The sequence below is a fragment of the Papaver somniferum genome, chromosome 4 (genome assembly GCF_003573695.1).
Source record: "Papaver somniferum cultivar HN1 chromosome 4, ASM357369v1, whole genome shotgun sequence".
Classification (NCBI taxonomy): domain Eukaryota; kingdom Viridiplantae; phylum Streptophyta; class Magnoliopsida; order Ranunculales; family Papaveraceae; genus Papaver; species Papaver somniferum.
This window is the reverse complement of record NC_039361.1, coordinates 738,203-802,594: the sequence shown is the minus strand read 5'-3', so window position 1 is coordinate 802,594 and position 64,392 is coordinate 738,203. Positions and strand designations below refer to the sequence as shown.

Below are 64,392 nucleotides of genomic sequence, written 5' to 3'. Positions count from 1 at the left end.
AAAAATTTAAAACTACAAAGTAACCGAACTTAGCCAATAGATGCTAGAACTTCACATTTTTGTTTGTTTGTTAAGTTCGGTAACTTCACAATTTTATCGCAGAAACCGAACTTAGAGTTCGGTTGGTTAGCTGTTAGGTTCAAGTTTGCGAAAGAACCGAACTTTGTAAACTTATATACTCTTATATTACGTAAAGTTTGGTTAGATCAAAAGTGCATGCAGTTTGCGAACCAACTGAACTTTGTACGCCAAAGTTCGGTTAATTGAGAACCAACCGAACATAACGTTGTAACTCCTAGAAATTATTAGAGAGTTCGGTAACCTGCGTGTTTGGAACAAGTAATCGAACTACACTTTTAGATGAGTTCGGTTACTTTTTCATCTCACGGGGCAACCGAACTACAGCTTCAGATGAGTTCGGTTACTTGTTCTTCATATAAAGTAACCGAACTGTTCAAAATCCAGTTCAAATCCGGATCATTTTGAAGATTAACAAATATTCTAGGAGAGGATGGAGATGAAGAATCAGATGATTTTTCATCATTTGAATACTCAAACTTAGTGAATTGGAAAAAAAATTTATTTTCCATGTTTTTCTCCTTCATCTTCTCTAACTCTACTCTCTCAATAATTCTACTCAACTAATAATAAACCCATCTTTTAATTTAATCTCACTAATTGTTTTTAACTAAATCATTCACTAATCATAACCTAAAATTAATTAAGAGGGTAGATTAGGTATTAAATAAATAACTAGATATGGGGTGACCTAGAATTACTTCTAATGCCTTTACCCAAAATAAAACCATGGTCCCCCAAAAAAAACCATGGTCCCCAAAAAATCGTTCTTTAAAAAGAAACCTGTTTGAGGCATACTCAGTTTTTTTGAGGCATACTCATTCATTATACCATCTAGATTGGGTTTATAAGGGGTGTCTAAATGTAGTGCAATTATCTATATATCCTTAAACAATTTAAATTATTAGAGTGCCATCATCCTCAAAAACCTGAAATCAAAAATCAAAATAAACTTTAAACTTAAACATCTTAGACTCCAATTCAATCACGAAATTGATCAAGCAAAGCAAACACGAATCAAAATCAGCGATGTTGGAGTGCGAAATCCAAATCTCAATTGCTCTTAGATGTATTTTAGAATGCATGTGTAACAAACCCATCTTGTTTTTGATTGATTTTATTTTGTTTGATTCATAGAATATGATTTCAAAGATGAAATTAGGGTTTTCATAAGATCAGTTCGGCTGATCATAGAGTATCAATTTTGAGCCGAACCTAATGTATGATTTAGAGAAACACTATCTTCGGCTAATGCGACTTTGCTAGATTTTGTCCGAATCAATCAAACTTAAATAAAAAATAAATAAGAAGAAATAACCTTCTCCTGGATACTTTGTTCAAAACTCATTTGTGAGTTCGGCTTAGGTCATTAGATCATCTTATAGCCGAACGTTTCTCCTTAAAATCTTCTGAAAACTTGATTTTTATGTTGCATGTTCGGCTGACTCGAGCTGCATGTTTTTGAGCCGAACCTATCTCTGTAACTTGAAGTATCAACCTTGTTTTTCCCATAACTTCTTCGCCCGATGTCAAAATAACCTCATTCTTTTTGCGTTCTTTTCAAAATTGAATTATATTCAAGATGGTGATAAGAAATCCTTAATTTGGATAACTTGAACTTGGCCTTCTAGTCCTTCTTATGATTTAGACGTTCTTCGCTCCTTTTCGTCGCGCTTCTTCCACTTCTTTTGGCTCTAGACACTTGGATCTTTGGAGAACTTCACTTTATAGCTATTTTGCATCCACTTCCATTGAATATAAATGATTCACCTAAGTAAACAAATAAATAGAAAACAAGAGTAATACAAGTTTTTTTTACAGAGTGAAGTTTGGCTGCTAACTTTTCAGCCGAACCTCCATTTTCGGAAAATATACGTAGGTTCGGCTGATAACTTGTCAGCCGAAACTAGGTATATTTTCCGAAAACGGAGGTTCGGCTGAAACATTATCTGCCGAACTGTTCATCAGTTCAGTAGATATGGGTTTTAAAAATTCAATTTTTTACAGATTCAACTTATAAAAAGAAATTAAACCTCGTATAGAAGTCTACCTCTGATTTGAATCACAAATTTTGGTCATTTCTAATCACTAAAATCTCAAAATTGAAAACCCAAGTTTTTTTTTCACTTCTTCTTCTTCCTCCTCCCAAAAATCCCAACTCTCTCACATAAATTTGATTTATCTACTAATTCACCACTAATAATTTAATTTTTAATCAATCCTTAAAATTCCTAGCTAATCAAATCTATACATAATCATTAACACTAATTATAATAGGGTAGTTATGCCATTATAAAAAAGGATGGATAAGGGATGATGTTGTTTTTTATTTAGTGACCCTATTTTGGCATTATTTAGTATGCCTCAAAAAAATTCAGTATGCCTCAAAATAGGTTTCTTTAAAAACGATTTTTTAGGGACCATGGTTTTTTTCAGGGGACCATAGTTTTGTTAGGCCACCTTCCCTATAGTTAGTTATAAGGGGTATCCTAAAGCATTGAAGTGACTAACCTACCCTTAATCTAATTTAATTTAAAATCAACCTAATAACCACCTATATATATAACCACCACCACCTCCCACCATCACCGATTACCACCACCACCACCTCTGATTATCACCACCACCAACCACCGACTATGATAGACGCATTTATGTGTCTAATTTGTCCTCAATGTTTCGTATTGTTGGTACTCGTTTTCGTCCTTATTATGGTGTTTTGTGTATTTTTAGGTATTTTTGGAAAATAAATATTGTTGGAAAAATCGGCTCGAAAAATCACTCGGAACACCCCCGGAGGACACTTGCTATACGGAGCCCAGATTTGGTTAAGGGGGACCTCAATTACTAAGGGGCACCCCAAAAAGGCAGCTGCTATTCGCACCCTACATCTGGTTAGGGGGACACCATCTTCTTCGTTTGAAACTTAAAAATTTGCGGGGAAAAAATGTGGCAGCTCTCTGAGAATTTTCGATCGAAATTTGAAGATGTTATTGTGTGATTCAATGGCTAAAACTTCACGGGAACACTTGACTGAGATATACAGGCGTGGTATGGGCTTCAAAATCATCCGGATTTGGTTGGATAATCGGCAGTGAAGAAAACAGGGTTTCTCGGGTTTTGGTTGCTCCATCACGAGTTATGTGTAGTTGGCGTGTGGATTGATAGAGTTTTACTTCTGGTGGAACGTGAAAACAATTCCCTGAGAATATACCGACATCAGCAGGCGTGTGAAGAGGCGAGAAAGGAAAAAAAATTTCCTTTATTATCTTTTCTTTACTGTCGAGATATGGGAAGATTTTCTGGAGTAATGAGCGAAGATTCTTAGTCCAAAGATGTATAAATAGGCTACTGGGGTCGAGTAGAAGCGAGAAGGGGAGTTTGGGGAGAGTTCTAGAGCACGACAGAGTAAACACTAAAGTTGCAGAGCTGCCATTTTCTGCTACTGCGTTTCTGAAGAACACGAAGAACGGACTGGCAAAGACAGTCGTTTTCCAACAATGACAACGACGCTTAACGTGGGTTTTCGAAAAACAGTATCAGTGAAACATATTGTGGGTCGTAGTTCCCTGATTTGTAACACTTATAACTGTTACAAACCCGGTTTTATTGTATTTCTCATATTTTCATCATTTGTAAACCATTTTTGAGTGAATAACCAATTATTGAGTGAATTACGCAAACAATTTAAAACTCTGCAAAAGCAGTGATTGAGTGAATTATAATTAAATATTAGAGAAAATAAAATAGTTACCAATTATTCATGCGTAAATAGCTTCCTCATTGCCTTGGTTGTGGGAGAATCAGCCGCTCATCATGTTGGAAATCCTCTCAAAGAATTTCATTGATGCTCAAATATGGTTTACAAATGATGAAAATATGATAAATACAATAAAACCGGGTTTGTAACAGTTATAAGTGTTACAAATCATGGAACTACGACCCACAGTATGTGTCACTGATACTGCTTTTCTAAGACCCACGTTAAGCGTCTTTTTCACTGTTGGAAAACGACTGTCTTATGCAGTCCATTCTTCAGAAATGCAGTAGCAGAAAATGGCAGCTCTGCAACTTTGGTGTTTACTCTGTCGTGCTTTAGAACTCTCCCCAAACTCACCGTCTCGCTTCTGCTCAACCCCAGTAGCCTATTTATACACCTTTGGACTAAGAATCTTCGCTCATTACTCTAGAAAATCTTCCCATATCTCGACAGTAAAGAAAAAATAATAAAGGAAATTTTCTTTCCTTTCTCGCCTCTTCACACGCCTGATGATGTCGATATACTCTCAGGGCATTGTTTTCACGTTCCACCAGAAGTAAAACTCTATCAATCCACACGCCAACTACACAAAACTCGTGATGGAGCAACCAAAACCCGAGCAACCCTGTTTTCTTCACTGCCGATTATCCAACCAAATCCGGATGATTTTGAAGCCCATACCACGCCTGTATATCTCAGTCAAGTGTTCCCGTGAAGTTTTAGCCATTGAATCACACTATAACATCTTCAAATTTCGATCGAAAATTCTCAGAGAGCTGCCACATTTTTTTCCCGCCAATTTTTAAGTTTCAAACGAAGAAGATGGTGTCCCCCTAACCAGCTGTAGGGTGCGAATAGCAGCTGCCTTTTGGGGTGCCCCTTAGTAATTGAGGTGCCCCTTAACCAAATCTGGGCTCCGTATAGCAAGTGTTCTCCGGGGGTGTTCTGAGTGATTTTTCGAGCCGATCTTTCCAACAATATTTATTTTCCAAAAATACCTAAAAATACACAAAACACCATAATAAGGACGAAAACGAGCACCAAAAATACGAAACATTGAGGACAAATTAGACACATAAATGCGTCTATCAGACTACCACCGCCACCTCCTCCCACCACCACCACCCACCACCGCCGATTACCACCACCACCACCTCCGATTATCACCACCACCGACCACCGATTACCACCACCACCAACCACCACCACCTCTATATATATAACTTAATTTAAATCATTAACAAAGATATTCTCACAAACCCATTACTTGTCATTTGTTTTTGGTTGAAAAAATGAGAAGTAATCATCAAAATGAGTTGAAAATGGAAGTTGTAGAGAGGTTTAATGGAGGTTTTTTTTCAGAGAAAGGTTCGGTTACGTCGAAAAAAACAAGTCTCGGTCGAACTTTTAGTTCGGTTACGTCGCAAAACGTTTGGTTTCGTCGTAAAAAGTTCGGTTATCACGAATTAATTTTTTCTTAACCGAACTCAGAGTTCGGTTGATTCGCAAAAAATACTTTTAACTGAACTCCTTGTATTAGAACAACACAAGTCCATAAGTTCGGTTCCTTCGCAAAATAAGGATATCACCGAACTTTAGTTTACGAAAATAATGAGAAGTCCAAAAGTTTGGTTCGTTCGCAAAAATGTTAAGTTTTTACTTTAACTAAACTTCACTCAGATATTGAGTTCGGTTAGATATGATGTTGGGTAAAAGTTTGCGAACCAACCGAACTTCTTACACTTGGTATAAAAAAAAAATTTACGTAAAGTTCGGTTAGATAGTTGGTTGGTAAGAAGTTTGCGAGCCAACTGAACTACGTACACTTTGTAAAATCTTATGTTCACGTAAAGTTCGGTTAGATATTGTTTGCGAACCAACCGAACTTCTAGACCCTAAAGTTCGGTAACATTGCGAACCAACCGAACATTACTCTGTAAATCCTATAAACAAAGTTCAGTAACATGTTTGTTAACCGAACGACTAAAAACCTCCATTAACGAGCGAGTTCGGTAACCTGCATGTTTGGAAAAAGTAACCTAACTACACTTTCATATGTGTTCGGTTACATGTTCTTCATATAAGGTAACCGAACAAGGCCAAATCTACTTCAAAAATTTACATTTTTTTGAAAATTTGGAGCAATTCAACCAACATTATCTAAGTTTGAAGCATACCTGGGTACCCAAATACTCTTCCTCCGGTTTTGGTCGGTTTCATGATTCAGATGAGCCATCAATTGAATCATCACTTGAATACTCAAGCTTAGTGAACTCAAATTTTTTTCCATGTTTTTCTTCTTCATCTTCTCTAACTTTACTCAATAATTATACTTCTTTTTAAGAAAATCCATCTGATTTTTTAATCTAACTAATTATTTTTAACTTAATCATTTCATTAATGATTATACTAACTAATATTAACACTAACTAATCATTATCCAAAATTAATCAGGAGGGTAGTTTAGGTATTATTATAAATATCAAGATAAGGGGTGACCTAGATTTACTTTTAAATGTCTTACTAAAAATAGAACCATGGTCCCCCAAAAAAAACCATGGTCCCCAAAAAATCGTTCGACTTTAAGTAGTAGTGGGCAGCTTCTACATGATTGTTGCAGTCGGGGTACGAGTTTTGTTAGGGCTAATACCCCAATTCATATAAAACAACCCAATCCTAACCTTTAGATCTCTACATTGATATCAGCCCTAGCACCCCAATTCATATAAAACAACCAAATCCTAACATTTGGATTATTTTGGATCTTTGCATTGATATCAACCCTAGCATCCTAATTCATATAGAACAACCCAATCCTAACCTTTGGATCTATGTATTGATGAGACCTAGCAAAATTAGTACACACCTTAAACAATCATGAACTTCTAGGCCTATTAGCAATTTTTCGGCATAAGGATGAACTCAAGTCGAATCCAGAAATCCTACCATGGGGAGGCTGAAAAGATTTAAGGAGAATAAAGGTAAAATGAAAAATAATTGGAGCATAAAATTCCGAAATTATTAGCTTGAGAGCCATCCCAACAAGGTGGGAAACTACCAACTCTTGCCATGGGATGGCTCCTCCCTTGGTTGAGCCTTTCGATTCCTATTAATTTCTTATTTTCCAACCGCATTGCAACGGTTCTACATGTATAGTTTTAAATGTATGAACAACTTGAGATTTTTGGAAGCCTAGGAATGAAAAAATAAGTTCTTACCTCAAACAATCTCGATGGTGATGTTTGTTAAAAATTTTCTTCTTAATGAACACAATGGACAGGTGGCCAATAATGTCCCCACTTAGACATTGCAATTATCCAGCGATATGGAGTTTTCAATGGGCACCACTGGTCATCCAGTAACATCTTCTCTGGAGGTCACCCATCTCTGCGTTATTTCCGCCCAAACACGCTTAACTGCTAACTCGATAACAAATTATGCTGAAAAGGCCTCAATATTTGTAATGGTTTAACCATTACCTATATTCCACTCCGGGAAACCCTACCTTCCAATGCGGGGTATTACAATATTTGAACTAGGTCGAAACGGAACGACAAAAATGGACCGGCAAATCATTATTGTTGGTCCTGTGTATTTTCCCCCTCTATTTTCTAGCAATTGGCGTGATTTTTCAACGTTTTTCCGACGGGCATTCAGTGAAACTAGACTAACAACTATAGCCGTGAAACTAGACTGGCAAATGTTGGGAAAAATCTGTCATGTAGATGTTTTATTATCGTTTGTGACGTTTTTTAGTGTCATAATACTAACGACATAAGAAATGAAAATAGTTTTCATTAAAAGTAAAAACATTAGAAAGTTGTTACAGAAAACATCTATTTTGAGACACACACATTGATAATCTACACCATATAGGTGTCGACATTACATACGTTACATGAAACTAGAACACACTGACTCTACACATACGCGTAATTGACAACAACAGTTTAATTACAGACAGACTCAATTAGGATAAGAGCACCATTACCCCCTCAAACTGATGAGTACAACAATGCACATTCAGTTTGTCTCTAAGTAAGACAAATCTTGGTCCAGACATTGCTTTGGTGAAGATATCAACAACCTGGTTAGAAGTAACAACATAGAATATATTCAAAGCTTTTGATTGAACAAGTTCTATGGCATAATGATAGTCAATAGCAACATGCTTCATCTTACTATGTTGAATTGGATTTGAATCCAATGGGATTGAACTGAGGTTATCAAAACCAATCTGGGTACCATAGGAAGAGGAAAATGCAGATCCTTAAGAATATAACAAACCCATACCGTTTCTGCAGCACAATGAGCAAAAATCCCGTATACATCTTCAATGCTGGGTATGGTGACTGTGCTTTATTTATTAGAAGGCCGAGAAATTGCAGAAAAATGCAGAAAACCTTAGCTGATCTCCTATCATATATATTGCCCTCCTAATCAACATCAGAGAATCCTAAGAGAAAAGAAGCATCTTTGTTAAACTTGATGCCAAACTCAATAGTTCCATTAACATACCTAAAAATTCTCTTAACTGCATCCATATTAGTAGTGGTAGGATGCTGCATATACTGGGACACTTGAATTACTACAAAACATAAATATAGTCTTGACCAAGCCAGATATTATAGAGCTCCCACCATTGATCTGTATTCAGTAGGATCTTCAAGCAAAACTCCATCAAATTTGCTTAGCTTGAGACACAACTAAGAGTGGTACATGACTTATCTCCAGTCACATTTGTCTTTTTGAGAAGATGAAGTGCATATTTTGACTAAGATAAGAACAAAATAGAGTTTTTCCTTTTTACCGCATGAACCATAAAATAGTGAACGTGTCCTAAATCCTTGATAAAAAAATGTTCTTGTAATTGAGACACTAAAGTAGTCATGGAAATAGAATTATTGCCAGTAAGAAAGATGTCATCAACATTAGACAAGGATTATGGCGATATGAGAACCATTTTTATGAATGTACAATGAAGTATCAATGGGAGACAAATTTATCTATTCAGTAGACTTTTCCGTGTGAGATAGATTGGTTTTATCAAGTCTTCGATTTTGGGTCGTAGCAACTCTTAGTTGTGGGTGAGATCAGCTAAGGGAATCAAGTGCGTAGAGTCCTGCTTGTATTAAGATACGTAAGAAGCGCAACTGTACCTTGATCAGTGTGAGGCTGGTTAGCGCTCAACTACATTCCAGTCCGAAGTTAACTTGGAGTAGGCTAGTTTCTATAGCATCCTAATAAAGTGTGGTGTTGAAATCTGGACTAGGTCCCGTGGTTTTTCTGTATTTGCGTTTTCCTCGTTAAAAAAACTTTTGGTGTCTTTGTTATTTCTTTTCCGTATTATATTTTTTTATATAATTGAGATATCACAGGTTGTGCGTAAGTTCAATCAATTGTGAATCCAGCCTTTGGTTGCTAGTTAAATTGATTGACACTTTGATATTGTTTTTTGATACTGTCCAAGTTATTTCTTATATTCAATCGGGCTCGCAAATTCCTATTTGTTTTATTGCAGATTGAATTGAGAAATAGAGATATAACTCTTTGATATACTTTTCTTAAGATTGAGTCTAACTGTATAGTTGATTCTCTTGAAAGTATATTGGAGTTAGTCCATACAGATTGCTAAGCGAAATATTGGGTTTAGTTGTTAGACCCTCGTTTTTTCAATTGGTATCAGAGCAGGAAAACACGTTTAAGACCTTATAAGTCTGTGTTTGTGGCAATCTGATTTCTATGGACATAAGTGCTATCTCTATAAACGTACCGCCAGTTTTCGATTGCTCGAATAACTTATGGTGGAAAATTTCTATGCATCCTTTCTTCAAGCGCGTGATTTTCAATCAAGGGTTTATGTTTTTAATGGCTACAATCCTCCAATGGTTACAGTAGACGGTGTCTCTATTGCAAAGGATATTGGTAGATATGAACCTAACGAGATCCTCGCTGGAAAGAAAATTTTTGACGGTTTAAATGCTATCTTACATGCCATTATCCCAAATCTTCAGCACCATGTGACTACTTGCACTCGGTCGAAATATGTGTAGGATATCTTAGAAACTGTATTCGAAGGGAATACCTCTTAAAAAGAAGCTAGGCTTCAAAACCTAAATTCTGAGTGGGAAAACCTTCGTATGGATAATGAAGATTCATCTGATGAGTTTAATCACAAATTGGCTGAAATCGTTAATGCATCCTTTGCATTGGGTAAGACTATTCCTGGAAAGAACATTGTGATGAAAATTCTCAGATCATTGCCAGCCAAATACGATTCTAAGAAACATGCCATCGTTTAAGGAAATAATCTTGATACTTTGTCCAGAAATTGTCTAGTAGGAAAGCTAAATATTTTTGATCTTGAACTTAGTAAAAGATAAAAACTTTGAATGAGTTGCAATTTCGTTGCTACTTCTGATGTCAGGTCTCTGTGTCCAAAATTGGTTGATTTAAAGGATGAGAATTGCTTTAACTCTACTCTTTCACTGTGTGTGCAACAGTTAAATAAAACTCTTAGGAGAAGAAAAAGAAGATCTCGTAAAAAATCTTCCTCAATCAATGAAATGGATAAGAAAGTTCACAAAAACTATGATAAAGGAACTTTTTCCATGTGCTACAAATGTGATAATCACATTTCTGGTGTCCCTGATAAGGAAGCGAGTGAGATAACCAAAGCATGGATGTCCACTCTTGATTACTATCTAGAGAAAGAAGTTTGTGAAAGCTCTCTCACTTATTTTGTTGATAATCACTCTTGTTCTTCCGATAGCTCTGATTATTCCATGATAAATAATCAAACTTCTCCATAAGAAAAATTCGATCGCTTGACCAAAAATCTGTACTTGGTTAAGAGAAAATTTTAACTGGAAAAGAAAGTCTAGATTAAAAGGATTGAAAATCTGGAATGTCAACTGAAAACAGTAAGACAAGAAAATGCGACTTCTCGCAATTGTGATGTTAAAAAGAAAGATTGATACTCTTCGATAAGTTCTAGCAAACCAAATCAGCATATTACTCCTGTGAGTTTGTCGTGTTCTAATCTCTCTCATGATGAGAAAGATATGGATAACTTCACAGCATATCGTGAGCATACCTTGAATAAAAATCAGGATTACTCAGAAACGGATTGCACAAAGGTTCTTAAAAAAACTTCTTCCAAATCACGATTTCAGAAGAAGAAAAAGAAATGTCATAAGAAATCTATGTCACTTTCTAAAGAGATTTTCAGAACCATTCATAATATGCAAAAATCGATAAACAGTATGTTCAGAAAAATAAAGGGAAGAAAATTTTCCTTTTTGGATTCTCTCTCCACTAAGAGGAATCCGAAACAAGTTTAAAAAAAATCATTCTCCTCTCTTGTGAAACGTCCCGATCCTCTTTTGGTGGGAGAAATTACTCTTTGTAAGTTTTGAGTTTGTTCTTGTCTATTTTCCCTTGGAAGAGAACAATAATCTCCAAGAGGGATGTGAAAAGATTTCTGCTGACTTGTTCGTGTATCTCCCTATTTTGCTCTAGCTTTGGTTATTTAGCCTAGAACCCTTCCTGAATATTTGGATGTTTTTCCCTATCTCTTTTAAGTTTTTGTTAGGGTTTTTGTCAAAAGTCTTTTTGGGAATTTATCTCATCTCTTATTCCTTTTAAAAGAGGTTTATTTCCCTTAAGCAAGCATTTCATTTATCATCTATATCATTTCATCTTCATGTCTTTCCGGTAAAGAAGATGATGTATGGACTGTTCTCTTTCCCTCTAAGAAAGTTCGTTTTGGTTCTTCTGATAGTGAGATGTGTCAAGATAAACAAGATTCATCCTCTGAGGGAAATCCTACTGGTTCTCATTTTGATAATCTCTCATTAACCATGAATCTTATCTTAGAGCAAGTACAGGCGTTGAAGAGTGAACTAGAAGCCTCCATCAAAAGACTTGAAGACAAGATGGACAATCTTGAATCCATAGTTGATTTAATCGAAGATGAACTTGATGACTATAGGGAATATGAGAAGAGTCTTCAAAGGAAGTGAAATGTGGTTCTTGCTTAAATTTATTTTGTCTAGTAAACTTCTTATGAGAATTTATTCTTGTGTTTTAAGAAGGATAACTAGGGTTTGGAATAACAATTATTGTAGTACACATAGCTATTTCCAACGATTTTCATCTTCCAATGTTTTTAGATTTATTTATTTAAATTCTAAAGTTTATTTGGAAGATGATTTTGCAGTATCAATCTTTATGGTTTTATATATTGCAACTTGTTATGGGATATGTGTGTTTGCGTCCGTGAACTATGATTGCCCCATATTGACTAAAAATTTAAGTTTATCAAATGTCTTTATGCAAATATTGATAAAAGATAGAATGAACTTTTTACAACAAAAGTTAAGCCTATTATGTCATTATGCAAATATTGATGGAAGATACGATGAACTTTTGTTTACAAAGATTAAGTCTATTACATGTTTCTATGCAAATATTGATGAAAATAGAATAAATCTTTGAATATTTCGTATTATTGGTCTTTCCCTGATCCACATCTTTGTGTAAGTACTGTGAGGCTCCATAATTCTCTTATGTTGAGCATTTCCGATTAAATTAATCATGGGTTCTCTTGTGGTTAATTTAATTGAATATTTTGGATACAAATTCATGTTTCATGTGATTTGTTAATTTCCAAAGAAATCTTGCTTTTCTTGTGAAAGTAAGGTCGCTCTTGTTGTTCTTTCGGGAATGACATTTTATGGGGAGAGTTCTTAATTGAACTTGTGCTTAATTTCCAAATCTTTATGGGGAGTGCGGCTGTGGAATATTGTAGGAGTTTTCTTGTATATTTATACACTCCTTGATGAATACACTAGTTTCGACTATGTGAAATCATCGAAACAAAGTTGATATGTTCTCTTTTGGTCATCAACTATCTCTATGGAAATTTCATTAGGATCCCACTAGTTTTCGTACCTTTGTCAATTTATATTGATAAAAAGGGGGAGAATTAATGTGTAGTTCACACTACAAATCCATATGGTTTACGGATCATTATATAAGGGGGAATGGTTTTCATACGAGATGAAGTATTTATTAAGGAGGAGTGATACATATCACCATAATATTGTTGTCAAAGTTGTGATACAATTGGACTTTGATGTTGTGCAATAATACTATGACACTATATAACAATGATTGAGAGCTACTGTTTTCTCATTTTTTATATCTACGGATCTTCAACAACTATGATGCTGAGTTGAACATGTTCAGAATCACTGGGGTACTTGGAAGTGACGAAAATTTCTAGTAATATGGAAGAACCAAGGAAATCAAGCATTTGGATTGAGAGCTACAAAATTTATTTATTTTTTATTTCATATGTATTGATAGTTTTGTCACTAAAATTGACAAAGGGGGAGATTGTTAGAGCACTAGTCGGTCGAACTCGCAAGCTTGTTTGTCAAGTTTAGTTGTCGAAACTGTAAGTCTTGATTTCTAGTCTACTTATAACTAAGTCTCGGATTAGGATAGAAAGTGTAGTTGAGCATTAGACTTCACGGCGTTCATCGATTGAAGACGAAGAACTACTAAGGGGAGCTTGTGGAAATTCATCAACAAAAAGGTATATATGGAGACTTAAACTCATCTATAACTCAAAAATTTATCTACTATATCTCCTGTTTGAGACAAAAGTCTTATACCTATATAAAATTCAATTATGCACATTTGATATTTCGAGCCGAGTTTAACTCGATTACATATTTCTCGAAATATGTGTTGGTAAGCCTTCGCTTTAACCAAATTCATCTTATAATCTTGACGAAAGTTAAAAGATGATCATGTGAAAAACGCCTTGTAACATCTTACATGATTTGTGTGAGACAATCATTTTATGTAGACTCGGAATGTTTCGTATTGATCATTCGATCACTTGAAAAAGTGCTTTGAAGCTAATAGTTTGTGTGAGACAGATATTGTCGTCTTCCGAGAATGTTTCAATGGTTGAAATGAGAGTTTAGAACATTTTGATATAAGCATAGCATGCGTACTTTCATATGTGTCCAAGTACGGGAACCATGGTATGCATACCCGTATGAGTACTGATTGGTTTAGTAAAGGTTCGGGAACTAAGTACGCATACCTTTACGTGTACTGGTGTGAGGTTCAAGTTCCAGGACTTTACTGAGTTTGGTGGTATGTGTACCCATCCGCATACTGGCGAACCCAAACTTAGTCCGACCACTAAGGTATGCGTAACCTTTGCATACTTGAGTGAATTATGTTCTAAAATCGGTTTTTTCATGAACTAATACATTTATATAATAAGGAATGCAATCTTTTGCAAAACTTGGCTATAATGTACATATCTTCCTTCGAGTGAATCAAAACCGGTTTTTCTTCAATTGTGTCTTGTATACTTCTATGAGAATACAAACAATTGAACAACTCTAGAACTAGTTTACGTTGAGTCATTTGAACTAGTTATGGTTAATATGAATGTAGTTGATATTGAAAGTGTTCATATGGCTAGCTTCGGTTAACTATTGTTGATCCAACAACGGTGTACACGTTTAGGTACGGTTACTCATATCTAAATGAAGTCACCTTTTATTTTTGTATAGCAAGATAAGTTCGATCTAAGGTAACATTGATTGCAAACCCTGATATGAAGACTATTTAAAGGAGAACTCTAGCAACTAGGAAACCTAATCCTCGCACCTCTTGTGTGATACTAGTTGGGACTAGAGTCGATTCTCCTTTAACCTTAGGTTTTTTCCAAAACCCTGTAGGTTAACGACTTGAAGATTTCATTGGGATTGTGAAGTCAGACCCAACTATTTTCTATATAGTTGCGTGTTCTGATCTAGATATTTTATATCTTGATTGATTAGTATCTTCTCTAAGATTTGTTCGAGATTTAATCTCCGATACGCAAGATAAAAAGTAGTCACAAACATCTTCGTCTCATCGTTTGTGATTCCATAATATCTTGTTTCACTACTATACGATTAAGATTATTGTGAGGTGATTGATATTTCTAGGTTGTTCTTCGGGAATATAAGTCTGGTATATCAATTGGTTCCTGTTCACCTTGATTTATCAAAATACGGAAAAAAAAACTCATAGGTTTTTCTGTGGGAGACAGATTTGTCTATTCAATAGGCTTTTATGTGTGAGACGGATTGGTTTATCAAGTCTTCGACTTTGGGTCGTAGAAACTCTTAGTTTTGGGTGAGATCAACTAAGGGAATCAAGTGCGTAGAGTCCTGTTGGGATTCAGAGACATAAGGAGTGCAACTGTACCTTGATCACTGTGAGATTGGTTAGGGCTCAATTACATTCCAATACGAAATTAACTTGGAGTAGGCTAGTGTCTGTAGCGACTTAATACAGTGTGGTGTTCAAATATGGACTAGGTCCCGGGATTTTTCTGAATTTGCGGTTTCCTTGTTGACAAAACTTCTCGTGTCTGTGTTATTTCTTTTCCGCATTATATTTATTTATATAATTGAAATATCATAGGTTGTGTGTAAGTTCAATCAATTGTGAACCCAACCTTTGGTTTTTGATTAAATTGATTGACACGTGGATATTGGTTTTTGATACCGTCCAAGTTATTTCTTATATTCAATCGGGCTCGCAAAAAATTCCTATTTGTTTGATTGAAGATTGAATTGAGAAATAAAGATATAACTCTTTGATATAATTTTCTTAAGATTGAGTCTGACTGTCTAGTTGATTCTCTTGAAAGTATATTGGAGTTATTCCATACAGATTGCTAAGAGAAATATTGGGTGTGGTTGTTAGACCCCCGTTTTTCACTTGGTATTAGGGTTTACTGAGAGAAACTTCTAGATGTCGACATTATTTGAACATGTATGTAACTCTTATCATTAATTGTTCAAATATATTCCTTGATGCTCAAGGTGATCCCAAACCGAAATATTGAGAAACATTTAATTATGATTTTCAAATATATGTATATTAATTACCAGCAATTAAAGTATATCCTATGGAAAAGGTTATTGGTAAATGTGCAAAGCTAATAATAGAAGTTTTTCTAAGAGAGATTTCAGAAATATGGTTTGGCATTTAATTGGAAATAGGAAAAAACGAAATTAGGTACTTTAATGAATATCTTGAGAATATTTTCGGTTTTTGAATTTCCTTATTGTCCAAACAACCTTGGTTATAAATACATGAGTTTGCATTTCTTGCAAACTATCCTAAGAGCCAGGAAAACTTCATTCATGTTGTTTCTGGTGGAGCCGTCTATCCGGAAGGAAAGTACCCTAATTAGGGAAATCTCTTACGACCGCTCGTTTAAAGACTTCCTTGGGATCAAGAAGCTCTACAATTACCGTTGGTGGGAAACTAGAAAATTGCATTGTTATTTTAGTTTTCGATTATTGATCTGATTGGCTAACAGTTGTTGAAACTTTGATTGCACGTAGTTCGATTATTCTTGAGAACCCTCTCTTCTGACATAAGGGTCACTCAAACTAAATCAAAGTTTCGACGAGATCTTTAGAACCATTTGTGAATCTAAAGACATCTTGTGATAATCTATTGTTAATAAACTTCGTTCTTTGCATGATTGATCACAAGAGAATTCAAGTTTGTGTTGTGCCAGTTATTCAAAAGGCAATTGAAGATTTGAAGACGAATAAGATTTTCCTATTAGTTTTTGTATCTTGTGAATTTGTGCATACATCTTTATTGGATGGGATCCAACTAGAATCGTATTTATATTTGATAGAATTCATCCTACAGAAGACTTTAAACGAGCGGATTGATTGACTACGAATACCAAGTACACCACAATCGTGTTTAACTATTGTGGTGTCTCGACTTTGTCACTTTTTCCATAGAGGATCACACTTGGTATAGTACTTATAGGTTTATATTTAAAAGATTGTGGTGTATTTGGATATCCTCGTCTTTTCAATTGGTTTTAGAGCGGGACAACATGAAAAGACATAACAATCTGTGTTTGGTGCGATCCAACCTATAAGATTTCAATCTATGACTGATTAAGTTAACGCACCACCAATATTTGATGGCATAAATTATTTGTGGTGGAAATCTGCTATGAAATCTTTTCTTAAATCACGCGATTTTAATACTTGGTTATTAATCGTAGAAGAGTATGAAAGACCGAAAGTGGAATATTCAGAAACTGAGTTTAAACATTTAGTGTTTTATACTAATGAAGAAAATGCTATTTCGAAGTAGAATTCTGATTGTTTTAATGCCATAATACATGCAATGAGTCAAGATCTTCATTATCATGTCTCCCCGTGTGGAACTTCCAAGGAATCTTGGGATACTGTTGAGACCGTCTTCGAAGGTAATAATTCAGGAAGAGAAGCTAGACTTCAATATCTCTCTTCCGAACGGAACACCTTAGAATAGATGATAATGATACCTTTGAGGAGTTTAATACTAAACTTTCTGAGATTATCAATGCTTCTTTCTCACTTGGAAAGACTATATCTGAAAAAGAAATAATATGCAAGATTCTCAGATTGTTACCATCAAGATACGATTCTAAGAAACATGCTATAATGCAAGCCAATGATATTTCTATACTTTATCAAAGCTCTCTTGTAGGAAAGTTAAAGATCTTTGATAAAGAATTTTTTCTGCAAAACAGGAACGTTGGATTGAATGCAACAAATAATACTAAACAGTCTTTGAAAGAAGCAAGTATAAATTGGGTTGAGGAATGTTGTAAAGAAGAAAATTCAATTGTTGAATATGAGATTGATTCCACAATTTTACTTCAGACACAACGGATTAAGGATCTTTTATTGAAAGATAATCAGATTCTTGATATATCAGCATCCTGCCATAGAAAGGGTGATGAAGAAATCTAATGTTTCAAGTGCCGTGGTTTTGGACATATGGCCAAAAATTGTTCCAGCAAAAGAGATCATAAGCGCAATAAATCTTATCACACTACCCTGGATGATATTCCCGAGGAAAAAGCCTACGAAGGAATAACAAATTGTGATGCACTAATTGCCAAAACTAACAGTGATCATTTTCGTGAATCCAATCAACTCCTTAAGGACTGTTTAGAAAAACTTGAGTTAGTGACTAAAGAAAATCAAAAGTTAAGGGGGGAACTTGATAACTTGAGAAAATCTTTGTGATAGAACTCAAAGGAAAATTATGAGAAAGAAAAACTGGTTGATGCAATTGTTCTGAAAGATAAAGAGATTGATATCCTAAAAGGGGATCTACAACGTCTCTCAGGTAAACAAAAGTTGTTGTTATGCTTTCTGGACAAAAATATTTTGGAAATATGTGTGGTATAGGGTATGCAGGAAAACCTTGTACAAGTAAAAATAGGTTTGTTCCAGCTCAACCAACATTTTCAGAAGTTTGTAAACAAAAAATACTTTTTCAAAGTCTTCTGACCATATGATTTGTTCCTTTTGTGGAAGAAATGACCACACTGTACACTTCTGTTGGGATTCCAAAAAGAATAATAAATTCATTAAGAAACTCTGTAAGGGCATGAAAGATTTGGAGTTTGATCTTAATGAATTTACTAGATCTAAAAAGGAAGTTGCAGACTCTTGTAAACTTCTCTGTATTTCTCTTTGAGATCTATATTGATTAAGCGCGAATCTAGAAATCGGCGCAATATATTTTGGTTTATGGAAACCGAATATATTCAACCCAAAAACAATGAAATCGGTGAAACAACTTCGTCTCTTAATGATCTGGCACTATATGCATCGGTCATGATTGAAACACAAAATTCTCAACAACTTAATGATCGACAAGATTCTCTAAGAAAACAAATCCTTTCTGTTAAAAGTTGTATTAAGCATCATGAACTTATGATCAAAGATTCAAAGGAAGCACTTATTGATCTTCAATCTCAATTGTTTGAGATGAACACACGTTCAATTGGAAAGAAAATTGTTTGGAAGAATTTGAATCTAGAATTCGAAAGTGACGTCCTCAATATTTCTTGAAGACATATGATTATTAGAAATATACTATTCAAATTGTTGATTTAATTCAATATGTTGTATAAGGTATTTTCTAAGAAACTATCAATTATTATGAATGAATAAATTTTATTTTATAACTTTTGTGTTTCATTGTTTGATAGTTCCAATTGCATAAGCCTGTGTTGAATGATTATATTTTATGATATTTCTTTCAGTTTATGAGATGTTAGTTTCGGTTTTTATTAACCTAATTTTCGATCTCATATGGTGATGTCTTTTATGGTTTGTGTGGCTTTTTGATTTAGCGGGATTAAGTTCTAGCCTTTTTAGGTAGGCTTTATCAAAGGATCATAAGGTGATACGATTAAAACTCATCTGTGAAAAGTCACAAGAAGTTGATATAAATTTATTTTTACGTAAGTTGTGTTTAGCATAACCTATGAGTTTTGGGTTTAAACTTTGCTATTCGGACGCATTAGTCGAAACGAAATCAACCTTTCTCTGGTAAAGGTTGCTCTTTTTGTTGTTTTTTTGTTCTTGCGAGAGGATGACAACATACATGGGGAGAGTTCTTATTGGACTTGCGCTTAAATTATATACCTTTCTGGGGAGAAGAGGCTGCGAAAATTGAGGTAACTATTTATTTTGTTAGTTAATCGTTTTTCCTGTTTAAGAAAAGCTTGATTTTATTGCAAATATTTTTCTTTTGATTAACAAAATTTCGGTACAATTGATATGTTTTATTATGTTGTATGGATTGATTATTGTGATTCAATTGTTTTCGGTTAAGAAAAACTCTGTCAATTCTATTGACTTAATGATTTTGTATCTTCTTTATTGTTTGGTATCAATTGCTATTGCTTAACGAAATTCGGTGCAATTGTTGTGCTTACACTGGATTATCTTTGTTTCAATTGCTCTGGTTGAGAAAAACTATGACAAGTCAATGATTTGGTTTGTATCTATTATTATTGCTTAACAAAATTTTGGGGTCATTTGTTTAGTCCATTTGATTCCGGATAAGAGGAACTAAGTTAATTCTGATCTTAGTTAGACTTACCAAATATAGGATTCGGTTATTCAAGTCTAATTGAAATCCTTGTCGGAACAAGCGATGGTAAATACACAATCGGTTCGGTTAATATCTAATTTATCTTAGTTGATTTATCGGATTAAGGGTAAATTGCTTCGGGCAATTTTTTCCTTGATAACATACTAAGACAAGATTACTTTTGTAGTTTCGGTTTTAGTATTGGTTATCTAAAATGGTATGTGAAACCTCCTTGCTTAACTCTTATATGTTGTACGAGTCTTAGAGATTTGTAAGAACCTTCCGGTTTGCTCTTTTGTTTGTTAGTTTATTTGTCATTTTTGTGACAAAAAGGGAGAGAAAATATGGAGTGAACAAATGTTTTTTAATCACTAGGAAATGATATACGTGGTTAAACGTTATATCTAACAACAGAGTAAAGTATAGACTAAGGGGGACAAACATATCATCATGTTGTGTAATATTTCATACTACAAGAGGGAAATAACAAAGATGTTCCGATTGAATATTTACCTAGCTTTCCTTTAGGTGGAGTAAATCTTTTAGAATATATGAAGGTGAAAAGATGAGGGTACCCAAATACACCAGAATCTTTTATTTATCAACCTATAAGTCTGATTTCGAATGTGATCGTGTATGGACAGAGTCGAGACAATACCACAATTCGGTTCACACTTAGTATGATAGTCTATGGATACGAGATCGAGATAATATGACAACAAGATCAATTTTGTGATTAACTATGGATACAAGATCGAGACGATACGACAACAAATTGTGTACTTGATAATAGGTTCGGTAATAACCGAAAATCTATATGATCATTATCAAGTATTACAGAGTTAACGTACATGTGTATTTTACTTAATTATTAATAACAACTATAATGCGGAAAACAAAGTAAAAGACACAACAATATTTTGTTAACAAGGAAACAACAAATGCAGAAAAACCCCGGGACCTAGTCCAGTTTTGAGTATTCTCAGAATTAAGCTGCTATACAAAATCTAATACCAACTTCGTATAGTTGAGACCAAGAATACTACCCCTAGATACCTAGTCAAGTATCCCTGCACCTTCAACTTATAGAGTCACACACATGAATAGTAAGTCCTTTGGATCGTATTCCAAACAGCAAAGGAAGAATCTTTTTGGTAACCACTCTAATCAATCTTGCTAAAATTTTATGATGAATTGTTGACAAAGACTCTTATGTTTAATCTAATAAACTCCTTTGTCTGGTTAGATCAGTATAAACAATAACTACCGAAATATTCAAGTCTAGATTCGCGCTTAATTAATATAGATCTCAAAGAGAATTATAGAGACTGCCGATCTCACGCAACTAATCAATCATATCTATCAAAGATAAAATTCTAGTTGGATCCCAACCGATGAAGGTTTGTGCACTGAGTCCACAAGATACGAAAACTAATAAGAATTCCTCTTCGTCTTCAAATATTCTTTTATCTTCAAAACCTGCATAACACCACTTGAATGTCATGTGATCAATCACGCACAGAACATAGTCGGTTAACGATGGATTACCACAAGATGTATTTAGATCTAACAACAGTTCTAAAGATCCCGTCGATACTTTGATCTAATCTCAGTGAATCTTATATCAGAAAAGAACATTCTCAAGAATAAACAAACTAGGTGCAATCAAATTTTCAACAACCGTTAGTCAATCAAATCAAATCGAACACTAATAAAATTGTAATTATCTAGTTTCCCACCAACGGTACTCATAGAGCTTCTTGATCCCCAGAAGCCTTTAAACGAGCGGTTGTAAGAGATTTCACCTAATTAAGATACTTTACTCTTCGATTAGATGGCTCCACCAGAAACAACAAGAAATGAAGTTTGCATGGCTCCTAGGTAGTTTGCTAGAAATGCAAACTTAGGTATTTATAGACTAAGGATGTTTAGGTACCAAGGAATTTCCAAAACCGAAAATATTCTCAAGATATGCAATGAATGCCCAAATTCAGTTTTCCTAATTCCAATAAATGTTGGTCTGATATTTCCGAAATATCTCATACAAAATCTCCAATTAGTAAATGCACATTACTAATTTTTATTATCTAGAGATATGCATTAATTGCTGGTAATTAAAGCATATAAAACCAAAAACCTTAATTAAAAGATTCTTAATTTATTTCGGCACATGATCACCTTGAGTACCAAGGAATATCTTTGAACAATAAAAGATAAGAGTTACTGCTCGTATCCAAAGTGTGCTGATATGTTGTCATTGCAAATCCTTATTTCATATTTACATGGATTTGTTTTTTGGAATCGGTTCGACCACACTTCCAAACAAGTTTAGAACTGGTTCAACCACAATTCCAAGACTACTATGTGATTGGTCATACCAAGTCAAAATGGTTAGTTGTGATCGTTACTACCAAGTCACATACATGGTGGCCTAGGAGTATAACCTGAATAAGGTCCAAAATTTTAATGATGTCATTGGTTATTTGTGTAATATCTTAAAATTTACTAATGATGGCCTATGAGTATAACCTGAATAAGGTCCAACATTTTGAGAATTTAGTGCAGTAAGAGCTTTTGCATCTAAGTCATTCTTTTGTGTACCAATGACAACTTCCTCACTTATTAGTAAATTGTACAATTCCTTGCTAGTAACTGGTGGATTTCAAATTTTAATAAATGTGAAAAATAGTTATATGCTACAGGTAAGCCAGATAAAATCGTTAACACCATTTCATTGTCAGATATAGGAGATCTAGATGTAAAAAGTTGATCTTGTATACCTTTGACCTCCTAAGATAAAGTGAAACAGAAGTACTCATCTTAAGAGACTGAAGCTTATTGCAAAGCCGTATAGCATGTGTTACATACGTTTTAGCAAATCTCTCTTTAGTGCTTAACCACACAGACCTCTTGAAGTAGTAACACCAGCAACATAACCAATTATAGAGTCATATATAGTCGACTGAATCCAAAGAATTAGTGTGTTGTCTTCAGTGACCCAATCTAGATATTGAGGATTAACATTCTGTTGAGTCCTAGTGGTAAATTGATTTGGACAAGGATATGATCCATCAATAAACTTCTTACCCTGTAATTTCTTGAAAAAAAGGGTAAACTAAAGCTTTCTAGATGAGAAAATTATCATCATTTAGCTTTAAAGGAATTATATGAGCAATTGTATCGGTGGAAGTGTATAAGTATGAATGTGAGTTCTTTGATCCATTTAAGCAGATCAAGATGGTGAGAAAAATATGATGTAAGGATGAAAAAGAAATTGATCAAATAGGAAGCAAGAAAACAAGAAACAAAATTCCTGAAAAGAATTTGTAGAAAAGAGGAATCGGATTTGGAAAACAAAAGTAGATCTGAGAAAATAAATCAAGAAATGATCAAGAAACATATAAAAACAGAGAGATCTTCACCAAAAGCAACTAAAAAACGCAGAATGAACGATAAAACCTGAAAAATTTGATGAAGATGAAGAAAAATTCACCATTAAAGGATCTAAGCTAATGAGCCTTTTTCTGCTCTAGATACCATGATGCCGTTACACATGAAAAAAGTTTTCGTTAGAAGTAAAAACATCATAAAGTTGTTACAAACAACAACTACTTATAGACAACACGTATGTGAGACACACAATAACAATCTACCCCATACACATGTAGACATTATAGACGTCAGATGAAACTAGAACTCACGGACTCTACACACATGTGCAACTGACAATAACAGTTTAATTACACACAGACTCAATTAGGATAAGGGCACCATTAAATACACCGATAATGATGTCAAAATATTAAGGTATATGATACCAAGGCTACAATGTGGAGGATCAAGATCTGAGTTGTACCAAAACTCAAATAAAACAATATTATTTATGATATACAACGAAACAAGTTTTGCTTTGGGCTTGGTACACCCACAAATTTCAGTCCCCCATTAGCACCCTTGCATTACTCCATTTTTTTTCTTTCATTTTTCTTTTTTTTTTTTCTTTTTTATTTAGTTCTCTTTGACAAAACTTACACCTTCATTGTCAAATTCCATAAATTTCATCACAATATCAGATCAAGTACATTGATGAACCACATGCCAATATCACATTAGCAAATAAAAAAGACAGTTAGTTTTGCTAGGGCACCCAATAAGGTCCCTCCAACAAAGTGAATGGGTTGGAGTACAACTAAAATGAGTTATGGCCAACACTGACACAGTGTAATGATAATTGATGATAAAGTTGAAAAAGAATTAATCGATGGAATGTTATGGATTAACTGATAACAATTAAGAAAGACAACCATGAAATCTATAGAAAAAACATAAAAAGGGATAAAAACATCTCATGTTGATATTTTGTACTCAGCAATCATAATGAATGAACATTATATCCTTATTCATGACTACTTAAGATGAAGAATGTATCAAATCAAATGCATTCAATAGAAGATTCTCATAATCTTATCGATGAATGCCAAGTGTTATCATACATCATCTAACACTCGTACATGTACTTAAGTGTATTTTTAATTCAACTCCTCTTCATAATGTGTCTCACACAGCCTAATCTTCTCCATTACATATATTAATGGAAGAATTTGAGTTACAGAGGATAACAGATAAGTGGGTTGCACGATGAGGTCACGATGTGTATTGAAAAATGTCTGTTGGCCTGTTGGGATGGACATAAGTATTTTCTATTAAAAATAAGAATTAGAATGTCGCCTATGTTGTTCATTTGACCTGACCGCTACCGCGTTAGTTCTGTGGCCGTCGCGGTTGTTCATCTCTGCTGGAGATATGGACGGTTCAAGGATCACTCTGGTGGATTATTTAAATTATCTGAAACACCAACATACAACTGATATCATGATTATCCATTATATGTACAATGGTTATTTATGATGTTGCTAGATAAAAAGTATAATCATTTTTTTTAAGGTAGATGTGCACTTCATTTACTACTAGTGTTGCATGAAAGGTTCAATGCATAAAAAATGGCGACTCAATGAGCACTCTAAGAACAATTAACCCCTAGACATTATCCTACACTTGTTTATTTTCATTGATTTTATGTGCAGGAAAATCTCAACATATTAAGAGAGGGAGGCATGGCATAGGCAACGTGAACCCAATGAACTGTCATTACATATTTTATCATTTTACTTAAAATTCCAAGTCAATCTACAAAAAATATTCTCAAAATTATATTCTGAAAGAAATTCTCTAATTATATTCTTCGACACTAGAATTTCTCTTTTTTCCTTTTTTAATTCATAGAAAAATATCGAGTATCATTGGTGAACGTGGTAAGAAGAAGAAGATTATAAAGCTAAGCAACTACTTCTAGTCCAGACTTTCTCCAACCACAACAATCAATTCTCAACACCCCAGAACTCCCATTCCCACCACATTTTCTTAGCTTTCCATCAAAACTAAAACCAATCCAAGATTGAAACTCAGTTGATGATGAAATGAGGTTGCTCAATGAACCCTGTTTTGAACAAAAAGAGACAGAATAATTGAAAGAAAAAGGAGAATTTTTCAAGCAAAAGGGTTAGGAGGGAAACCAATTCAAACCATACATTCTTCAGCATTTGAAAACTCTCAAAAGTGAGAAGACAGCAAAAGAGAAAACGGGACCATATCCGCAACTTTAACAACGGTAAGTTTCTTTCTTAACTTGAATTTCAAATTTGGGTTTTTTATCAACTTTATTGTGTAAAGTTGAGAGTTGAGTAAATTATAAGTTTTTATTTGCAGAAGATTTTAAAACAAACCCATGAAAGATTTTCCCATTTCTAAGGAAAAGTTCATGGCCGCACTACCACTAGTAGTAAATCTAAGTATGTCATTTTAGAAATACATGTTCATTAAATGGTGTTTTCAGTAGTTTCAATTTTGAATTTTTTGTGATGCCGCAGGATTCGTTTAAGAGAGCCTTAGTGAGAAAGATGGCGAGTTCGGCGTCGTATGAGAATTTTGAGTTTTATCATGCATCGCCTTCTGCAACATCGACGCCATCAGCTACAGATACGAGCGGATTTTCTGTTCGGAGCGACCAAGATTCGTTTGCCTACTGTCGGACGAACTCCGAAATGTCGTCAGTGTTTACGGAAGAGAGTGTTTATCATGATCCATCATCTCCTTTGGCGAAATCGGGTGGTAAAGGGCTGCCCTTGTGCCAGGCTTCCCCGACGAGATTAGGAATGAAACAGTATTATAGCCATGTTGGAGATGAACCTGATGCTGAACCAGAAATAGATGATATTGATCTTGGTAAGTAGCTTTATTCAGCTTTTCATCAATCTGCTTGACTAGATTTTTTTAATACCTGAATTGGATTCGAAAAATGTGTTTCTGAATGAAGAGATTTAGTTGCAGAATTAGACATGATGAGGGAGAAGTATTCAAAGCTATTGCTGGGTGAAGACATGTCAGGAGGCGGAAAGGGTGTCTGCTCTGCAGTTGCACTTTCAAATTCCATAACGAATCTCTACGGTACGTATGAACTACGAATTATAAAAGAAAATGATCTCTAATTTTACCCTCTTTCTGATTCTCATGGTGCTTTTGTTTATTTCTGCAGCAACTGTTTTTGGCCAAACTTTGAGGTTAGCACCTCTACCAGCTGAGAAGAAGTCGATGTGGAAACGAGAAATGGACTGGCTTCTATCTGTTTGTGATTACATTGTAGAGTTTGTCCCTGCTACTGAGACCTTTAAAGACGGAACACCTTTAGAGGTAAACCCATATGCTAAAAACTCAAGAATTCTGCAATTTGTTTCTGTTTCCTGTGTCAGGTGATAACAATTGATAATTTTCATTCAGGTGATGACAAGCAGACTTAGATCAGACATTTACATGAGCCTTCCTGCACTAAAAAAGCTTGACAACATGCTACTTGTAAGTAAACTTTCTTACTCAGATGTCAATTCCAATAATTTAAATCTATTAGTCGGTAAATAACTAAGTTTTTCCGAGCACAAGAGCTGAACACATGCAAATCTCAAATCTTGTCAGCAGGATATATTGGACAGTTTCAGGGATACAGAGTTTTGGTATGCAGAGCAAGGAAGCATGTCAAAAAATGCAAATACTAAATCAGGGTCATTCCGGAAAATTGTAAGTCTAAGGACAGAGGAAAAATGGTGGTTACCAGTACCCTGCGTCCCTGCTGGTGGGATCTCTGAGAAAGCAAGAAAACATTTGCAACAAAAACGTGACAACGCAAATCAAATTCACAAAGCGGCCATGGCCATAAACAATTCTATTCTCGGTGAAATGGAAGTTCCAGAGGCATATATGTCAAGTCTTCCGAAGGTAATACACGCATCTATCAATATAAAATCAACAAGAAACTTGTATTTCTACAGTCACTCATTTATGTGCATCTTTCTAATTTCTATTTTTCTTATTACCAGAGTGGCAAAGCATGTCTGGGTGATTCAATTTACCGTCACATAACTGGTGCAGATAAATTTGTCCCCGAGTACCTACTTGATAACTTGAACATAGGTTCTGAGCACGAGGCACTTGAACTTGCAGACAAGGTTGAGGCTTCAATATACATATGGAAGCGCAAAGTATGCATAAGCAGCATGCCTAATTCGAAATCCACATGGAACCTCAAAGATCTAGTGAATGATAAAGAGGGCGACAAGAATCATATCCTAGCCGGTAGAGCTGAAAGTTTATTATTGTGCCTGAAGCAGAGATACCCTGGACTATCACAAACAACCTTGGATACAACAAAGATTCAAGATAACAAGGTATATTTCTATTCAGATGTATACATTAACTTGTTTCATTTATGTCCGATGTCATATGGCCTAATGGATATCATTATTGCAGGATGTTGGGCAAGGAATTCTAGAGAGCTACTCAAGGGTTTTGGAAGGTCTAGCGTTCAACGTTGTTTCTTGGGTAGACGATGTTCTATACGTCGACGATCAACAAAAAAACAAAGTCCTTAGTATTTAGAGAGAAGTTGAATTCCAAGTTTTCACATTTGGATATACACTTCCCATCTTCAGCCAATATTTTTTCTTTGCGGCATTTCCTGAACAGTTTAACATAGTAGTAATTCAGAAGAGAGCTACCTGAGTATGTTAGAAACCGGGATGGTATGTGAAAATACTGAAATTGATTGTATTTGTAAGTTGTCAGATCGACAGCATTTCGGGGAAACCCCATTAATCCTATGATTGTACATTAACAAGTAACTGTATGACAGACACAAAATGTGAACCCCTACCGTTCATGCGAGTTTCTACATCTAGTTAACAATACAAGCAAGATTATGTTCATTAGTTCAGTTCAGCGCAACAATTATCTATTCAGAACTTGTCTTTCATTCAATTATCAAACTCTAATCAAAAGGGGCACTTTCAATTCATTGTAAAACAACACATTCCCCTCCCTACCACCACCACCCCCTCCCCCCACCACCCCCACCCGAAAAAGGGTTATTTTCATATCCCAACTCAAATGCATTACACTACTAAAGGAAGCAAAATTAAGCTCGAATATACCGATAACAAACAAGACAACAATTTGATTTCAATTATAAGAAAAAATGTTCACCATTGTTACCATGTTCATCACACCAGTGGCTGGATCATTGAGAAGGTGGTGCAGAATCCTCAGGTTTCTTAATAGAACAAGAAGCCTTGAATGCATCAACCTGTGCTTGACATTTTTTGTAATCCCCTTCGCTTTCTGCTAAACATTTCTTTAAAGCTTCAACATCACAAGGAGACATAATCTTCTTTGAACCCCCACCAGAACTCAACTTCCCATCCATACTTTCAATCCCCAAAATTTCAAAAGAGTATAAAACCCTATACTCAGATTAACACATAAAATCTTCCCAACAATCACAAATTGAATTCAAAATTGAGAATTTTGACTAAAGACTCAACTTTTCAAAGATCAGAGGACTTGCAGAATTTTCTTTGTAGTGATTTTGGTGCTTGTTTGTAAAACCCTATTTCATGAATCTTCAAGCCAGCAAAGGGTTGGTTCTCTTATGAGGTCAGGAGTTCGACTCCTGGAGCTGTCAGTTCACGAGAAAAATATCCTTTTTTCTGAAACACCCCTTCTTCTGTGGGGTATTTTTGTCTTCGTATAAAAAAAAACCCCAAATTCCCCCATCACTCCCTATTCCTTTTAGTTCTCTGCTTCTCTACTGAAATTTGAAGAAGCCGTTTCTCTGCTCTGCTGCCGTTCTTTCCTTGATTGCCGGCTGGTTTCTATCAATACTATCTCTGTTTTCCTTCAAGGTTGGTTGTTCATCGTCTTTAACTCTCTATCTCTATCAGTCTTTTTGTTACTATTACATGATTTTGATGTTTTTTGGGGCAAATATGAAACTGTTATTAGATTAATCGAACTTAACTCGATTTCCTCTTACTTAGATAATTTGATTGATTCTAGTAGTTGGGTTGAATGCTTTTTCTGTTTTTCTCACAGAGTTTTTGTAAATTTCATGGTGGGTTTTAGAGAAACCCTAACTTTGGATTGATATGGAGAAGGGTTTTTGTACATTTTGATTACTATTAGGTTTAGTGTTCTGTTTTTTTGTGATTTGAAGTTTTGGACTTGCTTAAGAAAAAGGGTTCTTCTTTTGTGTGTGTTTGTTGAAGTTTAGTTAAGGATTTGAGTTCATAAACTAATTTTGTTTTGTAATCGGCAGAAGGGACTTCCATCATCGTAAATTTTAGAGTACTTTGTGATTCTCGATGACGCCTGAGACGCCAGAGACAGCAGCGAAGGCAAAAGATGCACCTAAATTGGTGAAACTGGATAGAGCCCGAAAATTAGTGAGTACTAGTTTTCCATGTGTTTCTGCTTGTTATCTTTGAATGCCTGAGCAAATGAGTGAATGAAATACATATTTTGTTTCTGGGAGCTAGCAGTGGCTTGTGACTATTTATATGGCTGGTAATGGTTTTGCGGTACTTACACTGAATGACTCAAAACTCGGTCCAATTAAACCGTACTTATCTTAGTCATGCGATATAGAAGTGTAAGGATTCGGTATATTCTTCAATGTTATATCGAAGAAACATGACCACAGCTTCCTTAAGCCAAAAATTGCATCATTTGGAATCGAGATTGTTATATAGATGTTCAAACCTGTATTTAGTCGTACATTAGCCAAAATTGCACCTAGATTGCATCATTCCTAAACGTTTATGTTTGTCACCTTGTAATCGGAAAGTTTGTGTATGTACTTGTATTGTACTTTGCCTTACCTAAGGAAACAACCTATTTTCAGGCTGAATCATGGGTTAACAATATGAGTGGATCACCAGATGAGGAATCAATTGAAGAGAAGGAACCGGAGCCTCGCCCTGCAAGGTTAACTCTCTTTCTCTCTTGCTGTTCTTCTGTCACATTCCTTACTGTTGTGAATTTCTAAAAGATTTTTTGCTTGTCTGGAAGGTTGGGCTTAGGGGCAAGAGCTGCACCACAAACTAGACTTGGACCTTCCAGTGATCCAGCTGGTAAGAGTTTGCACAACAAGTTGGAAGCTAGTAAAAAGAGAGCTGCAGCTAAGTCATTAGAAGAAGAATCAAAGGCTAACAACGGACAAGCTAGTGATGATGATGATGATGACGAAGAACCAGAGAGCAGAACCAATGCTTTTACCAAAAAGATAGTGGTACCTGCTGTTCCCCCGAGTTCGCAGGGCAAGAAGAAACGAAAGAGATAAGATCTAAAATTTTGCGAGTGAAAATGTGAAGCATTTAACATGTCTTGTCTGGAGACGAAAACATGCTATTGAAAATTCTTAGTTAAGCCACTAATATTTTCTCTTGTAATCTGAAAAATCAATGCAATGTGTTCGGTTTTTGATGATTTTTGTATAGAACAAAAACTGAATGAGATCTTTCTGAAACCTAATATGGTTCAGAGGTGCAGATACCAATAGTTTTGTCCAGGTTCTAAAACTGGCAGGTGATTTACTGAAACTTGTATAGCAGGGGATGGCTGGGAAGTCTATTAGTACGGTACAAATTACAGTATGCATGACCTGAAAATTCAATCAATTATCTGCCAGAATCTATACTGAAAACCCTTTCCTTTTTGTATTTTGCTTTTACTGTCATTTTACATAAAACACTCTACTACTGCACCAAGCTTGCTAGGACATTGACATTTCAGGATGAAAAAACTGTACAAAGAAAGAACAAAAAGAACAAATAGTTGCGCAATGAACCTTACATAACTGAGAACGAAGAACAAGTCTCTTCATGAAAATAAGAGCCAATTCAACTTCTTTAACCAGTTCAAGTTCATTTGAAAACCTCTCAAGAATTGCAATTCCATCTTCGCACTGTCCAAAATCCTTCCATTGTTTCCACGTCCATTCTTAGCTTGGTAAGAACTAAGTTAGTGGTGTGCCCAGAACCCAAGCATCTAACAGGAGATGAGGAAAAGCAGCCTTAACCATGTCCTATTCTGTAACCAACCTTCACTTCCAAGACTCACACAAGAGTCTGAGCGACTCTTTTTTGCAGAGAACCCAAAATCTGATCTTCCTCCTTTCAGCTTGTAAGCTCAACCAAGGAACGCATGTCAAATACGGCGTCTTGTATCAGTTCAATCAAAATAGCCTCACTGATCTCAATACCAATGTCTTCAATGTCTAACCGGAGGTTTCCCCATGATCCTTCTTTATTGAAATCTTTTCCAACAATATGGTCCAATGTACATGGCTGAGGTTGAGGTATTAGATTAGTGTCGATAAATTCCCATACTTCTTTGATGATGCTATTCCCCTCAGGAACTGGCCGAATATCGGATTTAACAAATTTTAACCAAGGCGGGCATCCAAAGTAACGCTCATATAAATCCACGAGAACTTCATCGATGCAGTCAAAGATTAACTCTGGTTCACCACAAAGTCGACTTGATGGAACTTCGACTTCATCAATTAAAGATGCATCAAGAAGGTGGCTAGAGGATTCATAGTTACTTGTAAATTCATCCCAGCTCAAGCCTGAGGCACGCAATACTGCTCTTACATAATCATACGTTGGTTTCCTGTCCTCGAAACAAGCTGCTGAATGTAACTCAGGGTCTGAAGGGGATACCACCACAACAGTAGAATCGCGTTCATCGAAGCAGATTCTTACAGGTTTTATTTTCAATTCAGCTACAACAATTAGATAAGATTACGTTAAGTACACTGAAATAACTAAATTATGAAAGAAAGATAAATGCACCATCATAGTTGTTCAATGAAAGCATACCACGATCAGTTTTCGGAGTTGCAGGGCTACTGGCATCGTCTAAAAAGAATGGCTTGAGGACAGAGACTGGACTTTCCCATGCTGGTACGCCATCACTGGAGCTGTCCAGAGCTTCAACTTTCAGGTCAGGTGAATAACTCGAATTTACTGAAGACATGGATGGTTCATTATTTCTGTCTTCCTCCTGAACAGTAACAAATACGAAGAAGGATTTTTTTTTATTACAAAGAATATCACAAAAGAAAATTCTGACAAAACAAATAACTGGACAAAGGTTCCCTGCACCAATTTTTACAAAACCCAGAAGTTCACTACACAAAGGTTCAAATAAAAAACAAGCTAGCAAAATAAGCAACACACAGAACTGGGAGAAACAAGTTACCGTCAAGCTCCCTGGAGATCCTTCTTCCTCTGAAGTTCCGTCTGTCTCAGTACTGGAGCTTTTTACGTCGGCGGGCACACTGGTATTTGATTCACAGGGATCATCAGAGGACTTACTTTCTTCTATATGCACTGCCTCAATCGTTTCTACAGTTTCTGCACCAGCACAAATTTTAGGAAACCTTATTAACAAGAAAGTAATACTATATATATGCACATATATAAAAGGAAGTTCTGTAGAACAATGAAGGAAACTAGTACTATCTACAGTATGTAATATACAATTGTACGGTAAGAGGACAATAACGCAATATTACCTTCTGCTGTGCCATCTTCCTCCAAAGCCGAGTTGCTTTCTTGAACTACAGTCTCTGGACACTCTCTAGAGGTATCTGGATTCAAATCAAGAGCTTGAATTTGGATGTCATCATCTGTTTGGAAGTCATCATCTGTATGCAGCTCAGTTTCAAAGTTTTGGCTAGATGTGGTTGAAAGTTCTGGGTTTAAAGGCTGCCAAACCTTCTCACCGACAACTCTTAAATTGTCAGAAAAGGAAAATCTCATCTGTGCTGTTATGAATGGATGATCAGAGTCCCTAGGACTGCAAACAGGTGGTGAGACATAATCAGGAAGCGACAGTGTCTTTCCCAGGCTTTTTGAAACTTTAAATGCTGACGTATTCCGATCTTCCTCCCTATAACTCAACATATCAGAAAGATGTCTTTTGGCCTCGGCGTAGATGTCAGCTTCTCTTTCCTTTGAATATCCAGAGTCTTCAATGGTTACGCTTTTATAACTAGCATCCCCTTCTAAAGTAACTTCATAGTCATTTGAAGGAGGATCATTGTTCACTGGGTTATCTGCATTTTCCCTATAGGAAGATTTTCTCTGAAGTTGTCTCCCACTTAGCTCCCCTGAAAACTCTCTACTGTAATCCGCCGAATTGTCATTTGGAATTTTGTGTAAAATAGCATCCATGGAAATTCTGTGCTGCTCTTTTTTGTTTTCTCCCATGACGCGTTTCAACTTGTTTTTAATTCCTTTAAGTGAAAATTTGGAGTGCAGTGTATCGCCTTGTTCCTGATTTCCCACCGGACTATAAAGGAACTGAGTTGAGGAGCGAGGACTATTTAGGCTAGTTGCAGCTGCAGGATTTATAATAGCTGCTGGGTTTGGCTTTAGAATTACTATTCTGTTTGAAGCACGTGGACTATCAATCTCTTTGGGTGCATTTTTATTCTCCGACTTGCCCTTTCTCCAGAAAAATTTATACATATTTTGTTTAGGAGTCTCTTTATGAACAACAAGCTCCTGACATTGAGTTGAATTATCAATCTCCTGTTCTGACGCTTTCGTTCTCGTTACTGATTTCTTTGGCTCACTTTTTTCTGGTTGAGAACCCCGGAGGTCTTCGATGTGTTTCACCAGCAATGAATTAGAATCTTCAAGAAGTTTTAAAAGTAGTTCCTTGTTCGAGTTCAATATATCCAGTGCATCCATGAATTGTTTGGTCTGTTGAATTTTTGCTTCATCTGTCATTTGCCCAGAATCAATAAACTTCTGACTCAAAAAAGCCTCGGCTGCTTCACTTAGTTTCTCTTGGAGAATAGTATGCTTTTGAACTAACTGTAAATCGAGCTCATCAAGATTATCATTACTGGTGGAACTAGTAGATTCCTGTCCATCAGAAGAATCCCCCTTGTTTAGACGCTGATGTACATGGTTGCAAAACTCTTCCATTAATGAAACTAGGTCCAGATGTGAGTATTCTGGCTCTTGAAAATCCACTGAAGCAGTACGAGGCTTCTTTTTCGGTTGCTTCTGACTGAACATTTCTTCTTCCATCAGCTTCTTTACACTTCTTCTACAAATATCAATCTTTGATGTTCTGTTTTCATCAACGGCCTGAAACGTTACGGAATTCAACTTCAGAAATATAGAGTAAAATTCAACAAATCTCAACTGTTCATAGTCATACAATTCAATATTTATATCTGGATAATGAGAATATCGTACATTGCCTTCACGCGCTCCTTCAGCATCAGTCAATAGCTTGAGTTTTTTCTTTGAATATCCATTACCTGCAAATGAATGACTAAAACACTCAACATGCAGCGCTCAAAAAAACGCCCAAAACTACAGATGTACTACAAGTCATCTGTAATTTCTTATGCCAAAGATTTAACAATTTCCTAAGCGTTTAACCTTTGAACGTTGAAGACATATCCAAATTGGAAAATTGTATGCAGTGCTGAGCAATGACTCGTAACAACTCATTTCTAAGAAGCACCAAAAAGGTCATACCGAACGAAATAGTAACTAGATCCAAGAAAGTGACTGCTTACCAATAGAGAGCCTGTTACTGCCATGCCTCCTATCAGGGAGCAATTTTTGAGATGAACGGCCATACCGGAAATCAAAGATACTAATCAAACCCGAAATGCAACCTGCCTGAGTTTTGTCCCGATAAACAGAATTTTTCTGCACTCGTTTTCCCATATTGAAGAATGATCAACTCTTGAAATTTCTATTTATCTTTTTTTGTCTTTTGTTCAACATGCACCACTTCTATATATGTGATCCGACGTCAGTAGTATGCTGAGATTAGGCCTGGAAAAAAAGATAGACACCAAACATTAAGAAGACAAATGAAACAACAAAACTGAGCACATAACATCGGAATTGGATGCAGAGAATTTATTCATAAAAGAAGAAAGACAAAGCAGACTGTCCACATCAAAGATCCAAACACACTATGAATTTTTCATAGTAACCAGTAATGAATACTAAGATTTTCATAAGAAGATGTCCCCATGCCAATAAAAACAACAAAGATACCGTAGACATGAACATACAATTTCGGCATGTTTGATCAATTGTTACCATACAAATAAGCATGTAATCGAGCTCAGGTAAGACTTTCCATAAGTGCTTCGTCTAAAGTCCCTATAGTAACTAAGGAACATGTAATTGACAATTTAAGGTACGCTACCCGGACACTGGGTTCGTTCAACAGCTGAATTAGAGACTTCCATAAAATCCCAATACTTCCAATTACATCCCACACACCTTGTTTTGACTATCTTTCCTAAGATCAGATTTCAACTGAGTCAAAATTCCATTTGACTCACCGATTCAGATAGAAGCAAACAAAAAAGCCTTCTTCTTGTTTTCAATTGTGCCAAAACAAGAAAAACAACATGTCAAACCGCAATTGAATGCTGAATTTTTTCAACTTGATGAAATGCTCAGCTCAATTAGATTCAATCTACTCATAAACTGTAATTCACATGCCTTCACCTTAACTGATCATACAGAAATCGTTACAGACAGAAAAATCAGTCAATCAAAATCTCAATTGAGTCCATTTTTGGTAAAACCCAGATTTCTATCTGTCTTCCTAAATCTAAAATCTCTAAGTTTTCAGCTATTGGAATAGGATCATCAGAGAAGAGGGTTTATGCAGAATCATGATAAAATTTGATTGAATTTGAGAAATGGGGGTACCTTGTAAAGATAGATTCAATCTCTTCCTTGAAATATTTGAGCTCCCTCCTCCCACAATCAAAACCCACACAAGAAATTGAAGAAAAAAGGTCTCTGCTTTATCTAGAACTAGTATATTTTTGAAAATCTAAAAAACCTACTGATTAAAAAGTAATGGGGGGGCGCTGAAAAAGAAGAAATGGGGCTATGAAGTTTCCTCAGGAGAAGAGGAGGAAAGGAGAAGATAAGAATCTGAAAGAGAAAACGAGGAGGGAAAAAAGTGATTAAAAAATGGTTGTTTTGAAAGAGTAAAACAGAGAGTCTTAGAAGAAGAATTGTTCATGGAGGTGAATTGGGTCCCCACGGGATTGCAAAACACCATGACTTTAGATTCAAGGAAAGTGAATATGTTTGTTCGATCTCTCTTCTCTTCCCTCGAGCCTCTCTATAGATGAAGAGGACTGTCTCTGTATGTGTTTTTTTTTCTCTTTCTTTGTTCGCTTTTTGCACGTTTAAGAACAACTTTTTGGTTTGTAGTCACAGTACGCATAGAACAATGGAGAAGGGTAAAAGGGGAAATATTGGGAAGTGAAGCAACAAAAAATGTTGTACTACGTACGAATGTCGATGACTTCCATTGTAATTCACACTCCTAGTCCTAGATACAATGCAAGTAATAAGCATCTTCTTAAATCTATATTTTGATAAATTACGGGTGCAAGTAAGGATCAGTTACGAGTATCAACACAAGAAATAATTACGAGGATTCACACAACATAGATTGTCGGTATAAATATTAGATATGGAAAATATGTTGATAAAAGGTTTATCAGAGTGATTTTGGATACACAGTCCAGAAAAAACACTCTAAAATTAGTCCTCTTAATTAAATTTGAGGCATTCTAAGATGACTTTTTAGTAATGCCATTCATTCAGAATTCTTTTAAAAGGTAACGGTTTTCACTATCATTTCCTTAAATTCTACCGTGAATATTATCAGTTTTTCAATAATGAAACCGTAATAAAGAACCAGAATAAATATTATAAATGGTCGTACAAAATAATGGTAGTAACTGGTATTTTCATTTGTACCGTGGTTTCTATTATCTTATATTTTACTTAGTATTGTGTATTATTCAGCTTTACCATTTTATGAAGTTGAATTTGGGTGATTTTATTCCATTCTTGTAAACAACTAATAAATGGGAAGTAAGAATGTTTGTGATTTTTTTTTTTTTGCCATTCTTGGAAACAAATAATAAATTGGTAAATAAATCCATAGATTTTCTAATTAATGTAGCCAGATATTTTTGTTTACCGGATAACTCAAAATTTTACTCAACCTTTGTTTACTGGCTAACTTTATACCTAATCTGTTTAGGTTTACACTTTAGTTACATCAAATACACCTAATTCATCAAATGAAAAAGTCTTTGGTCAATGGTCACATATGGACTGTTTCTTTCCTTGACATTCTAAGCCAATCACTGCCATTTCCCACCCCCTATTGTTCCGTTTCACATTTTACCTCATTTGGATAGACATAGATGATCTTTTTTACTGTTTACCAAACTACATTTTCAGATACGAGTCAAATTTTTGTTAACATCAAAATATCACGAGCTAATATTTAGAAGCCATTGACCATGGTCCCTTCTCATTACCTTTTTTAATTACTGAATGATAAAAATAAAATAAAATAGAAATGCTCCAAATGAGAAAAAGACATAGGATGTCAAACGTATATGGCTTGTTAGTCAACTGAAGTGGATTGAAAAGATGACCTAATTTACCATGCCGTGAGCCCTTTAATGATAGTTACAGGTTGTACGCTTTTATAAAACGGTGATGAGCCACCGTCTAGAAACCAGCCCTGAAGCCGTCTCTCCAATATTTAACACTTGTAGCTTGCCGGGTTATCAATTATAGTGTGTTTGAATATCAGAAGCAGAAGTGTTTATGTTTTTCCAGAAACAGAAGTCAAAAGCAAAACTATTTTACTTCACAAAAAACTGATTTTTCTTTTTGAAACTTAAGATTGAAATTTTATTAAATCAAGTGTTCTCTTAAGAGGATCTAATAACCAAACACTACTCATTAATTCTTCTCTTGCTAGTTTTGGTAAGATGTCCGCAACCTTATTTTTCTCTTTTTCTCTTTTGGCACATAACTACATCTCCAAAGAATGGAAGCAGAGAATAAAATCTTAATATCTAGAATTAAATTTCTGATTCTCCATTCTATATTATTGGAATCTTTGTTCACAGCGTCTACTACAAGCTTATAGTCCATCTCAAACTTCACCTTAGCTAGCTTTAATTCTTTTTTCCATCGTATTGCCTCCCATAATGCCCTGCACTCAGCTTGTTCCGGAATGACCGCTTTAGCTAGATAAATACACTTTGACCCCGGATGTGAACCTGCAAAATCACGAAGTTTTAGACTAATGTCACCAGTTTTATTAATGTTTAGATATGACTTAAGCGCCATCTAAGTTAATTTTAAGTTCATCAGCAGAAGGAGGAATCCAGTGATGATTTATTCTAGATTGTCGAAGAGAAGAGGCTGGTAGAGTTTGAGTTTTTGTATCAAACTCCAAAAATTCTTTTCTGCACTTAAGTGACCAAAGAGCTTATTGTTTTACTTCTAAAAGTCGTTCTAAAAAATTATTTCCTAACCGACTTTTGAGATTTTAACATCCAGAAGTCAAAAAACAACTTCTGAGTCTACATCCAAACACCCTATTAAGGGGTCATTTTTCGATTTCGAAAAAAATCAAAATCAAGTTGGAACACAATCTCTAAATAATTTCTTCCAACAAAAAACAAATTTATATTGCCTCTAATTCATGAATTTGACCTTGTGCTTCTGGAAAAGCGGTTGTGCATTTATTTCTGGTATCCCATACGAATTTAGATCTTGTAAGGATGCGGTTTTAGAGTGCTGGTTTTCACCGTATGCGAAGAATTTTTGGCTACAAAATTACCCTTTCATTATTACAAGTAGCATATGAGACCCAAATGTTTAGTATGCCAAGATGAGAAAGTTCATGCTTCTTTTTACTCTCTTTTTCAAGGAATCGGTGATGTTTGAATTGTTAAATCAGTTGGCCTAAATAGTCCATCAAACTTTTTTTATTTAATTTTATAACTAGTTATGTCATAATCCATCCTTTTCATTTCGTGTTTATTTAGCTAATCTATTATAGGTTTGGATGGGATTTTAGGAATTGTTATTTCCTAATCTTCAAACAAAATGTAGTTTGTTAATCCTTTTCTCAAAAACAATGACCTCATGTCCAATTCTCTGCATCAATTTGGTTACGGATTGATATAGGAGTTCATTTAGGTTAGACGTTCTAATCTCATTCATCACAAACACCACCAGACTGTTAGTTAAATAGTTAGTAACCTAAATTTTGATGAACTCAGCCGATACGATCCAAACTCATTAAATCGTTTTTTCAAACTCCTTGAATTGTTTTATGACCCTTAAAAATCCTGGCACCTCGTCACTGATCCAGATTCCAGAGATACACTAAATGGTTGGTCACAAGATAATAAATCAAAAAAGATCAGTCGTCACATTTATGTCAGATAATCAGTTCCTGTCGGAACTTTAGACGAAAGGGTACCTCCAAAACCGAAACGGACTGGCGTTGCCCCTCCTCGCCTGCACCGCACTGCATATACAGTAGTTGAGATTCTTCACGTCAACAGCATTTAAACAGACAACAACAGTGTACCTTTAACCGTACCACTCCCTCCAAATATACCCCAGCAACTCCAAACTCCAAAGGATGTAATAAAATAGCTCAATAAAATATGCCTTGCACAGAGTTTCTGCAGATTATGTGTCGCCCTGCCATTGGTTAGCCGTGATATATTTTTCTTAGGACCTTCATTTTCCCAATGAGTTCACCATTTTTAGATCCTGGATTCCGGATAATTGTCCGGCACACACCGAATAGCCGCTAATTTTGGGCAAGCGAAAGAGATCCATCCCACAACGATCCAAATATATGGAATCAATTGATCATCCATCAATGGTGGCCTGAAATGTGATTACAATGTTGAACCGTCCAAGAAAATGTCATATTCCATCCTTTTCATTCCATGCCTATATAGCTACTTTCTAGGTTGTTATTTCCTCCACACCTAAAACCTCCAAACAAAGAAATGCAGTTTATTAATCATTTTCTTTGAACCAATGACCTCATTAGTCATGCCCAATAAATTTTTTTTTCTTTTTTTCAGAAGCTTTGAAAATTAACGGTCAAAGCTCATTTAGGTAAGAAGTATGATGATCACAAACAAACACCACCAAACAATTGGCTAGTGTTAGTAATGAGCAGTAGTAATAACCTTAAGTTCTGCTCGTAGTACATAAGTAGTTGTTGAAATTGAATTTCACACAAGTGACACTACAGGGGACTCAACTACTGATATTTATGAACCCCAACTTGGTATGGTATATATCTGCTACAAGCTTAACACAAGGTTTTTTCTTATCTTTCTCGGGTACGGCCATTGCTCACCTGTTGCAGGAGTAGCAGCTAGGGGACCAAGGTGGATCATTTTCATCTCGCAAAGACCGTCGGTTTGATATTTCTGGACCGACAGTTTCTTTACAGGCTATCCTGATTGAGCTCATTTTTTGTCACCACATACTTTTTAGAGTAAAAAAAAAAAGAAAAATGAAGATTTTCCTCCTCATATCTTTATCTAATACCAACTAATCCAATTATCATCTAATAAACCAACTTAAACCACATATATTAACACAAGAAAACAAGATTAGATTATATATGGTGATTATCAAATGCTAACCACTTTCTTCTTCTTTTTTATATTCTAATTTTTCTCTTTTGCAATCGATATCACAATCACACCGGATAAAGAAAGATTAACAACAAGTTTATAAACCTCTCTGAGCAGGTGACACATAAGGTTATGTACAAAATTGATACAGAGAAAAGTGTCATTATAATGCAAGAAAAAAATTACGGTCACTATAATGAATGACATCCATAGAAGGATATTCCAAAAAATCCAGATTTTTTAGGATTTTTTTTCTCACTAATAAGAAATTAATAATGTCGAGGTGGAATCACACGGTTTTATTTTGTGATTAGTATAATGTAAGCATGATATAGTTGTAATTGACCAAGATGGAATAAAACTTGAGACATTTCTCTGTGATCTTCTTTTTATTTTAGTCTAAAGATATAATACAAGATAAAGGGTTTGTCTTTGTCAAACAAGTGTTTAATTAACAAAAATGAAAATGATCAAAAGGAGGTTTATGACAAAATCCAAAACCCTACCATTGATTCCTTGATACCTTACATACCTTGTTGTTTATGTAATCTAGAAAGAAATCAGTTTGCCTGCCCAACAACCATTAATCTGGTAGATTGTTCACTAGTCCAAGTAAACAAGAACTTGTACTTGCTTGTTAGCTACGATTGGAATTTTAATTCAGAAAGAAAGAAACTTTAGTAATTAACTTATCAAATAGTCGCTTAATTTAAAAAAGAACTTAATACTATAATAATTGTAATCTATCAATTAGTGGAATGCAACGAAAGGCAATAGAATTTAGACTTAAGGGATAAAAATCATGACTATGGGGCTGTTTGGTATGTACGCACATCAACAAAGAAGAAGTGAAATGAATCACGTGAGAGATGAAAGTGCCGATGCCATGTATAGGTTTCGATACCGAAACTAGCTAAGATCAAATTGCTAGTGTATTGAAGAACTATGATTAAATTTGTGTGTTGTGGTTTATAAAAAAAACACTAAAATCATAATGATTATGATAAAATTTATTCCAAAAAACTTCTCATTTTAATCATTTTTCATTTTTTGATAATTAATTATTCCAAAAAATTATTTGTTAAAATTTATTTCAAAAATGATTATGATATAATCATTTTTCAGTTTATAATTATCTATAATTATAAATAGATAATTATAATGGTTACCAAACAAGGCCTATATGTCGGCAAGTAAGTTGCAAGACTTTCGTTTACAGTAGGATGTAACCAGCCGTTGTAAATTTTAATGAATTTATTTTTAGCAGTTGTTTGCAATAAAAGAAGCACATCAACAGCTTTATTTACTGTGAACAGTTGCAACTATGATACAATAGATATGACAAAAAGAATCCAAGATAAAGAAGGTTCTAAATTCTAATACCTGTCTAAAGAATCATCTTCTTTAAAGACTACAGCTCAATCCTTTGTGATGCTCAAAATACCTACCAAAAGTTTTTCTCAAACCAAACGAATGCAAGGAAAATGCAGCCATCTCTCTTGGAGGAAGATAAGGAAAAATGTCTGACACTTTTAGTATCAATTTGGACTAAATGAGTGGAATTATGAGTCACTAAGGTTAAACTAGATTAACTAAAATAAATAATATGTAGGACAAAAACATAAGGTTATTTTCTACAACTATGATCCTGGTTTTTTTATACTAAATCTTGTTCCATCTGGAAGTAGGTCTTGTTGATCTATATAACCTATATATAACCAGAAACCATGACCTTAGAACATAAGACAAACGTAGAAAAATGAAGATTTTTCATATGATACCATACTAGATTCCTTGATCTTGCCTTGCACTTTAGAAATAAAATACTACTAGTGTGCTGTAGACGACTGTAGTACATTTTTCTAGGATTTGGGAACTGTTTTGTGTCCTTAACTACATAAGAAGACAGAATTGTCATTGAAACTATTCATTATTATCCAATTAATTGGGTAAAGTAAAGATCATTTCTACTATTCTAATACCTCTTTCTCCTCAGCAGTTATGATTCAAAAAAACTCATCATAATTACAAACACTAAAAAGAATTATGATGAGTTATGATTCAAAAAAACAAATAAAGAAATGAAGAAAAAATAACAGTATGATGACGGGCAAATAGAAGTCCGATAACTCCAACGGGCCAAAAAAGATGTCATGTGGGACCTCATTGAGGGCCCATTAAGACATTGAGTATTTTGACCTAAAGTTTGGTACAAATCAAATGATTAATACATCTAGATTAGATCCCTGTTGATTAGTGGTTTGTAGCGAATACAGATATAGATTTGTAGGTCTTGATGTCCCATAATAAAAACAATGATCATGAATCAGATTCAAGACTCGTTATAACAAGGACAATGAAAACTGTAAAACAATTTTTCTGGTGCAGACAGTGATCATGTATTCATGTTAGTATAGGCCCATGCCAACACTAACTGGTGACAAAATGGGTTAGTTGGAAAAACGTAAAAGACTGGTTATCTTTATATTTTCCCTTTTCCAATGAACACCGCTGGTAGTGGGAAATAAAGTCCATTTCCCATTTAGTGATATACAGATTCGTTAATAATGTTTTTTTCTTTAGAAAAAATAAATTCAAAAGAAAGAACTCCATAATAGACTAAATTGGGATCTTCTAATTAACAAGAAAGGGAATAACCGAAAGTTAAGAAAGCGATACTAACACAATTTTCATATCTAAGTATCTGCATCTGTCAAAATGAGACAAATACTTTCGTTAACCACCTTTATGGAAAGAGGACTGTGTGTGTGCAAGTGCAATTCTACCGGAACGGATATATTTCAGTTTGTCCAAAGACAGAGAATGCAAAACTGAACTTTCACATGTAAAATGAGAACTTTAAACCTGGGTTAAAAAATCTCAATTACTTTGAAAAAGCTGGAGCTAGTTATGTTCCTAAGTAGTAGTTGTAAAGCTTTCATGATTCTATTTCCAACTATAAGTTTTTGGTACAGATCCCACTTTCTCATTCTCTGATCAAAATGGGTAAAAAGTTAAACTGACAGGGTCCATTATTTACTAATTGCTGCACTAAGGAGACAAACAATGTAACATGATAAAAAGAGTTAGGGCACCAACCAACTAACCATAACACTCGGTTCTTATCTGTAGGGACATGGGGAGGTATAGTACTCCATTTCTGTTACTTTTTTGCAGAGCTGCACATGTTTACCTGATGTGAAGTTCAGTTCATGGTCTAATCACCTACTACTATGAATCTGCACCAAAACTTTTTTTACATTACGTGTTGCATCTCTCTCTCTCTATCCTGCAGCAGCACACAAAATGGTATGTAATATCTGACAAGCAACTTCCAGTAAGTTAAGTACATGAATATGCCCATCCTACATACAAAAATGAAAGAAAGAAAAGCAGATGAAGAAGAAAATTTAAGAGCCATGTTGAGGACACCACAAGAATAAGTACTCAGTGTTATGTTTAGATGATCTTATTGGGTGTTTATTTTCTTACCTGAATTGGGCTATTTCAGACATTTTTTTAACAACATAAGCGATAGCAGAAATAGCCCATATAACAAGCATGCCCCTGTAGGCTGTAGTATCTGTGGTAAGAAGAAAGAGTCATAGTGTGAACTATTCACTGAATCATTTCACCAGTGCAGAACTAGTAGAGTTACTCATTTGGGTCAAACCTTAACCATTATCAATGCAACTGATGGAGTAGCTTCTATACTTCTAGAACGTTATGGCTAATGAATAACGAGTTGCATGGAGTTAAAAACCCAATGGGTTAAGATATTTCATTATGGAAGTCTCTATCATATTCTCTATTCGGTTCGTATTTTTGTCTGAGGTTATGATGGGTCAGTTGACACTTAAATAGGCCTTCTGGAAACTCTTACAACATGTGTGATGTATTCTGCGACATAATCTGAACAGAAAAAGACTTTCAATTTCCCTCAAGTGGACTATATTCCAAAATAAGAGGAGTGTACTCTTAGTAACTTGGAGATTTATGATATAAAGTATCAAAAAGTAATTTCCAAGAGTGAAAACCTTACCATTAATTTAAAACTATAACACTGCTAACTTTTCTGCTTCTTCTTCTAGCTTTCTTAAGAATCTGATCAGTTTCTACCTGAGATTCATCAAAGAAACTGCTTCCAACACCTTTAGCAAGAACAAAAATTAGTTTAAATTAGTTTAGTACATTGTTATTTGTCACAAGATAAATTCAGAAATGCAAGGAAATCAAATACGCAATATGCTTGATGTAAGTCAATATGGCACATTGGCCACAGGAAAATATGAAGCAATTAAAGATGGAAAAAAAAAACGAAATATAAGTAATAAGTATATATACAAAGTGGCCAAATATCAGCTTTTTTGTTAAAAACTTTCCATATTATCTCTTCACCAAGAGTCATATAGTGACAGCAGGAGCTCAACTACTTTGATTGGCAACATTTTGTTAGCACCCAACAACTATAAATAAGAGATAACTCTCAATCAAAGGACCTTCAATATGACTTGGTACCATCCATTTCTTGTTTCTTTTTACAAACTCTGGATAAGTCCTCATTTGGCAGTCTGCACTAAGAAATAAGAATTATTCATACAGTACCTGTTTCTATTTCTCCAAGTAAGCAGGCAAAACCACCATCGAGCTCTGCATCCCATTCACATTCTTCATCCTGAAACACCATTATCAACTTTAAACGGACATTTTGAAAAATGACTGCTGGACGGTGCTTAGGAGATATACATGTCAGGTGAGCATTCATTCCAGAATACTGAATTTACCAGGTTTATAAGAGGAATTTCCTCTGGTACATTAATTTTACTTCGATGTGCATTCGCAAATGAATCTGGTTTCTGTTTTGATGATCGCCGAGTTTCCGCTTTTTTCTCTGGTTTACGCTTACTTCTTGTATTTACTCTTTGAGGCAAGACGGCACTGAAACCATATAGATTCTTTTAAGAGACTGAGAAACTAATGACGGCAGTTTAACACAAGCACACACTACAGCTATCAGTTTCAGAAGAAAGGGAACCTAAACATCGTCAGATCATCTGTAATAACTTTTATATATAAATTGCACCTTTTTATATGAATAAACATTAATATGTTTCTACTCTTTACTTGTTCAAAACTTCAAATTGAACTAGAACAACAAACTTAACCAAGGTTGAAGTTACACTACTATTTGACAATGATTAGAATCCACCAGATGGGATATGGGGGAAACTAAACTCGCCATGCTGTAACACCAACACTTAGCATACTCACATGAGCGTCCAGTAAGCAAATACAATAAACTATTTTCGCACAGACAATATGCAATTCACGAATCTTTGCTTCGAGAGGCAAGCATTAGGTAATTTAGTACATAAACAGCCCAAGAAAGACGAAATGTGTATCTCAAACATACCTATTCATTGCAGGTTCCATGTTTTGAGATTGAACAGGGTGGCACTCTCTCTCCTACACATCAGGAAGATATAAGCGCAAGAAAGAAACAACTGCACTAGTATGGTTACTACAATGAAATGATAAGACAAATCATCAAATGAGTTAGTAAAGATGAAGTACTTTCAGCTTAAGCATACTGGGAACTGATTCATTATTGTCCAAAGGCTGCAGAAAACCAGTTATTTCCTGCAATGAGAGGAGTTGATCTGTGAGCATAAGCATACACAATAGAAGATTGAGTTCAAACTATTCACACTTTATGTGTGTACATCCCTAATATGTTTAATTAGGTGAGCATCATTTTATCTCTTTATTCCGCGTTATGCAACTAGCAATATAAAATTTAGATGTCTGAAAAATTCTATGTACTTTACTTCGGCATTTTCCACCAAGTCTTCGAAAATACAAGGAAATAAACATAATTTTACTTGATAATATCGTTCTACATAGAGTTGAATGGCAGAAATATGTTGCTAACCAAAATATTTGGTGAAAGGCAACGTCAATGATTAATATGACCAAGTAAGTACTGTTCTTTATCAATTTCTAGACAAACCTTCACTGAGTTGGCTACTGCTCCAGAAAGTTCAGTTGTTAACTTGAGCATCTGTTTTTCGTTGTGATTCTGAAATGTTGAAATTGCAGAGATAATATCTTGGTGTACTTCCTTTCTGAGCTGAACAGGAAAGGATTTGAAGCTTTCATCGAGGGTATTTTTGATATCTTCCTCTCCCTTGAGCTGGTAAGTAGAGTTTAGTTCAGATGTAAGAAAATCTATATACTAATAATGGATACTTACTGATTTGGAATTTGAAGCAAGAAAGCAAGAAAGCAAGAAGAATCAAAGGATAAAACAGTTACCACTAGCTGCAATGAGTTATCATGGCCTGCCAATTTCTGCTTTATACCTTCAACTGAATGAGAACACAAGAACATCAGCGAAATACACAAACAAGACAACACCTCAATCAAAAACTCAAATACCTTCCTCATTTAATAAACTGAAACAGTGAAATCATTAAGATGGACTACATTTTCAGTTTCAAAGAGAACACCATACAGTACTTATTTTCTTTAATGTGATTCACTACATGTCTAACAACCATTCTAAATTTTGCCTAATGTGACTGTCTGACTGAGACAAAGGTAAACATTTACTTACTGTCCAATGCGCACTCTTGCATATGCTTCTTTACTTGCATGACGTCGCCCTGTATAGATTCAAGGATCATCCCATGACGATTCTGCGTAGTCTCAATCTGTCCAATCCTGTGTTCCAGTTCATCACTAACCTGACCTGTTCCAATCGAACCAAATACCAAAAATCCTGCCAAATGAGCTATATTTCATGTCTCATGCTTAGGTATATGAACAAGCGAAGTATGAGATTTTTCTTTTAAGCCAGCTGACTCAAATCCAGAAATGAAAACAAACAAAGTATCCTGCCAAATGAGCTAATCAGTATAAGAACAAGTAAAGTATGATCTCCTGAGACCGACAACTTTTCCTTCTGAAATTGAAATCCAGCATAAGACATTCAACATTTTGATTATTTTTCCTAATTTTAATCTCAATAAACATGATTCATTAAGTCGATAGTTATAAACAATGAGAACTGAGCTTACATCTATGATGATCTGTAACAGGAGGAGGAGCAGATCCCCATCTAGGCTGATAATTGTTTGAAGATCTTGAATTCGGCATCTGAGTCTCTTCTCTTCCAAGAGAACTCGGTGCTAGACAAGAAATCCTCTTTGCAGAATTCTCTCTTTCTTGAGAAGCAAATCTCTACGAAGAATCAAACTTCACAAATAAGTATAGAAATCGAGCGAGATGGAGAGACAGTTAGAGAAAAGATCGCATTTCAGAATCAACAAAAACCTAGAAATTTATTGAACAAAATTGAAGATCTGTACCTGTTCGTTATTAATAATGTTATCAATAGAGTTTTGAGATAGCTGAGATGACATCAATTGAGAAAGTTGAGATGACATTCCTTGAGAAGGTTGTTGAGATCGAAGCATACTTCTACCAAAAATCGAAGAATCACTTCCAGATGTGATTCCATTTGGTCGTCTATACAAAATTCATACACCGAAACAACACAAAAACAGCAAAATCATCAAAATAAACACAAAATTCATTTCAAAAAAGAATCATCACTTCCAGATGCAAAATGAAGTTACAAAACTACAAAATTCATACACGAATCTAACAAAATTAAGCTAAAATAACTTCAAAATCAACACGAAATCGAAGAAATTAGGTTTTCGATTTTGTTCTAGCTAACCTGGAATGAGGAGGAAGAACTGAAATGGAATTTAAATCACAGGCTTTGTTTATCTTTAACTTCATTTCAGCGCTTAATTAGAGATCGATAAATCTAAATAGAGATGCAGAAGCAGTAGAAGAAGAAGAATAAAATCATTTAGATCTGGAAAAATGAAGTTTTAGAGAAATTTGAAATTTGAATGTGTAGCCGTGTAGGGATGAGCCTGTGAGAGTGGAAGTTGTTTCTGAAGCGGGAAGAAAAATCAGATTTAGGGATTTTTATAGACCACGACAGACTGACAGTGGGTTTTGTAAGGGACTGGAGTTCGGTTTTGTTTGTCTTTTCTAACGTGTGTGAACAAAACCCAATCGAGGTGTGGAAGTTATTGTCCTTTCTTCTCCTTGCAGGTAGTCTCGAAACGTGGTTTTAAGTTCGCTTTGAAATGTTGAAGGTTATATGCTACCGAGTGCCAGATTTAACACTGTTAAATGTGCTACTATGTCATCACGAGCATGTGGTTTTGAAAAAGTGGAGGTACAACAACCACACCCAATATTTGGTTAGCAATCTGTATGGACAAATTCCAATATACTTTCTAGAGAATCAACTAGACAGTCAGACTCAATCTAGATAAAAAGTATATCAAAGAGTTTATATCTCAATTTCTCGATTTGATATATACTCAAGCAAATAGAAATCTGCGAGTCTTTATCAAATACTAGAGAGATAACTTGGATGGTGCCAAAGACCAATATCCAAGTGTCAATCAATTTAAATCAACGACCAAAAGGTCGGATATTCAAATTGATTGAACAACGCACAACCTGTGATATTTCAATTATATAACAAAATATAATGCGGAAAAGAAATAACACAGACACTAGAATTTTGTTAACGAGGAAACCGCAAATGCAGAAAAACCCCGAGACCTAGTCCAGATTGAACACACACTGTATTAAGCCGCTACAGACACTAGCCTACTTCAAACTAACTTCGGTCTGGACTGTAGTTGAACCCCAATCAATTTCGCACTGATCCAAGGTACAGTTATGCTCCTACGTCTCTGATCCCAGCAGGATACTACGCACTTGATTCCCTTAGCTGATCTCACCTACAAATAAGAGTTGCTACGACCCAAAGTCGAAGACTTTAATAAACAAATCTGTATCACACATAAAAGTCTATTTGGTAATAGATAAATCCGTCTCCCACGAATATACCTACGAGTTTTGTTCCGTCTTTTGATAACTCAAGGTGAACATAAACCAATTGATAAACCAGACTTATATTCCCGAAGAACATCCTAGTATTATCAATCACCTCACAATAATCTTAATCGACGCGGCGAAAGAAGATATTTTGGAATCACAAATGATGAGACGAAGATGTTTGTGATTACTTTTTATCTTTCCTATCGGAGATATCAATCTCAGGCCAATCCTTACGATTGTACTCGTACGATAGAAACATCAAGATCAGATCACACAACTACGAGAAAGTAGTATCGGTATGGCTTCACAATCCCAATGAAGTCTTTAAGTCGTTAACCTGGTTTAGAGAAGAAACCAAAGATTAAAAAAGAATCGACTCTAACTAACACAACTAGTATCACAGGTGAGGTGTGGGGATTAGGTTTCCCAGTTGTTAGAGTTCTCCCTTATATAAAAAGGTAGCCAAATTACAGGAACAATGGTATAGCTTAACTCATAACTCATTAAATGTTGATTAATGTGATTCATAACTTATTTATTGCGAAAAGGAATAAGAGTTAATGGATCGTTTACTGCTACTTTTTGTGTTGCCAGAATTACCAAGTAACTAATCAGGTACAAGTTTATTATTGATAAGTTTTGTGTTTTCAGTGAAAATGTTCTCTAATGAATATGATTTTTTTTTTCTTGTTGTTACAATCAAAATTCATTTTGAGTAGTTTCCAATCCTAAAACACCAACCCAAAAAATCAAGGAATAAAATAATATCCAGGATCTAATTAAATAAATTTAACCGGTAAGGAAACTCTTTTATACGGTGACAAACTAACAGCATACAACAAAAAATTGCTTACTTTTATGATATGGATGGATAGCTAACTACCATGTATATATATGTGGTCAATAGAGCAAGATAGACACTTGACTAGCATCATGTAAGATAGCTCGGCACTGGGCACATCACCTATCATGCAAGTTAGGCACTTGACTCCCTACGTTACATGCAAGCTATGCACATGTACCTTCACCTCTCACGCAAACTAAGCACTTGCTTCTGACCTAACAAAGATAATTTAGAATGTTAAAGCATAGCTCGGTTGACCCCACCAAGCGTTGGTATGTCAAGTTTGGTTGTCATATTTTAGTGAACCAAAACTCATTTAAGAGTCGCTTGATTAAATGTACTAGTGATACAGGAGTATCTTAGCAACATCTGAGCCATGTTAAGGCTAGTAAGTATCTAAAAGATACTAGAAGATTATAAGTACAAAAGTATGTGAAGATTATATACACAGAAGAATGTACAGATTATACAGGAGTATAGCAGATGATGACGTGAATATTACATACAAGGAACTAAGTAGTGTGCAGATTTTATGCACAGAACAGTGAGCCATATTGTGGCTAGAAACGAGGTTGATTACCAGCCTAGGTTTAGTTGAGCTATATTATGGCTAGAAAGTGTCTAGAAGATACTAGATGTTGGTCGACCAGTTTGTTTAATCAACAAGACTTGAGGTTTCCTTACTTAGATTAGGATTCCTAGTTTAGATGGGTTCTAAAACTCATAGCTTTATTTTCTTTTTCAGCAAGTTTACACTCCTATAAAAGGAGGAGATTTGTAGGCTAGAAAGTTAGAGAAAACGAGAGGGAGAGCAGTCAATTATTGTTTGTAATAGAGTTTTCTTTCAAGCAATAAAGAAGAAGAAGTTAGTAGGTGGAGAGAAACTCGAGAGAGAGTGCAGCCATATTTTTGGTTTGTAATAAAGTATTTCTTTCACAGTTTAAATAAGAAGAAGTTAGAAGAAACAATCGTGTTGTTTTCTTTGTGTTATATTATCTTTTCTTTTGTGTTCTTCCTAACTTCCTATAAACAGTACTGACTCTAGGTACCCTTGATCGATTACGTATCAAGTGGTATCAGAGCCACGTTCTGACTTCTAGGTTTAGATGTGGTGCATGGACTCAACACGAATTCAGTATACGCGATCAGGGAAAGATACTGTTGTTTTAACAGACACAAGGAAACCTAGAGGAAGTATTAGAACCAAGATTGGAAGTGAAGAAGACGAGAGGAAACTAACAGATGAGGACAAGTTTGCTAAACTTGAACTTAAGATACAAGATATAATAGATACTTTAGCTGCGTTCATGAAAGCAAGTGTTGTCAAACGAAAACCTAAGCGTAGAAAATAAAGTACAAAGAGAGAAAAAGAAGAAGTTGAAGATGAAGACAGCTATCCAGAAGTTGAAGACGGAGTTGTTCTTACATCTGATGTTATTGATACCCTTATTAGGGAAGAGAAGGAATTCGTAAACTCTTATAAAGAAGAGTTTGGTCCTGAAGAAGTCCGTAGAGAACTTTGCGATGTTTTTTCAGAAGTTGAAGACAAATTTACCTCTGTTGATATTAATCCTTTTATCAAGGAAGACTGTTACGTGGGAGAAGAAGCTGAAATTTTCTTTCAATCAGGTTGTATCGACCATGATACACAGGAACATACAAAAATCGTAAGTACCCATGTTAACCAAACTCACTCAGTTTATGAGAATCAAGCTACACATATGGTAGATGATTTTAGTTTGAAGTCTCAAGCTCGATATGCAGTACAAGCTTTATGTACTGTTGACAATCTTAGTTTAAGAACAGACTATCACAAGGAAGTTGGTAGAGAAAATTACAGAAGTAAGATTCATGGGAGAATTTTACTTAACACCAGGAGAAGTATGTTAATGGGGGAGTTAACAAACTATTGTTTAACTATTCCATCAATATATTACGAAAGTGGCAGTTATGGAACTTAAGTTTCATATATGGAAGAAAGTATTAGTTTGAATTCAGACTGGTACAAGAGGAAATTTTATCATAAGGAAACTTGTGCTGAAAATTATGCAAGTAGAATTCGAGGGAAAACTCTCTTGAACTCTATGAGGAATGCGATGGCAGAAGACTTGGTAGAAAAATTCAGAAGCAATGTCACAGCCTATCATGACATTGGTGCTTACGTCAAGGATACTCTCGTGCAGTTTCCCACAACAACAGGTAGACGATGGACTACTGAACGTCTAACACCTGCCATTGCTGCATTGGTGCTATATTTACCAAGTCAGAGAGATGGTTCGCATCACGGAGGTTCACGACATGGAGATTGTTTAGCGCTAACAAATTCGTCGCATACAGGTCTGCCGGTTTTTATTAGTGTTCCTAGAATTGTTTGTGCTACTGTTAAGGCATCGTATTATGATGCTCAGAGAAGTATGCATGACAGTGGTCTTGTTATCGTGATGCTGCAAGTTTTTATTTTTTCTTTGGTCGTGTCTTACCAAGAAACGATAATAATTGAATGCTATGACTGTGAGGAAAATGGTATGAAAAGCCAGGGTAGTTTTACTCATAGAATCGACGACATAGGATCTTTAAGGACGTTAGAAGCAAACAAATGAGGTGAATAATTATGAGCAAAGTTATGGAGGGCGTCTCCATGTCACTTAAGTTGATCAATCATGTGAGAAATTGAGTAGTGAAGTTGTTAGAAAACACCAAAGAAGAACGTATTGGCAGAACGAAGGATGAAGAGGATGGTCGGTCCTTCGACAACAGTAGAGTGCGGTGCTAATAGGATGGTTCAGATGATTGTTATGAATGCAACTACTGGTATAATGAATGTGCAGTATGCAAGCACAACAACTACTAAACCAATGGGTCAGAAAGGAAGAGAAAGGAGAATTTGGTTTGTTGATTGGAAGGGTTTAATGGCTAACTAGGAGAGGTTATTTTCTGAAACTAGAGATGGGGATCAAGTCAAGGCGTTACTTAGGGCTGCACAAGACCCGCCCACCAAACCCAAACCCGCCCGTACCCGCTAAACCTGTGGGTTTATAGTCCATACCCGCCCGTTGTGGGTGCGGGGTTGGTTATGAAAAAAAAACCCGCTGTCTGTGGGTGCGAGGTTGGTTTAAGCTACTACCCGCCCATACCCGCCCATAAAACCCGCAGATTATATACCATTAGATTAAATGAATCCTAGCCATCCATTATGAAACCCTAATACTAGTAGATAGGATAACTGATAACCCTCATTCACTTTCTACACTCTTGTCTATGTTCGGCCTCTCCTCTTCTTCCTCCTCAGTTCTTCTTCTTCACCTACAAACGACAACTACCAGAAATCTTCATCAGAAAACAACAACCACAACTTCGAATCTTCACCAGAAGTCGACAACAATCGAAAAATCAACAGACTCAACACTTAATCTTCATCTGTGAACTTAAGTAAAATATGTGTGTGTTTGAATGAGTATTGAATTATAAAGCGGGTCTAAGCGGGTTTAAACCCATACCCGCCCAACCCGCAGCGGGCGGGTAACAAAACCCGCCCGCTGTTTGTGGGTGCGGGGTTGGTTTTGGAAAAAAAAACCCCGCAATCTATGGGATTGAGAAGCTCTAGCGTGTACCGTTGGTGGGAAACTAGATAATTGCAGTTTATCTTTTGTTTTCATATTGATTTGATTGACTAACGGTGGTTGAACTTTGATTGCACCTAGTTTGTTTATGCTTGAGAATCTTCTCTTCCGATATAAGATTCACTCAAACTAGTTCAAGGTTTCGACAGGGATATTTAGACTGTTGTTAGTGCTAAAGACGATCTCGTGATAATTCATTGTTAACAGACTCCGTTCTGTGTGTGATTGATCACAAGAGATTCAAGTAGTTGTGTGCAGGTGTTTATTGAAGATCTAAGAAGATTTGAAGACAAAGAAGAGATAGAAGATTTTTGACTTGGTTATATAAATCTTTGGTGTGCACAATACTTGTTTCGGTAAAAGAGGATCCAACTATAATCGATCTATCCTTGTGGTATTTTGATAGAATAGTTGTGTAGATCGGCATCAATACGTTTCCTTGGGATTAAAGGTATTGATTGCAAAATATTAACGATTACCTTTTGGTGATTGAACATAAGATAGATCTTGGAACCTGGCAAAGGAGTTTATGTTAAGATAAACAGAAGAGCCTTTGTCCAACTCATATCACTTGGTTGAAGAGAGTTGATACCAAACAGATTTGTTATTTCTTTACTGTTTGGAATACGAACCAAAGGAATTGGTCCAAGTACGTGACTGGTTTACAGGTCGGAGGCGTGGGAATACAGACAAAACTAGGTGAATTATAGGTTTAGTTGCTTGGTCTCAACTATACGAAGTTGGTTTATTTTGTATAGCGTCTTAATCCTGAGAGTATTCAACTTTGGAAAAGGTCCCGGGGTTTTTATGCATTTGCGGTTTTCCTCGTTAACAAAATCTTGCTGTGTCATTTACTTTATATTTCCGCATTATAATTGTTTTATTATAATTAAAGTAAATTACACAAACGTTAATTCCTATTTACTTGATAAGCAATCCTATTGTGTTTGGTTAAGTCCGAACCTTTGTATCAAGTAAACATACTTCGTTGTTGTATTGTCTCGATCTCGTATCCATAGACGATCACATGAAGTGTGAACCGATTTGTTGTATTGTCTCGACTCAGTCCATAGACAATCACTTTCAGAGAAAGGACTTATAAGAAGGAAATTTTTTAGCTTGAGCTATATTTGGGTACCCTCGCCATTTCAGAAAACCAAGTATAAATTATTGTCGCATAGATTATATTTGGTTCATTTGTAATAACACCAAGAAGTTTGCGACGAAGATTTGCTTATCCCATTTACTCTCTACTTCTTCCTTGAATTCTATACTCCAACAAATTATTATCTAGTAGTTAATTATTAGTTAGTAACTTATTACTAGATTTTTTAGCCCTTACATATTTTGGTATGTTAGGGAAGCTTTCAGCTACACTCCCCTAAACTCCCCTTAACCTTACAGAAAAAACACTCATATTTTATATTTAATAGTTTGTGACACTTGAAAATCAAAATAAATAATATTTTGGAGTTTGTTAGTTATTACCTCTTTAACTCACTACGAAATCTTCTTATCAAGACCCCTCAATCAAGTAAATGTTATTGTAATAAGTACAATGGTAAAGTTATTGGTGATGATAATGCATGTATTTGAAACTTGCAGTAACAAAAAATCTTTACCTATCAAAAACATAAAAATAACAAAATTAAGTCCCCACGTCTTACGAAGACGGAAGATGAAAAAGAAAAGCGGGCGTTTGGAATGAAGCACATGGAGTTCATCGCATGGTAAATTCTCACCTTATATATACAAACGATATTATCTTATAATTCATAGGTATACATATGCTTACTCAAAGTTTACAAGTCACCTTATAGTATGCACAAGATCATTATGTAAAACAAGCACCCATCCATCCAAACAATTCAAATCAAGTTTAAATATCTAGCCAAACAATTAAAATCAAGTTTAACTTCCCAAATTTAACAATTGGAGCATCACATACAATGCACTTGAACATCTTATAACTCAACAATTGGAGCATCACCTGCAATGCGCGTGATCATCTTATAACTCAACAATTGGAGCAACACCTATATTTTGTAATGCACTTGATTATCTAATAATTCATTGGATCCATGTCACCATGATATTGGTTAGCAAAACTTCTCATGTCACCGACTTATCCGTTTCTTAGACATCTCATAGACCTAAAATGCACTAGATCATCTTATCATCCGCGATACAAATATCCTCCCTTATACATATAATTACATTGAAATACCCGACATCATCTTACAACACACGTGATCACATAATATAATTAATCCACGAGCACGCATAAATTATTCAATGACATCAAAATCAGTTATATAATTAAATATTTGAAATCAAGTTCAACTTCATCAACTCTACAATTGCAGCATCGAGTGCCATACACTGAGTCATCTTTAGGATAAATTTTTGATGGGGGGAAAATTCGAAGGAGGCATAGGGGACCAATAAGAACACGACATTCGTTTTTCTAATTTTGATAATTTTTAATTAATTTATTATACTCCCAAATTACCCTTTTCTATATTTTGGTAATCTGTTTATTTTTGTTCTCCTATATTAATGGTAGCTTAAACACCTTGAAACACGATGAAGTATTTTAAAATACCGATAAAAAGGGAAAAAATATTAATTACATGGTAATGTATTTAGAGCAGTACTGTCTAGCGCTTATGATATGTTTGATTATATTTTCCACCTTTGGATTATATTTATGTTAACTTTCCTAGTTGATTACGGATAGCAAAGTTGGAACATTGTTCTTCTTTATTCCTAGTATCTACTTATCTTATGGAACTGGTATTTTTACTTGGAAAAATGCTAATTAGAAAATTTAAAAATAGAGTGTTAATCCATACCAAATACAATAGTCTAAAGATAGCATTTGTGCGGCTAGTTACGTTGAATTCGTGTTTTTTTTTTTTGAATCAACCATTCATGGAACATGAGCAAGAAATAGGAGTCCCTGTGAAACAAGGATATCCATAATGCGTAAAATAATATATCAGTAAAATCCATAACATAATAATATATCAATAGAGTTCGGTGAAGTACATCTACATCTCTGTAGAGTGTGTCCATCACTACTCACGACTTACGAGTGGTAAGTCAGCAAAATGAAACAGTTTCATCTGTCACGAACTCGAGTAAGCTAAGTTATTAGATTACTTATCAAAGTTTAATTATACTTGGAGCTTTTATATTGAGAACTTACCTTTAGCACTTCAAGAACCCTAAATAGCACGGGAAAAGAGAGATTAGGTTTTAATAAAAGTTGACCAATCTTATTATAAATGTTGTATCATTTTTTTTTCTTTCCCTTTTACACTCGGTTTCGTTGACTTTAATTTAGGTTAGTTATTATTCGTACATAATTAACAAGATTTTTTTTATTTGGAAATGGGTATTTTGGAAGTATAAGATCCTAATTAGAAAATGAAAAATTAAGAGAATCAATGTTATGTTCTTAGCGGTCCCCCATTCCCCCCTTCAAGTTTTGCCCATATCAAAAATTAATTCCTCATCATATGAGTCTTGCAAGTTTTAATCAATGAGAGTTTTGAAATTCATAAATTTGTTTAGCTGGTTAAGTAGTAGCGTCACACGTGTTAAAAATATGCCCCTTATTTCATTACCACTAATATTAAATCAAATAATAAATTTCAGATATTACGTGATCACTCTTATTAGCGAATGTGCACAAAAACGGACGACAAACAATGTTCCTTTTAAGGTATTGAAGAAGTTGTTTGGTCTCTATGGGTAGTATTTTTAGAAACACCTCGTGTAGCGATTTGTCGTATAAGTCATAAATAAAAAAACAAAAAAAGAAGGAAATTAGTGAGACAATAAAAAGTTTTCCTATAATGTTCCCCTTCACCGACTACTTCACTTGACAGATAAGTTGAAGAAGTGTTAGGTATTTGGGGATCAATAACTCTTCCCATATTAACTAATCTTTTGCCCAAACTAATTAAATAAGGAGTCCGCTTTCCATAGCCGTTGCACTTTTAATCAAAAACTAGTGATACATGTCAAACAACTAATCAACAATTTTAGGTTAAATGTAATTCTGAATAAATATAACTTACAACCCCTATTTATGCATTCCCTAAAAATCGGGATGTACATTCTCTATTATTTATTAGTTGTTTTAGTTCATCATTAGTATCTTTTTTATTCCTTTAAACAAACCACTGTATTATTATTTTTTCTCATGTTTCAAATATATGACAAGTTAAAATACAAAAATTTTCAAACATCACTTAAATTCTTAGTTTCAAATAAATGCTATTATTGTATCCCGATTCTTTTTAAAATGACAAGTTGCACATAGGTATGTAGCAGTAGAAATTCTTAGTCTTACTTCATCATAAATTTGACTCGCCCCACTCATATAAATGGTATTGGGGAGCTTGGCTCATGGTGTAGCTCGGAATTTCTCCCATTAAACCTGTTCTAAGGTTTATGCGTCTTTCTATATGGATGTAGTTAGGCTGAGCCGCCATTAGAGAAGTTCTAGGTGCTGAGAGAGTGAGACTGAGAAATGATTTCGATTTTGTTATTTGGAGTTTTTTTTATTTATTATTGACAAAGCCTACCGACACAAGGGACACGCGGTGGATTTCGGGCCATATAAAATTCTAGTGTAGTAATTTTTATTTATATTAGAAAGATGAAAACATTTTGATGGAAATAAAGAAATTTTCAAAACGCTAGAGTTAATCCAGACCTTTAATTATTTCCATCTTTATCCCATTACAAATCCCAATACTATAGTTATTTTCCTCTTCACCATTAAAAAACATCACCTCAAGGAAGAATATACCAGATTGAAAGAACTTAACTTGTTTAAGCAATGATAATATAGTTTGATGGTGATGATGGTGGCTCTTTGTACAAACTGCATGTTTAAGGTTAAGATTGAGAGAGAAAACAAGTTGATGTCTCTTAATGATTATAGATAGCGACGATTCATTAAAGAGCATCACTTAAAAGTATTACCCTAATATGGTGATTTATTTAGCAAACATGATATTAAATTTATTTCTTTAGGATTTAGGGTTTGGGAAACATAAGAAGAAAAGGTATCAATTACAATTGGAGCATCACATGCAATGCAGTTGAACATCTTGTAACTCAACATTTGGAGCATCATCTGCAATGCACTTGATTATCTTATAACTCAACAATTGGAGCATCACCTATATTTTGTAATGTACTTGATTATCTAATAATTTATATTTGTTGGGAAAACTTCTCATGTCACCGACATATCTATTTCTTAGACATCTCATACACCTGAAATTCCCTAGATCATCTTATCATCCGCGGTATAAATATCCTCTCTTATACAGGTAATTACATTGAAAAACACGGCATCATCTTATAACACACGTGATCACATACTATAATTGACGAGCCCACATAAATTTATTCAATGACATTAAAATTAGTTGTATAGATAAATTTTTGAAATCAAGTTCAACTTTATCAACTCTACAATTGGATCCTCAATTTTCATACACTGGGTCATCTTACAAGTCTTGCAAATTTTAATTAATGATAGTCTTGAAATTCATAAATTTGTTTAGCTAAAACGGCTTCGTGCAAAAGAACATGATAAATGTTTTTGATCGGTTAACTAGCGACGTCATACGTGTTAAAAACATGCCTTATTTTATTACCATATGAAATCAAATAATAAATTTTAGATATTACGTGATCACTCAGTAGAGAGTGTGCACAAAATCGGATGGAAAACAATGTGTCGTTTAAGGTCTTGAAGAAGTGGTTTGGTCCCTATGGGAAGTATATTTAAAGAAACCCCGTGTGATGATTTGGCGTATAGGTCGTACAAAAAAAAAACAGAGAGAGAAAGAAATTAGTGAGATAATAAACAACTTGCCTATAATGTTCCCCTTAACCGACTACTTCGACTACTTCACTTGACATATAAGTTGAAGAAGTATTAGGTATTTGGGGATCAATCACTCCTCCCATATTAGCTAATTTTTTTCCAAGCTAATCAAATGAGAAGGAGACCGCTTTCCATAGTCGTTGCTCTTTTAATCTAAAATTAGTAGATACATGTCAAACAACTAGTCAATAATTTTAGGTTAGATGTAATTTCGAATAAGTACAAGTTACGACGCCTAATTATGCATTCCCTAAAAATCGGGACGCGTATTTTCTATTATTTTATTAGTTGTTTTAGTTCATCATTAGTATCTTTCTTATTCCTTTAAAAAACCATTGTATTATTATTGTTTCTCATGTTTCAAATATATGATGCTTAGTTAACTTATGTGCAACATTTTAGAATCATTGAAGGAAAAAGGTTCAAGGAACACTGTAGGGTACTTAAATTCATATTTAAGATCCCATCTCATGTGAATATCGCGCGACATGTATTGGATTTATATGATGATGAAAAAGATAAGTTGTAGAAGTATTTCAAGAAAAACAGAGTGAGAGTTTGTCTCACCACTGACACATGAACCGTCTCTGCCCAAAGTAAAAGCTACATGGTTGTAACTGCTCTGAAATAATGAGGGTATCTTTAAGATATCAATGAACCTATGCAAGACACACCTTTTGTAATATAATGTAGACACGAACCGCCAAAGAGATTACTTAAACAAGATGTATACTTTGTATATAGCGTAAGTTCGAATCCATGCCAATCTATGGGGTCATACGTAATGTTGATTAACGTGTAATGATATTACTTTAATTATAAATGTAACAATAATTATACTGCCGAAAGTAAAGTAAAGACACACGATAAGATTTTGTTAACGAGGAAAACTGCAAGGCATAAAAATTTCGGTACCTAGTCCAGTTTTGAACACTCTTAGAATTAAGCCGTTATACAAGTTGACTACAACAACTTCTCATACTTGAGACCAAGTAAATAAACTAACTCCAATTTACTGAGTTCCTTCAGTATCCCTATGCCTAAAACCAATCTGTTCTATGCATGTTAATCCCAAGATATAGTCTACTATCTCAAGTCGCTTCACCTACTGTAAAGACAACTACTATTCAACTCCATTGGATCGTAATCCGAAATAGTAAAGGACTAACATGTTTCAGTAACCTCTTTATCAATTTAATATATCAAAAAGTTAATTAAATATAAGTTGAGTACAAAGGTGCTTTTGTTAATTAATACAAGCTTCTAACCCGGTGCATACACACCGGATATATGCATCTGGGGGCTTGATGAAGTTAAATCATCCATCCACAAAGGAGTGTAGAGAGTTACACAAATCATTTCCGATGTAAATAGGATGCCTTTTCTTCTTCTTTATTGCGTCTGTTTCATCCTCTTATTCGGTTAGACATCTTGATCTCCATGTAGTGTGAAAATCCAAAAATTAATAAAAACAAACCTCATCAGTACATGAAGATTATTCATACATGATCTATAATATATGCATATGCTTCAGAAAATATATGGCTTATTTTGTCAGTCAACATTACTATTCATATGTATTATTATTTTGATTTTGATATATCCATTTTCATTCATATGTATTGTTGGTGAGTCCATATTATTGATGTTCAGTACTAACACGTTCACCCAAATTGGGAATACTTACCATAAAAGACAATTATGGTTCTTATAGTTGTAGACCTTACACGTTTCCTATAGTATTCCTGGTTTTTCCGAGCCGAAGAATCATAAGCTTTCAATTTTCAATGGTGCTTTCAATTTTCAATGGTGCATAATCCTTATTAATTTTCTTTCATGCTAACCTCCTACCCGCGCGTATTACTGAAAGTCGCCTACAAATATATTATCAAATATTTTAGTAGAGCATTTGCAGAAGTATTTTACTGCAGGTACATAATCAAGTGAGGAGAGGATTCGGGGCTCAAAATTTGGTTATGACTTTGGTGTGCCTTGCTTGTTATTCCGTTGTAGCTTTGGGAGGTATCTTAAAATCTTCGAATGCACGAATAAGTCTGCTCATAATTTGAGTATAGATATTAGGCTAATGGTTTTTTTTCCGCAGCCGGGACTTCAAGGGATCCAAAACTTGACCCGGTTAATGTTGTCTTCAAACTGGGATGCCATTTTACACCGCTGTCTTTTCCATACAACTTTTGTGTTTCGTCTTTTCCTTCTTTTTCATGTCCATTTCTCATGGATCTTTCTCTAAATTCTTTGCAGACTATAACTTCATCTCTGCAATAAAATCTCTCCTTTCCGGTTTCCCAAATACTATACTTAAATAAAATGGCTGAAGGGTTACCATCTAATTATGAAAGGATATTGTGGCTTTTCGTTTATGTCCATTGGTCTTCAATGACACTTCCCTTCTCTGCATATTCTTACCGTCACTGCGAAGATCGAAATGAATGAAGCATTTATCTATAAGTTATTTACTTATTTGACCATCTCCACTTTCATGATGCACCATCTTACTATCTAGCTGATTGTCAGTTTCATTTACTCATATCAATTTGTACAATACCGACTGTCACACATGCGTTCCATCCTACAGTCTCGTGGATGTCATTATGCTCCCAATTTTCCATATATTAATGTATGTAGTCACCATTCATCTATAAAAAATCCCGCAGGCACAAAAATTCTGGCACTGGTCTAAAATGGCTCTTCCATATCGGTAAGTCCAATTGCCGGAACATTTTCACTTTCAAGATTAGTACCCATGTACAAGGAAAAACAGCAGGTTTGGTAGATTCGTCTGGTTTTGTTTTGCGGTAGGAATATGTTTTCATAGATTATGGCGGTTAGAAAAAGAGACTAAGAGTTATAGTTACTTTATAAGTGATTTTTGGTAATAATATTAGTTGCATTTTTTGGTTTCCTTTCAAGGGGTTAAAAAGACCGTTTGAAAAGACGCGACTTTTAACATAACAATGACCATGTCTCTTTTACGAGATTCTTAACTATTTTATTAGTTATGGCAAAGAGATGCACAGGTCAAGCCACCGCAAAAAGGTGCCAAAAATATATAGATGTATCTTTTTCAAGTGACTTGTTGAGGTTTCCATTGTGTCTTAAACATTTACTGACTTTTGGGGTTGCCAGCTTGATTCTGTCTTATAGGAGTAGCCAATAAGATTGTGGTGACGTGGATACTTAGCACTGATGTGGCTTCACCAAAATCAAGACTGATCGTGGCGTCGACATATGGCAATTTGGGTGTCTCTTATTATAAAGAAAGATAAACTCTTTTGTAGGTCAGATCAACTAAGATAAAGACTATCAAAATAACGAATCTTAGTTTACAAAAAATCAAAGTAGATCTCAAAGAAAAAACCTAGATAGATTTCTGATCTATACAATAAGCTTTAAAGCCTAATCGAGATAGACATCTTGTCAGATCCAAGTCAATCAAGTGTGCAAGAAGTTTTCAGAAAGATCAGAATACCAATTAGTCTTCAATCTTTAAATTACATGCACAAACAACTTGGTTTCCACTCGTTGAATGACTTTTGTAACAATGAATGATCGATAGTCCTATCTTCAGATCTTGAATTAATAATTTTTTTTTGAAATTGTCGATCCTTGAACTAGTTCGAGTGACCTTATATCAGAAGAGAAGGATCACAAAATAAACAAACTAGATCTATCCAGGTTCAACTTCACCGTTATTCAATCCAATAATCGAAAATTAAAATAACAGTACGATTTAGTTTCCCACTAACGGTACTACTAAAGCTTCTTGATCCTACATAACACTTTAAACGAAGGCGACGTGCGAGATTTCACCTAATTAGGATACTCCCTCCATTGAGCATTATGAGAATAGTACTAGTGGGATTCCCACACAAACGATTAAGCAGTGTATCCAAGGGATGAGTTTGTAAAAATACAAGTTCTACTATTTATAATGTAATGACCAAGACTTGTTTGGAGAACAATTGCAAGGAATTACCAAATCCAAAAATACTAAATGTTTATTTACGGTTTCTCTTTCGACTGTAATCCAACATATGTATCAAAATCTCTCTTGCATAAAAACTGATATTAGCTAGCATACAAATTATACTTTACTAATATAAGAACAAGACATATTGTCATGTTTCATGTTCAGGGAACCCATGAATTAAAACAACCCGAGTGTAGTTAGTAATATTGTGTGTGCATGTGTGTCTGGAACATGTGCCAGGGTTTGATGCCCTAATATGTTGAGACTGTTTTACTTCTCTTCTTATT

General features: G+C 34.9%; 4 protein-coding genes across 7 annotated transcripts; 2 read left to right on the top strand and 2 right to left on the bottom strand.

Moving 5' to 3' along the window:
• Nucleotides 1-25,228: 25,228 nt before the first annotated feature.
• On the top strand, nucleotides 25,229-28,217 carry LOC113274539 (rop guanine nucleotide exchange factor 3-like). Its single transcript, XM_026523910.1, has 8 exons — nucleotides 25,229-25,511; nucleotides 25,771-26,125; nucleotides 26,231-26,347; nucleotides 26,436-26,590; nucleotides 26,678-26,752; nucleotides 26,873-27,169; nucleotides 27,271-27,618; nucleotides 27,701-28,217. Exons 2-8 carry the CDS (start codon nucleotides 25,801-25,803, stop codon nucleotides 27,827-27,829), a joined length of 1,446 nt encoding a protein of 481 aa, XP_026379695.1. The 5' UTR covers nucleotides 25,229-25,511; nucleotides 25,771-25,800; the 3' UTR covers nucleotides 27,830-28,217.
• A 761-nt stretch (nucleotides 28,218-28,978) lies between these two features.
• Nucleotides 28,979-30,782, top strand: LOC113274540. 2 transcript variants are annotated; one of them, XM_026523911.1, is made up of 4 exons: nucleotides 28,979-29,130; nucleotides 29,544-29,670; nucleotides 30,129-30,211; nucleotides 30,296-30,782. In XM_026523911.1, exons 2-4 carry the CDS (start codon nucleotides 29,590-29,592, stop codon nucleotides 30,564-30,566), a joined length of 435 nt encoding a protein of 144 aa, XP_026379696.1. In that variant the 5' UTR covers nucleotides 28,979-29,130; nucleotides 29,544-29,589; the 3' UTR covers nucleotides 30,567-30,782. The 2 variants fall into 2 exon arrangements, with proteins under 2 accessions (XP_026379696.1, XP_026379697.1); XM_026523912.1 differs by having other exon boundaries at nucleotides 29,002-29,130; nucleotides 29,547-29,670.
• Nucleotides 30,783-30,918: 136 nt separating this feature from the next.
• On the bottom strand, nucleotides 30,919-36,474 carry LOC113274538. Of its 2 annotated transcripts, none has more exons than XM_026523908.1 (7): nucleotides 35,998-36,474; nucleotides 34,836-35,100; nucleotides 34,507-34,571; nucleotides 32,808-34,395; nucleotides 32,492-32,646; nucleotides 32,110-32,293; nucleotides 30,919-32,012 (listed from the first exon to the last, which is right to left on the bottom strand). In XM_026523908.1, the coding sequence occupies exons 2-7, from the start codon at nucleotides 34,987-34,989 to the stop codon at nucleotides 31,402-31,404; spliced, it is 2,757 nt and encodes a 918-aa protein (XP_026379693.1). In that variant the 5' UTR covers nucleotides 34,990-35,100; nucleotides 35,998-36,474; the 3' UTR covers nucleotides 30,919-31,401. The 2 variants fall into 2 exon arrangements, with proteins under 2 accessions (XP_026379693.1, XP_026379694.1); XM_026523909.1 differs by lacking the exon at nucleotides 35,998-36,474 and adding an exon at nucleotides 35,622-35,842.
• A 7,088-nt stretch (nucleotides 36,475-43,562) lies between these two features.
• Nucleotides 43,563-48,758, bottom strand: LOC113273404 (protein PAIR1-like). 2 transcript variants are annotated; one of them, XR_003322381.1, is made up of 13 exons: nucleotides 48,541-48,758; nucleotides 48,167-48,326; nucleotides 47,876-48,038; nucleotides 47,413-47,547; nucleotides 47,112-47,164; nucleotides 46,807-46,989; nucleotides 46,371-46,436; nucleotides 46,210-46,262; nucleotides 45,581-45,734; nucleotides 45,402-45,471; nucleotides 44,839-44,947; nucleotides 44,289-44,379; nucleotides 43,563-44,085 (listed from the first exon to the last, which is right to left on the bottom strand). XR_003322381.1 is itself a non-coding variant. In XM_026523132.1 (12 exons), the coding sequence occupies exons 1-11, from the start codon at nucleotides 48,603-48,605 to the stop codon at nucleotides 44,841-44,843; spliced, it is 1,209 nt and encodes a 402-aa protein (XP_026378917.1). In that variant the 5' UTR covers nucleotides 48,606-48,758; the 3' UTR covers nucleotides 43,563-44,085; nucleotides 44,839-44,840. The 2 variants fall into 2 exon arrangements, 1 of the variants encoding a protein (XP_026378917.1); XM_026523132.1 differs by lacking the exon at nucleotides 44,289-44,379.
• Nucleotides 48,759-64,392: the final 15,634 nt, after the last annotated feature.

What these genes read in the sequence shown, in the direction of transcription:
- LOC113274538 (XM_026523908.1), bottom strand. Translation starts at nt 34,989, where the DNA reads ATGGGAAAACGAGTGCAGAAAAATTCTGTTTATCGGGACAAAACTCAG. An exon ending in AAGGAGCGCGTGAAGGCAAT is followed by an intron (nt 34,396 to 34,506) that starts GTACGATATTCT and finishes GTAACGTTTCAG; the next exon opens with GCCGTTGATGAAAACAGAAC. An exon ending in GATCTCCAGGGAGCTTGACG is followed by an intron (nt 32,294 to 32,491) that starts GTAACTTGTTTC and finishes GTTACTGTTCAG; the next exon opens with GAGGAAGACAGAAATAATGA.
- LOC113274539 (XM_026523910.1), top strand. Translation starts at nt 25,801, where the DNA reads ATGGCGAGTTCGGCGTCGTATGAGAATTTTGAGTTTTATCATGCATCG. An exon ending in AATAGATGATATTGATCTTG is followed by an intron (nt 26,126 to 26,230) that starts GTAAGTAGCTTT and finishes ATTTAGTTGCAG; the next exon opens with AATTAGACATGATGAGGGAG. An exon ending in ATATGTCAAGTCTTCCGAAG is followed by an intron (nt 27,170 to 27,270) that starts GTAATACACGCA and finishes TCTTATTACCAG; the next exon opens with AGTGGCAAAGCATGTCTGGG.
- LOC113273404 (XM_026523132.1), bottom strand. Translation starts at nt 48,605, where the DNA reads ATGAAGTTAAAGATAAACAAAGCCTGTGATTTAAATTCCATTTCAGTT. An exon ending in TGTTACAGATCATCATAGAT is followed by an intron (nt 47,548 to 47,875) that starts GTAAGCTCAGTT and finishes CGATTGGAACAG; the next exon opens with GTCAGGTTAGTGATGAACTG. An exon ending in AAATTCCTCTTATAAACCTG is followed by an intron (nt 45,472 to 45,580) that starts GTAAATTCAGTA and finishes ATGGTGTTTCAG; the next exon opens with GATGAAGAATGTGAATGGGA.
- LOC113274540 (XM_026523911.1), top strand. Translation starts at nt 29,590, where the DNA reads ATGACGCCTGAGACGCCAGAGACAGCAGCGAAGGCAAAAGATGCACCT. An exon ending in TGGATAGAGCCCGAAAATTA is followed by an intron (nt 29,671 to 30,128) that starts GTGAGTACTAGT and finishes ACCTATTTTCAG; the next exon opens with GCTGAATCATGGGTTAACAA. An exon ending in CCGGAGCCTCGCCCTGCAAG is followed by an intron (nt 30,212 to 30,295) that starts GTTAACTCTCTT and finishes CTTGTCTGGAAG; the next exon opens with GTTGGGCTTAGGGGCAAGAG.